We start from the raw sequence: 72,089 nt of genomic DNA on the forward strand, positions 1-72,089 counted from the left end.
AAGAATTAATTTAGAAGGTAACACACATGTACAGGAAAACCATGTGAGTCAACTCCCTATATAGCTATCCTTATCTCAACTAGCAAAAACCCTTTGTCTTTCTTATTATTGCTTATATTCTCTTTTCAACAAAATTACAGATAAGGGCAAAATAGTTTCTGCTGGGTAGCATGGGGTGAGGGGGGTAAGGTAGGGAGTTGGGGTAAGGGGAGAGGTAAGGGGGGAGAAATGACCCAAACATTGCATGCACGTATGAATAAAATAAAAATTTTTTTATAAAAGTAATTTATGGGGACTCAGTGATAACTAATTATTACATTTTTTGCAGCATGTTACATTGTCTAGTAATGCATTTGAGACATAAAAAAAGAAAGAAAAGTGAGACTCTTGGAGGTAGAGGTCTGGATTTCAGGTCCCAAGTTTTCTAATTATACATCTTTGAATAAACCATGTGATCTTTTGCACTTGCAACTATTTTGTACATGAAGAATAAAACATTGCTTGTATGTCTCTTAAAGCTGTGTTAAATGTACCAAATTGGATAATGTATTTGACAGTTTAAAAAAGTGATGTGCCTTGATGAAAAAATGAAGTTTCACTAAGAAATTTATATTTATTACTTCTGAACACAATTTAGGCTGGTAAAGCAAAATATTATTTTTTTAAAAAATGAAAGCAATTAATTGCCAATGTACATAGTTGGCAACATAGATGTCATATATTATATATGCTTTTAACCATCACCTCACTTAACCTTTTAATAATTCTCTGATTTTTGGTTCCATTAAACTTTGTAATTCTAAATTTCTCAAATGAAAGGTAGAGTCTAACATCAAAGATCTTGTATCAATCAACATTCATGCTATTTCAACATTTAATATATGCTTGATAATATGGTGATTTAGGTGACTTTTACACATCAAGAACTGGAAGCTTACTAGCAGAAGGAAGCAATGCAAATTGGTATAAATCAAGGTATTACATGTTGTGAGTTCCTGAAGGCAGTACAAAGAAAATTTTAAGGCAAACTAAAATCAACCAAAAAATTAGTAAATAAGTGCAAATATATATATATAAATATATATATATATATATATTATTTTTTTCATTTTAAATAGTCAATCTTAGTAACAGGGTGCAGGAAATAACCAAAAATAAAACAAGTAATATCTTAGAAATTGTGTAAGTGAAAGTAGCCCTGTAATACTTGTACTAGAACAATAGTTCAAACCAAGACTGTCAGGTAAATTAGTATGTGTAGTGAACAAAATTTTAAGTCCATTTTTTTTAAAAAAGGAAAATAAACCTGGGCTTGAGCCCCTCAAATAAATAAATAAGAAAAATAGTAAAGGTATTTACTCATTCAATGTCCAATTTACATGAAAGTAACGAACAGACTTATGGCTCATCCTAATAATACCAGCTGCTTGAGAGCCTGGAATATGACTTGAGACCGAGAGTTCAAGTCCTAACAAAAACAAAAAAGAAAAGGAAAGAAAAGAAAAGAAGTGAAAGTACTAATCATTTTCTGCACACCACTATTTAAAAGACTTAGATGGTACATTTACATAAATTTGGAACTAGCTGGAGACCATGATGTTAAGTGAAATAAACCAAAGTCAGAAAAACACATATCACATATTTTATCACATATGTTAAAATCTAACATTTAAAAATAAAGATATGAAAATAGGAAAAGAGAATGGGGGAGGGCAAGAGGGGACAAGAGAGAGTAATGGGAGGTGAATATGATCAAAGTATTATATATATATGTGTGTGTGTGTGTGTGTGTGTGTGTATGTGTGTATGAAAATATCACATTGAAACCCAATATTGGAGCAGGATCCAGATTGCATCTGGGGTTCAGAGGCAGATGGTGTGAGCTCTGTGAATCGGGGATCTTGCTGAGGCACTGGAGCTACACTTGATGGAAGTGAAGCACCAAAAAGAATTGAAACTTAGATTCCCTAAACCCCTAGCCCATGGAAAGCTTCTTCACACCACATTACACTGAGAGAACAGGTTGGCTGCTGCCACTACCAGCTACCAACTCCAAACTTGCTTGGAAGATTGCAAGCAGACCAAATAGATGAGTGCCAAGTGTCACATTGTACTCCCCCAGCACCACTGGTATAAATCAGCATAGCCCCTGGGCAGACTGACCCCCCTCCAACACACACAAAAAAAACTGACAACTAACTGAAAACAAGTGCACAGTACAGGGGGCAGGTTACTGAAAGTGCACCAGGGGGAAAAGCAAGGAGCTGATGTCCGTGAGAACTACCAGTAAAGAAATGGCTGGAAGGGCAGATAGGCTCACAGCAGGTGGTTGATAAGCCACTGCCTGAAGTAGGGCAGGTGGTGGACCACAGGACTCATCTCCTGGGCCAGTGAGCAGTACTCAAAGTCAGATGGCTCTGCAGGGTTCAAGAACAAACAGCAAACCATCACAAGAAGCTGACAGTGGGGGATCTGCTAACAGATCACTGATATTGCCCTAGGGAAAGGGGGTGAGGCAAAGAAACAAGCTCATAGTAAATAAGCACAGTGAAAAGCAACTCCAAAGCAGGGCAACAGGTGAACTACAGAGCTGATCTCCTGAACCTGAGGACAGCATTCAGGCTTAAGCTGCCATACCTCACTAGGGGAGTAGCTGACAAAGCAGCTGTTGCTGAAAGACAGAAAAATAAATAAATAAATAAAACACTACGTATAGGCCAACCTCCTGGTGAGACTACAATAGAACTTCTGCTTAAATACCAATACCATGACTGTATGCAAGAGGAATAACAGCAGAACTTAAACTAGGACTGAAATTCTATTTATCCTGAGCCTGAAGTTTTTGTTTGTTTGTTTTGTTTCTTGTTTGTTTATCTCCCCCTTTGATTTCTTTGTTTGTTTGTTTTACTTTATTATTGTGAATTAGATAATACTGAATAACACCCAGAGTAGGGACAGAAATAGCACACAAAGACTTAGTTAAAAACCCAATACAGTCACAAAACAAAATTAAACCAAGGGAAAGAAAACAGATGACTGAAACCACCAATTACCCTATAAGAACATAGTTTTACAGTACCAAGTGGAGTGATGGGAAGAAGAAAAAGGATGAAAATCATTCTCTCCAAAAAAACAATTTAATACAGGATTCAGAGGGAAATGAAGAAAATAGGTACCAAGTTCTGGACTCCAACAAAACAAAGATAAATGATGCCAAGGAACCCCATGATGTCCACAGGAAAAACCACAAGGAAGAAATCCTGCAAGTAATCACAGAACTTCATGGAGTTGTTATGAGACATTGTTAACCAAAATGTACCAGAAACACTCAAGATATTTCAAGACACCAAAAGTAAAGCATGTGAGAAGACACAGAAACAAATAAATGAACTCATAAGAGCCCTAAATAAACACATAAGTGAAACAGAGAACATTATAAATACAGAAAAAAATGAATTACAGGCAAAAATAGAAATATTAAAGAGGAAGTGACACATGATATGGAAAACCTCAGAAAAAAATAATGAAACAGAGGCACAAAAATCAATGGAAGCCCACTCCAGCAGACTAGAATAAGCAGACTAAAGAATCTGAGACCTTGAAGATAAAATGGAAACTAAAGGAAAAACTGAAGAGCTATTTACTCAAACAACACAAGACCTGTGAAAGGATATGCAAAAACTCGCAGACTCCATCAAAAGACCAAAGCTGAGAATCATGGGCATTGAAGAAGGAAAAGAGGTACAAACAAAAGGGATTTGCAATATAGTCAATAAAATCATAACAGAAAATTTCCTAAATTTAGAGAAAGTTATGACCATTTAGGTACAGGAATCCTCCAGGAAAACAAACAGAGTTGACCAAAATAGAACTAACATTACAATATATTATCAGTGAAACAACAACCACAGAGAGTGGAGAGAGAAAATTGAAGGCCACAGGACAGAAAAAACAAATAACATACCAAGGTAAGCCCATCAAAATCACAGCAGAAACCTTCAAAGCAAGAAGGACATGGAATGAGGTATTCCAGGCACTGAATGAAAATAATTTTTATCCTAGGATTTTCTACTCAGCAAAACCATCATTCAAAATGGAATCTCCCTATATAGCTATCCTTATCTCAAGTAGCAAAACCCCTTTGTCATTCTTACTATTGTTTACACTCTTCCAAAAATTAGAGATAATAGCAAAACAGTTTCTGCCTGGAGGTGAGGCAGTGGAGGCGGGGAAGGGAGAGGGTAGGAGTAAGGGAAGGTGGTGGGTGTAGGGCGGAAAAATGACCCAAACATTGTATGCACATATGAATAAATGAAAAAAAAAAAAAGATAGATGGAGCAATAAGAGTCTTCCAGGATAAACAGAAACTAAAACAATATATGACCACCAAGCCACCACTACAAAAGATTCTCCCAGGAATTCTGCACAGAGAAAATGAAAGCAAACAAAACCATGAAAGGACAGGCAGTCCTTTCAAACCTCAGGAGAAGAAAAGACAAAGAATCAGAGAGCAACATTGATTCAGCTGCACACAATCAAACCCTTAAACAACAAAAACAAATAAGTGATAGGAATGACCACATGACTATCAATATTAATACTGCATGTCAAATGACTCAACTCCCCCACCAAAAGACACCTTTTGGCAAACTGGATTAAAAAGGAAATCTACTTAGCTCAGGCAAAGTAGACTTCAAACTTACATTGATCAAATGAAATAAAGAAGGACACTCCATACTAATGAAAGAAATACACCAAAAGGAAATAATAATTATCAACCTATATGCACCCAATGTCAGTGCACCCAACTTCATCAAACATATCCTGAAGGACCTAAATGCATACACAGACTCCACCACAGTGGTAGTAGAGGACATTAATACCCCTGTATCACCAATATACAGGTCATCCAAACAAAAAAATCAATAAAGAAATTCTAGCACTAAATGACAGTGTAGATCAAATGGACCTAGCTGATGTCTATAGAATATTTCCTCCAATTTCTGCACAATATACATTCTTCCCAGCAGATATGAAACTTTTTCCAAACTTGATCATAACTAAGGTCACAAATCAAGCCTCAGTAAATATAGGAAAATAGAAATAATCCCACACATTCTATCTAATAACAATGCATTCAAACTAGAATTCAATTACAAAAAAAACAGCAGAAAATATAAAAACAATTAGACACTGAACAACACATTGCTCAATGATCAGTGGTTCATCCATGAAATAAAAGAAAATAAAAAGGTTCCAGAATGTTAATGAATATGTAAGCACAACCTACCAGAACCTATGGGACACAGCACAGGCAGTCCTCAGAGGAAAGTTTATAACCATGAGTGCATATATTAAAAGGACAAAAGACCTCAAATCAATGACCTAATACTATATCTCAAACTCCTAGAAAAACAAGAATGAGCAAAACTTGAAACAAGCTTATGTCTACTATTCAAAAAAATGAGAGAAAAGGGCAGAACAGGTTCTGCCTTGAAGTGATGGGAGTAGTGGGGAGAAGAGGGATGGTGCTGGGGGTAGGGGGGAGAAATGGTTCCAACAATGTATGCACATATGAATAGATGAATAAAAAACTGAAAACCAGTATTACATATAAATATACACTTTAAAATTTTTAAAGAATTTTTGATTGCTAAAATCCACTGGATTTAACTTGAATGAGCTAATAATAAACACTGTACTAGTCAAACATGCTCAAAACTCTCATCTCTTACACAATCTAATGATTACTTCGATGGCTACTGTATCTACTTCAAGTTCAATTACAGATATTGATACAGGCCATTCATTCAACTATTGATATCTTCTACATTTATTAATATAAAAGTACTTAGACATCTAAGAAGTTTGAGGCTTCAAAAAGATATTTTTTCCCCATTTCCTTCACTTCCCCAACCCTCCCCACCTCCTTTCCTTCCCTCCCCTATCTTTTCCTCTTTCATCTCCTCTTTCTCCCTCCCTGCCTTCCTATTTTCTTCCTTCCCCCTCTCTCCTCACCTCTTATATTGTTTATCATGGAGTGAGTTGTTCAATACTATGATTTTTTTCAAGTTATAATACAATTTTTCAGAATAGCATATTTTTTCTGAAAATAATTCTTCTGATACATTCCTTTGATTTTTAAAAAAGATATTACTTGTCTAAATAATACAGTCACTCAATATTTGGAGATCCACCTTGATGACAAATTGACTAATGTTCTCTTTCTGAACACACAGTTTATAATTTGCTTCCACTAAATTAGTTGCTGGAAAATCCATTCATTTATTCACTATCTGCAGGTATTGTTATACTAGATAGTACCTTATATGAATAATAATTTATGTGGAAAACCTGGTTCTATAATTTGTCTGTTAGAATCTTCTGCTTTTAGAATCAGACCTAGACTATTATGATGAAAGTTGATTTATATGAAGTGGTATTTGAAAAGCCTAAGACATACAAGATTATTGATGGTATGAAAATGATTAGAATGCTTCAACTTTGTATGTGTTCTCTTCAAATTTTTCACAATGTGCAAATATTTTTAGATATTTTTAGAAGATTTTTCAAATGTTTCAAGAAATAAGCAAATAATAACTAAAACCAAAACCAAAAACAATAAGCAAAAATTAAAAACTGTACCAAAAACCTATGTTTAACATAAAGGAGCACTTTGTTAAATGTTCTAGCAATTCAAGCATCACATTTGCTAAAGATAATCCATTAAAAATAGTTTCAGGCATATAATATGGGAAATCATCTCTAAAAAATTACATTAAAGAAATAGGAAGGGCTTTTTTGGTTTATTTATTCATTTATTTATATGTACATACATTGTTTGGGCCATCTCTCCTCCTGCCCCCCACCACCTCCCTATCCTCTCCACCCCCTCACTTCCAGTCAGAACATGTTATGGCCTCTTCTTCAAATTTGTAGAAGAGAAGATGTAAGCAATCACAAGAAAGACATAGATTCTCCTTTTTGGATGTGTCTTTGTCTGTTTTTGGAATGTGTGTAATGCTGACTTCATTGAATCAGGTAGGCAGTATTTCTTCCTTTCTATTTTTGTGGAAATGCATAGGGAGAATTGGTATTAGTTCTTCTAAAAAGTCTGATAGAATACAGCAGAGAATCCCTCATGTCCTGGATTTTTCTTTTTTTAGAGACTATTGCTGCTTCAATTTCATTTTGTTTTATAGATCTGTTTAGTTGGTTAATATACTCTTGGTTCATTTTTGGATAGTGCTAATTATCTAGAAATTTGTTCATTTCTTCAAGATTTTCAAATTTATTATAATACAGGTTATCAAAGTTGTTTTTTTTATAATTCCCTGGATTTTCTTGGTCTTTGTTATTACCTCCTGTTTTGTGTTTCTGATTTTACTGATTTTGGTTTTTTCCCTCTTCATTTTAGTCAGATATGCCAGGGGTTTGTCAATCTTATTTATTATTTCAAAGAAACAGCTTTTAATTTCATTGATTCCCTGTATGGCTTTTTGGTCTCTATTTAATTCATTTTAGATCTTATTTTTATTATTTCTCTCCTTCTGCTTTTTTAGTTTTGTTTGTTCTGTTTTTCTATGAGTTTGAGATGTAGTGTTAGGTCATTTATTTCAGATCTTTTTGTCCTTTTAGTATATGCAGTCATGGCTACAAACTTTCCTCTTAGGACTACCTTTGCCATGTCCCATAGGTTCTGCTAAGTCATGTTCTCACTTTCATTAACTTCCAAGAACCTTTTAATTTCCTCTTTTATTACATCAATGGCCCACTAATCATTGAGCAATGTGTTGTTCAGCTTCCAATTGTTTGCATATTTTCTACTGCTGTTTTTGTTGCTGAATTCTAGTTTTAATGCATTGTGGTCAAATAGAGTGCAGGGGAAAATTTCCATTTTCCTCCATTTGTTCAGGTTTGCTTTGTGCTGTAAAATATAATCAATTTTAGAGAAAATTCCTTGGGATGATAAGAATGTATATTGTGCAGATATTGGATGAAATATTCTATATACATCAGTAGTTCCATTTGATTTATGATGTGATTCAGTTCTAGAATTTCTTTGTTGATTTGTTGTTTGGATGACCTATCTATTGGTAATCAGGGTTATTAAATAAAGTCTACTACTGCCACTTTACTGGAGTCTATATATGATTTTAAGTCCTTTAACGTTTGATGAAATTGGGTACACTGAGATTGGGTGCATATAGGTTGATAATTGTTATTTCCTTTTGCTGTTATTTCCCCTTTTATAAGTATGAAGTGTCCTTCTTTAGCTCATGTGATCAGTGTAAGTTTTAAGTCTACTTTGCCTGAGATAAGAATTGCTACTCCTGATTTTTTTTTGAAGTCTAATGGCTTGGTAAATATTCTTCCAGCCTTTCACGCTAAGCCTGTATTTATTTCTGTCCATGAGATAGGTCTCTGTAAACAACTGATTGTTGGCTCTTCCTTTTTAATCCACTTTGCCAAATGGTGTCTTTTGATGGGGGAGTTGAGTCATTTGATAGTCAGTGTTAATATTGATAGTCATGTGGTAATTCCTGATATTTAAATGTTTTTGTTGGTGTTTAAGTGTTTGATTGTGTTCAGCTGAATCAATTTTTTTTCTCTGATTCCTTGTCTTGTCTTCTCCTATGGTTTGATACTGCCCGTCCTCTTATGGTTTTGTTAACTTTCATCTTCTTTGTGCAGAATTCCTTGGAGAATCTTTTGTAATGGTGGCTTGGTGGTCATATATTGTTTTAGTTTCTGAGTATCATGGAAGATTTTTGTTCCATGTATTTTGAATGATAGTTTTGCTGGGTAGAGTATCCTAGAGTTAAAGTTCTTTTCATTCACTGCCTGGAATACCTCACTTCATGCCCTTCATGTTTTTAAGGTTTCTGTTGAGAAATTGCTGTGAGTTTGATGGGTTTACCTTTCTGTTATTTGTTTATTTCTCTCTTACAGCCTTCAATATTCTTTCTCTATTCTCTGTGTTTATTGTTTTAATGATAATATGTCATGGGGAAGTTATATTTTGGTCAAAACTGTTGTCCTGGAGGCATCCTGTACCTGAATGGGCATTACTTTCTCAACATTTGGGAAATTTTCTGTTATCATTTTATTGAATATATTATGAATCCCTTTTTCTTGGACCTCTTCTTGTTCTTCAATGCTTATGATTCTCAGGTTTATTCTTTTGATGGAGTCTGTGAGTTCTTGTGTATTCCTTTCTCAGGTGTTATGTTGTTTCACTAACAGTTCTTCAGTTTTTCCTTTAATTTCTGTTTTATCTTTGAGTTCTGAGATTCTGTCTTCCACTTGTCCTAGTCTGCTGTAATAGCCTTCCACTGTGTTTTTGTTTCTGTTTGATTCTTTGTTTGTGAGTTTTTCAATATCATATGTCACTTCCTCTTTAATATATTCTATTTTCCTCTTTAATTCATTTATCTATTTATAGTGTTTTCTGTTCCACTTTGGTTTTTATTTAGGGCTCCCATGAGTTCATTTATTTGTTTTCATTTCTTCTTGTATTCTTTATTTTTGGTGTCTTAAAATTTCTTCAGTGACTCTTGTATATTTTGATTAACCATGTCTAGTATCTTCTCCATGAAATTCTCAGTGATTACTTGCAGGATTTCTTCTTTTCAGTATTTTTGTTGGAATCACTTGGTTCCTTGGTGTTGTTTATCTTTGTTTTGTTGGAGTCAGGAATTTGGTACCTGTTTTCATTTCCCTTGAAATCTTCTATTAAATTATTTTTGTGAGGAAAGTGGTTTCCATCCCTTTTTCTTCTTCCTACTGCTCCACTTGTTACTGTGCAGCTATATATTTGATAGGCTATTTGGTGGTTTTAGTCACCTGTTTTCTTTCCCTTGATTTAACTTTTGTTTTGTTGCTGTGTTGGTTTTACTAAATTGGTGTGCTATTTCTGTCCCTGGTCTGGGTGTAATTTAGTAATTACTAATTCACAGGTTCAATACCTAACCAGTAGTTTATATGTTATATAGAACACACTTTGATGGTAATATCTACAAGCAGTGGCAGTTTGGGGCAGGTATTTGTTAAGCCAGTTGTAGAAATTTGGGAAGTTCTATAGGGTGGCACTAAAGGGGGAAGAGCAAAATGAGGTGAGTGAGTAGGGGAAGCATTGTGAGGGCTGCTGGTTTTTGTGGTCCTTGTGTGTGTTTGTGTGTATTTCTGTTGTAGTGGAGGGTGCTTGTGTCAGGGATTGCAGGGGTTTGGGGTTGTATAAAGTTGTCATAGTAGGTTGGTCAGTGGGTGGTGAGTGAGTAGGAGGGAGGGGTAGTCTGGTGTCGTGTTGGTTTAGAATAGGATTGGAAGGTGAAAACAGAGAGAGTGGGTGAGAAAGGATAAGTGAGTTGTTGGGAAGGAGTGCAATGGATTTTAACATAGGAGAAGGAGGGAGAGTAAAGGGGGTGACAGTAGGGATGAGAAGATGATGATGGTAAAATTGTGAGTATAGAAAGAAAACAATGTGTAATATGAATAGAAATAAAAATAGAAAACCCACAGTAACAAACAAACAAACAAAAATTAACAGGAAATAAACAAACAAACAAAACCAAAAAAAAAAAAAACCCCAAAAATCCCACAAGGTTCAGGAACAATAGAATTTCAGTCTTAGTTTATGTTCTGGAGTTATTCCTCCACATCCAGTCCTGGTATTGGCATTAAACAGAAGCTCTGATGTCATCTCACCAGGTGATTTGCTTGTTAATAGTGTTTTGTTCTTCTGTCTACCAGTTAATTTGAAATTGTGAGGTGAGGTAGCTTTGCTGGATCATGCAGTGTGGTCAGAGCTATTGATTTCCCTAACTGATAGCTGTGTTATCCTTCAACTGCAGCTGTTTGGTTAGTTCCTTCCCCAGTGAGGTGGGGCAGTTCAAGTTAGAACGCTGCCTTGTAGTTCAGGAGATCAACTCTGTAGTCCACAGGTTGTCCTGCTTTCCAGGTGGTGTTTGGTTATGCTTGTTTGCTGGGATTTCTGGGCTGTGGGATTATTTCTTTGCCCCACCCACTTTCTCTGGTGCCAAGTCAGTGTTCCATCAGCTACCCTCCCCCCTGTCAGTGTGTTATGATGGTTTGCTGTTTGTTTTTCAATTTTCCAGGGCATTTTGACTTTGGGCTTTGCTCACTGACTCAAGAGATGAGTTCTGTGATCAGTTTTTCCTGCACCTAATGTAATGTCAATTATTATTTTAGCTAGAGGCAGTCAGAGATATCCAGGTGTGGCTCCAACTTACCAGGGAGGTTTTGCATTCATGGAGGTTAGGCTTTCTGCTTCTGTACCCTAGTCATCATCTTGGATCTCTCAGTAGGAAGGTTTAGTTCAGCAGACAATGTCAAAATTTTAACCAAAGGCTTCTTAACTCTTATTTGAAGCAATACAGTCACTTTTGCAGCAATAAACATGAAATCATTTCAAGATATTGGGAAAGCAATATTTCTAACAGTATGTTGTTTATTAATCCTGTCATAAATTTTAAAATACCAGTTATTAGTTCAATGGAATAAATACATTGAAAATGTAAAGAATAAAGTTAAAAATGAGTTAAGTGTATTTTAGAAAATTTACTTCTTCTGTGAATGTGATTTCTTAATGGACTGTTCAAAAGTGAAGAAATAAATTAATGTGACCCTGACCCATGCATAAATGGAGATGTTTGTCATGAATACTCCATCCCAGCCAATTTGTACATCTGTGTTGCCCTTTTATACTTCTGCAATCAGCACATAAACCCTGAGATCTACTAAATGAGCCTTTCAGAAACAACTCAATATGCTTGATGTTGACAAATGGAAATCACTATTGTACTTATAAAGAAAGAATATATACTTGTTTTAATATTTATTTATTTATTATCTCTGTGGAATGTTGTGATCTTATGAATGAGTGAGAAAAACCCTATATATATCAAAGAATGGAAGAATGCTTGATCCTATATTTGGGTATAAAAAAAACATGCTAAAGATATACACCTAATGACAGCATTGGGAGAGACAACAATAGTGAAGATTTATAGCACTTTCTTTTTTCTTTTTCTTTTTTCTTACACATATTGTCTTTCCTTTTGTCACAAGTTCTCTTCCCTGAAGAGAACAATACCAGTTAGTTGAGGATGTGCATGGGTACAATGCAGGATAATCAAATGCATTACTATAGTATCTTAGAAATATGACTTATTTCTACTTAGAGTGCTCAGATACTGTCTTGTCACTCTGGTGGCTACTTTGACCCAAAAGAGATCCCATGTAGCAGAGAAGGGGCATATCAAAGGATATTATTGATGCCCCTGAGTCCAGCCATCCTGAAGCCAAATGCTCCTGAACTCATTCATGGGAATGCTTTTGTCATATAATTGGCAAACACCAGATAATCAGTGTAATTGCAATGTATCATAAACCAAAGTTAAAACCATATGTATGTAGAAATTTACAGCCACAAATTGCTTTCTAATATTCACTTGTGTGTCTATGTCTCTTTCCCTGACACTGTCATAAAAGTAGTACTTCTTTACTGCTCTGTTCAGAAAGATCAATTAGAGTATAGCAGTCAGTTAAATATCTTATTCACAGATATATCAAGGATTTTTAAAATCCTTGAAAACTTCCTTAAACTGTAGGTAATTTAGTTAAAGGATACCTAGTTTAAGTACAAGACAGAAAATTTTGGGTCTCTGAGCGATTGTACTTAGAAGCTGGAAAATTATCAGTAATTGCTTTGAAAAAGAAAAAAGACTTCATAGAACATACAGAAAAATTTTGGGGGAAAAGGAAGAACAATAAGAAAAATTGAGGGCAACATTTATTGCCCAGAAAAACTCAGTAATTGTGAAGCACAAAATTAAAAGAAATAATTTTCATTTAAACAAAAACTGACAGTTAAAAATACTGAAAAATTATTCAATATCAATGGAGTATTGAGGAGAGCTATTCTACAGTGCTTTACACATCCTAATTGTATTCTCAGAATATGTGTTTTATATGAATATTTACTAGGATCACCAGGAGATTATTCACTTTAAGTAAAACCTTTTATAGTTACACAAAGATAATTTTGTAGCAAGTGAGCTTGCTTTATCCAAAATCATGTTTTAGCTCTTTGCCTCCAGATACTGCCTGGGCCCCATCACGTTCCCCTAACTTTTAAGAAATTCCATTTATATACCATGTCCTAAAACAGATTCTTCTTGTAGGACACAAGGAATTTGGAAGTCTTCTGATCACAGACTGCACCAGCACCATTAACATTTCATGTTGATGCTATTTCATGTTGATGCCAGCCAGGAGAAGTGGGATTACACCTTCAGCCACTCCACTAGCCCTTTTTGTGGGGGTTTTTTAGAGATAGGGCCTTGCACAACTGTGCAAGTGACCCAGATGGGACACTTCCTTAGGATATAAGGACCAGATAAATGGACACTTGTTCAAGATCTCCAGATCATTAATGAAGCAGTCAGGAGGGAGCTCCAAGATGGCAACTATGATACAGAAACAGATCGCCTGAGCTCTGACTCCAAAATCTCGCCGAGACACTGGAACCACAATTGGTGTAAACAAAGCACCAACCAGAATGTAACCTTCAACACCCTGAACCCCTAGCCTGTGGAAGGCATCCACACAACACATTATGCTGAGAAAACCTGAAGGCTACCACAACTACCTCAGCTGCTGCCACTGGCTCCAAACCTGCCTGTGAGACATTCTATAGACCAAACAGGTGAGCACCACTCATCACGCAGAGTTCCCTCAGCCACACTGGGATAAACCAGCACAGCCCCTGGGTAGACTGAATCCCCCCCACAAAAAAGGAACAATAAACAGCAAAATGTAATCTAGTACAACAGCAGATAGGGTGGGAGAGCTGAAATTGCTCCAGAGAAGGGGGGAGGAGCAAGGAGCTAATCTCAGCATGAACTATTAGTAAACAAACACTGTAAAGACAGGAAGGCTGAAGGCAGGAGGGCAACAAGCCACTCTCTGAAGCAGGGCTGGTAGCGGATCACAGAGCTCATCTCCTGAGTCAGTGAACCACAACCAAAGTCAAATTGCCCTGCAAAATTGAAAAACAAACAGCAAACCATCATAAAACACTGACAGCAGGGAGGACTGAAGGAATACTGCCTCTGCCCCAGAGAAAGGGAATGGGGCCAAGAAATAAGCCTGCAGTCTGGAAATACAAGTAAACAAGCACAGCAAAAAGCAAAGCAGGACAACTCGTGGACTACAGAGCTGATCTCTTGAACCTAAGGGCAGATTTCAAACTTAAACAGCAACCTTGTTGGAGGCGGAGCTGACCAAGCAGCTGCAGCTGAAAGGTAATAGAGCTATCAGTTGAAGAAAGAGATCAAGGAAGACTACAGAAGGTGGAAAGATCTCCTGGGCTCATGGATTGGTAGAATCAACATAGTAACAATGACTACTGTACCAAAAGTAATCTACATGTTTAATGCAATTCCCATCAAAATCTCAAGGACATTCATCACAGAGATTGAAAAATCTACCCTAAAGTTCATTTTGAAGCATAAGAGACTGTGAATAGAAAAGGCAATATTCATCAAAAAGAGCAATGCTGGAGGTATCAAAATACCTGACTTCAAACTACATTACAGAACAATAGCAATAAAAGCAGCACAGTACTGGCACAAAAACAGATATAACACCAGTGGAACAGAACAGAGGAACTGGATATGAATCCACACAGCTATGCCCTCCTTACTTTTGACAAAGGCTCCGCAAACATGCTATGGAGAATGGATAACCTCTTCAGCAAATGTTGCTGGGAAAAGTGGTTATCTGTCTGCAGAAAACTGAAACTAGATCCATGTGTATCACCCTCCACTACTATCAACTCAAAATGGATCAAACACCTTAATATCAGACCTGAAACTCTGAAGCTAGTATAGGAAGGATCAGGAAATACTCTGGAGCAAGAAGTTCCTCAATAGAACCTCAGCAGCTCAGCAACTCAGAGAATGGATGGACAAATGGGATTATGTGAAATTAAAAAACTTCTGCACAATAAAATAAATGATCTCTAAACTGAAGAGACCACTCACAGAGTGGGAGAAAATATTTGCTTGCTGTACAGGAAACAAAGGACTCATAATCAGAATATCCAGGGAGCTCAAAAAACTAACCCCCTCAAAATCAATGAACCAATAAAAAATGGGCAATTGAACTAAACAGAACTTTTTCAAAAGAAGAAATCCAAATGGCCAAAAAAATACATGAAAAGATGCTCACCATCTCTGGCCATAAAGGAAATGCAAATCAAATCCACAATAAGATTCCACTTCACCCTTGTTAGAAGCTACCATCAAAAACAACAACAACAGCAAATGATGTCCTGGATGTGGGGAAAAAGGAACCCTCATACACTGCAGGTGGGAATCCAAGCTAGTATAACCATTCTGGAAAACAATATAGAGGCCTCTTAAAAAATTAAACTCAGATCTGCTGTATGGTGCATCGATCCCACTTAGAGATATACCCAAAAGAATGGAACTCAGGTTACTCCAGATGCACTTGCACACCCATGTTTATTACAGCAGTGTTCACAATGGCCAAGTTATGAAGACACCCAAGATGCCCCAGTACTGATGAATGAATTAAGAAAACATGTTATTTATGCACAATGGAATTTTACTCATCCATGAAGAAGAATGAAATCTTGTCATTCACAAGTAAATGGATGGAACTGGAGAACATCATCTTAAGCAATGTTGGCCAGGCTCAGAAGGCCAAAAATTATATGTTCTCCCTTATATGTAGACTTTAAGGCTAAGACAAATGCTGTAATATTATTGGACATGGATCACACTCTAAGGGAAGAACACATACATGAGAAATAGGGAAAGGTAGGAAACCCCACACTTCAAAGTGTTTGATGTGTCCACTGTAGAGCAGTGAGTATGGTAACCTTAAAATGACAGAGGTCACTGTGGGAATGTGATTGGGAAGTATTGAAGAGGTCTGGTAGAGGTAATTCAATTAGGATTGTAATACACATGTGAATGGAAGCACAGCTAGGAATCTCTCTGTATAGCTATCCTTATCTCAGCTAGCAAAAATACTTTTTCTTATTATCACTTTTGTCTTCTCTTCAACAAATTTGGAGAAGAGGACAGAACAGATTCTGTTCAGAAGCAAGGGGACCTGGGGGGAGAGGGATAGGGCATGAGGTAGGGGGAGAAATGTCCCAAATAATGTATGCACAAATGATTAAATTTTTTAAAAATCATGTTTTGTTAATTTTCTGTTCATTATTGTGTCTAATAAATTTATGTAATCTAGTGAGATTTCTTCCCCATCATTGGGTGAAGTAAAAATAAGGTCAGAAATATAAAATCTTACTATCTCATGTTAGACTAGTGAAAATTCCTATCACTTGAGGATTCACAAAAAATTTTAATAGAATTTAGATTTAATCACTGCAAGTAAGTGGAATCAAATCTCCTTGAGATTTCACTGCTGTATTTGATTTCAGAGACATATGCCAGAATAATTCAATCTATTTAGGTACAGTGACACATGGCCACAATGAATCGTGTATTTATTTATCCCTCTCTAATTGTGATTCAGCACAAAGAAATAGCTAAGGTACACATCATTTTTAAACTATTTTGCATACACATATACTCTTAAACCTAGATAATTATGGGTGTTTCTTCAGACCAAGTCCAATTTCCATTACAGTGTTTTTTAATGTTGCATTTACTAGTGCAAGTGCCAGGTAACATCAAAACTACAGTTCTAACACTGTTTTAAAAATTATATCTGAAAATTAAAAAGTTTTCTTATGGAATGTTTTAGAAGCTATCCTCAGTCTGGAGGTAGTATTCAAGTGGTAAAGCACTTCCTACTGAAGAACAAGGCCCTGAATTCAAGCCCCAGTAATGCAAAAAGAAAAAAAAGTACTATATAAGTAACTACTCACCATAATATCATTTAAAAAAAGTTTTCAAATTACATTTTTTTGAACAAATTAAAATTTTTTCATAAAACAGAAAGTTCCTTTTACATTTTTCTGAAGTATTCTAAATAGATTTCTAGGCAAAAATACAGCATTTGGGGTGAAAATTATTTGCATTGTAAGATTACCTATATAAATTTCCTGTTATTGTTCATGTAATAATGTTAAAATAGATATACTATTAAGTTAAAATAGATATATTCTCTAGAATAATATAACATGGAAATAAAACTTACCACCTAAATTAAATGAAATAAGATTAGTACTTAAATCATCTATTTAGAAAAGACTATCCTGGAATTTATAATCCCATGAGGAAAAGTATAATCACTTATGTAACCACAGTTATATATACTGAAAATGAGAGATAAGTCAAAATAAGGATGATTTTCCTTAAGTTCAAGTGCAAACTCTGTTTCAATTATTTTAGTTATTTTTTTCTTGGAGACATTAAGTTTTCTAAAATTTTGAGGTTTATTTCAGCAGTCAGAGCTGCCAGCCAGTCACATGTCCCTTTTTTTTTCCAAGGAAATGATCATCCCTCTATTATAATCAATGTCTCTGCAAATGTTTTTCTAAATCTCTGGCAAGAATTGATCCTGTACTTTGAAAAGAGTTTTCAAAATTGGGTTACTTATTGGACTTTGGCAGTTCCAGCAACAGGTTTATTTGTAGGTGGAATGAAGCCTGAAAACATTTCCTTTCTGTCTTCATGTGGAGGTGGAGAAAAAACAATCACTACTGGAGGTAGTAGATAAAAACACTGATTGGTGAATATACTCTTCTCACCAGGAATGGAGGACATGGTGCACCAGGGAAATCTCTTGGAAAATAATCTTGAGAGGCTCCATGAGTGTCTTCTGGAGGAGGTGAATGTAGCTTGGCTCAATTGTGAGGGATCAGGTGGGAAATCCTCCCCTCCACATGCTGTGTGTGGAACATCGGGGGCATGAACATGTTTGTCTTCAAGGTCACTTAACTGGTCTTTGAAGTTTTGCATGTGTCTTTCAGTTGTCTCAATGAAAATCAAAGTAAGCCTTTCATTTTTTTCATTGTCCATTTTCTCCATTTGATGATGAACAATGTCAGCCTCCAAGTTTTCTTCCAGATTTCTGGCTTTTTGCAGCACCCCAGTTCTTTAGCTACATGGCTGAGGTTCTCCACCTTCTTGCAAATTTCCTCTTTTATCTCTAGCAGGTCATTTTCTTCTAAGATTAATTTCCTGTTTAGTTCTCTACCTTTTCATAGATAAAGTTCCTTCATTATTTTAACTTTCTGTTGAAGCTTCTGATTCACCAGTTCAACCATGTATTTTGTGACTAAAAATAAGCTAGCTCACTGTGAAGGAATTTAATATAAACTATGAGGTTTTGCTTTACTTTATTCACTTTAAACAACTGAATGTGAATCTGTTTTCTCTCTCCTTCCATGGTTGGTAAGCATACCTTTAACATTGCACCATACACCAGTTTCTTCCAAGCAGATTTTGGTTGAACTTCTAGGTGAGCTGTATTTTCTGATCCAGTCATTTCTTATTTCAAGTCAATATCAACTGTTAGTTCTTCTCCAAGAACAGTAGTCCACTCTCTCATGTCTGCCAAGTGTGAAATCAGACTCCGCATGTGATCTTCTTTGTCATACAGCACTTCTGCAAATGTGATGTGGTGTTCAAGAGCTGTTTTCTGTTTTTCAGTTTTGTGTACTTGTTTCTTCTGTTCTTTTCCTTTCTTTCTTTCTTTTATTTTATCATTTTTGCATTGTCTGTGCCACCTACCCTCTACCCTGTCACCCTCCAAACCCCTGCTTCCAGGTAGAACTTGTTCCTCCCTCTTCTTCTCTGGTTTTGTTGAAGAGAAAATATAACAGACAATAAGAAAGACATACCATTTTTGTTAGTTTGGGATAAAGATAGATATATAGAGAGATTCTTAGTGCTGCCTCCATGTACTTGTGAATTGCAACCCACATTGGTTCAATGGTCTACCAGACCTCTTCACAACTTCTGGTCCCCTTCCCATAGTGCCCTCTGCTAATTTAAGATTACTTTATCCACTCCTCAACAGGAAGCACATCAACCAAATTCAAGTTTCAGGTTTCTTTTCCTTTCCCTATTTCCCCTGGGCATGTACTCCCCTTAGTGTGTGACCCATGTTCAATAATATTACTGCATTTGTTTTGGGTCTGTAATCTGCATATGTGGGAAAACATGTGATTTTTTTGAAATGCAAATTTCATTTGATATATCTTACAGGAATTTTGTTTAATAAATGATCTTAAAATAGAGTAATTCTAAACCTTTGCTGCCAATTAGAACTACTGAGGAACTTAAAAAAATAGATGCCCTAGTCCCACCTCAAGAAATGCTGATCCAATAAATTTGGGGCTGGTGTACCAGTATAAAAAGCACATGCAGTATTTGGGAAATATGTATCCTACAAATTATTCAATAATTATGTGAAATTCATATTTTACTTGTCATTCTCTATTTTAATTTTATTTTCAAATTCTGACAACTCTACATTGGTCATACTTCCTTTCTTTGTGAGAATCTGTCATTCTGTTATAGTTAAACATTCCAACAAGTGGAAACCTAGTTCCACTTTCCTTTTCACAGAATTTATCAATTGGATGAGTAATAAGCATATTGATTTTCAGAGTCAACTATAGCCAAAATTCAAACTTAAGAGTTTTATCCATTTGTTTTTCTATTTCTTCAGTTCCCAACTTTGATTGTTATTGGAGAAGTACATGTTCATTTTTTTGCCTGAATTCATTCTTAGCAAATTATTCCAAATCATTAATTTAAAAAAATTTAAAAACCTAAATGCTTCTGTTTAATTTACTTTTTATAAGAACATTTTCATAAATGTTATAGTCTTCACTTGGATTATAGAATTTCATACATGATGCCTGTTCAGGGGCCAACTATAAGCCATTTATCGGCTGGACATGGGTAACTGAAGCCATAAAAGAATGGGGGTACTACTGAGTCTTGCTCAATAGCCACTTTAATGAAGCATACTACTGCTTTTAGAAACTCCTTTTACACAGAAAAGGAAAAAAGCAGGCCAAGTATTATGTGTAAATGTTACATTAGTACAAGGAAGCATAGTTAAAATTAACTCTTTATTATGTCTTTTTTAAAACGGGAATAGGGAAGCAGGAGAAGCACATGATCAGTGTAACTTTCTTTTTACATCTGAAAGACACGAAGCCATCTGGGAACCTTGAATACTGTTTTTCTGGATGTCTGGCTTTCTCACAAGGCCAGATACCAACTCACAAGGCACAGTCTGGGCCTGAGACTTATGCCTCAGTTCCTTGGAGCTTTCTCACAAGGCGAGATACTAACTCACACAGGCAAAGTCTAATCTGCTGGCTCTTACAGTACATATCAAATTCGGCTTATAGTTTGAAGTTAGTTTCATAAAATTAATTTAATTATCTTCTGTATTATAATGTACTAAGGGTCTTAGATTAATTTTTAACATTATTAATTTATTACTTCTAGTTTCCTGAATGCTTGAGATTTTCCTTACTTGAGTAGAATATTTTATTCTCTTTTTTTGTTTTGGTTAAAGAGAAAGAAAGATCTGATGCTATGAATATTGTTTTTGCAATATTTGTTCTTGACAATATTAATTTAAAGCAAGTTAATTGCATGATCATAATAAATAATTCATTTAAACATTCATCCATTAAGAGAAAGTCTTCCATATATATATGTGTGTATGTGTGTGTGTGTGTGTGTGTGTGTAGATAGATTATAGATAGATAGATGGCTTTGAGGATGGAAAATATATCTTATTTATTTTAAAAATCTAACAAGGTTTCTAGTATAGGATATGTACAATAAAACTGAGTAATGATCTATTGATAAAATGATATGCCCAGCCCTAAAATTGCCTCAGTATAATTTAATATTCTGTGACTGAAAAGTTACTTAAACTCCTCAGATGGCTACAACAAACACTAGTAATTATTTTGCAGCATGTTAATGACATATGTGATATGGATATTTCCTAGAGATGGATTACATAATGAAACAGAAATCAGGGTAATTTAACACTTTTTTCTTTACTTTCCTTCTTTCTTAAGTCTTAAATATCTATTTTTCTGTGATGTAATTATTAATTGAAGAGTAAAATAATTGCCAAAATGAAAACCATTATCATACTACCGCAGAATGAAAATATAAAGGGAAATTGTTTGTTTCTTAAATTTAATAATCTAGATTTATGTCCCAAACAACAAAAAAGAGTTATAATAAATTTCACAGCATTGTTTAAGATAGTGATTCTCAAGTGATTACAAATTTGTTTCCCAGAGTATATTTGGTTCTTTCTGGAGACAATTTTATAACTGGAGAAGATAATTCCTACTAGTTTCTAATGAGTAGCAGTCAGGGTATTTCCTAAGCATCCTATAATTCACAAAAAGACAATCACAACAAAGAGTTATCCAACATCAATTCAGTAGTGCCAAAGCTGAGAAACCATGCTATGGAGAAAGAGAGGAAGGAATATAAGATAATTTAACCCAATTAAATTCTTCATAAAGGTTATCTTGATAATTTAATTATGTGGAAATTTCTATACTTTTTGTGACTACATTGAAGGCCACAACAAGAATCCTTGAGTTTTTCCAATTTGGAAAACTCAAAAACCTAAATCATTGTGTACAGTGTCTTCTCCACTGAGGTACCTATAAAGTCAGGGTATCTTTTACTAACCCATGAAAATCTTCAGAAATAACTCTAAAAGAATAGCTTCATTGAGGACTTATTTATGATCTCCAAAATTATCTTTATGTAAACTAAATAACAGGACACTTTATAAATATCTCCCAGTCTGTTAAGAATCTAAAATCCTCAGAAAGTCTACATATTATTTCTTTTTTTGTTGTACTAAGATTTGAACTCAGAGCATACACTTTGAGGCACTCCACCAGCTGTTTTTCATGAAGGGTTTTTGCAAGATAGGGTCTCACAAACTATTTGTACGAGCTGGCTTCGAAACAAGGTCCTCCTGCTCTTTGCCTCCTGAGTTGCTGTGATAGGTGTGATTCGGTGGTGCTGAGCAAGTTAAACATTCTCACAATGAAAACTGTGCATGAAAATCTGGAGTTCCTGAATTTGCTACTGGACAAAAGTTAATTATTCACATATTGTTTTTTCTCTAACAATTATAATATGCATATGAAAATTGAAAACCCATATATATGACTTTTCTTGTAAAAGACATTGTGAACATTGGTATAAAATGTATTTTTTTAATCTACTTTAATTCTGGCAATATCTGATTCAAAATGTGATAGGAAGATAGAAAATTTTTTCTTACTAACCATGTTTTACCTATATTTAGAGTATATTGATGCATTGATGTCATTTATTATAATTATATAGTTCTTTAAAACTTAACTTCTTATGTCCAAGATTTTTCTAAATACATACATAAAAGTAATAGTCAAACTATCGTATATATTTAGCAAACAATGTCATTCAGGTTATGACATTCTGTAAATTGTCTGAAAATTTCAACACTATATAGGTATTTGCTATTGAATGGCTCTATATTTGAAAACTATTGAAGTAATGAGAAAAAAAATCTAAACATATGCACTTCTGTATTGGTGCTAAAGGTCACATCTGTGCCTATATAGAAGCATTCTATTTATTTCTCATGATAAATCTAGGCTGTGCAATTTAGACTTGGATAACATAAATCTAACTATGGATCTATGTTCTACTGGTCTTCTCTGATTTACCTGTAAAAAAAAAGGTAATATTTCTTTTTTAAAATTTAGCTTGTATCCTAATACAAAGAAGTGAATTCAAAACTAAGTAAGAGAAAATGTGTTGTGTGACAAGCAGGAAAAACAACAAAAGAGCTTTGTGTGTGCATGTGTGTATTTGCACAAATGTCCTATTACTGAACCATAACACAAAAAATTTTTATATTGTTAGTAGTTTGAGTAGAAAGTGACCATGAGAGTTCAATATGATGGAGTTTTTGTTTGTAAAAATGATGTATATATGGAATTGCTATTTGTGAAAGTACAACTTACCTTAAAACGACCCTTCATTACAAACATAGAGAGATTCAGATCATGGTCCTAAGCCAGACTACTAAGGATCAGTTAGAATGAATCTGGCTCCTTAAGCTAAATTCATCTAATTCTAACCAAATTAATTTTTAGAGGAGTACTTGATCAATTAATATGCTTCCTTATTCACTATCTGTCATTAATTCTTTATGTAGGAATGCAGTTTTGATAAGATTAAAATCAGACTTATTTTTCCTATTTGAGTATAAAATGAAACTACCTGACATTCACATCATGATTCCCTTTCTGCAAAATGTCTGAAAAAATGTGATTTGGTAAAGATATTTCTATCCTTACTGTTTAGCTGGTGTGAATGCTAAGCATCTTCGGTAGGGCTGCTTAGAAGCACTTTAAGTAGGGAAATCACCTTCTCAGCAGTGCATTGCATGGAAACCTCAGTTTAATGCCGCCTGTTCTGTATAGTGGGAACAAGAACAGCATAGAAATAGCAAAGGAGAGGGGAATAATAAAGTGCTTGAAAAGGTCTAACCTGTAATCTGGATTAATTTGGTAATATTTTATAATTTACAGTGCTCATTGAGAAATTATAAGATATTCAGGGTTTCAGGGTACAATGTTGCTTAGGCTTTGTATAAAAATTAAGAGATAAGCAAGTTAAAAATTAAAAAATCTGCCCTCACTCTTTCTCTTTCAATAGAACCTGTCAGCTGAACAGTGAGAAAAAATAAAAACATCTTTAGAAAAGTCTAAAAGTTCTTTTTCAAGTGCTACATTTTTATTGTGGCCAAATGGTTATGTAATGCTAAAAAGAAAGTTCCTCATATTGTTTATAAGTGTTTTCTGGAAGTACAACTTACCAAGTTAACTGACTTTTAATATTGTGAACTTAAGAAACTAGTGTTTATTTTTGAAAAAGTAAATAGATTTTGAATCTTCAAGGTAATGTGTGAAAATGTTTTGTGAATCATAATGTATATTACTTACTAACTTTGCAAAGAATATCTTTGAATATTGATGAGCATGAAAGACAAAATTTACTTTCCTGCCAATTATCTTTTCCTTAATAGTATATTTCATATTTCTTTAGACATAGTTGCTTAGTTAATTATTATTTTATAGTATATACATTAATATAGTATATATAGCATTTTCATGTGCTATATATTATGAGTATATAATGAAGTTTTATAACACAGTAAAGTTACATTGTAGAATTCCATAATTGTGTCCAAGACTTTTAAGTAATACAAACGTAGTTTTTTAAATAAAAATCATCAAATCTTAAGTAACTTGCCCAAATATGCAAAAACTTGTAACAGGGCAAACATTTCACTAAATGTTTGAATTTCATAGTGGCAGTTATGTTTATGTTTGTGCTTTTGTTCATGGGAATACAGTGCAATCTAGACTGAATTCATACTCTCTTCAAGCTGAATTTCCAATTCATTGATTTAATTCCTTCTTCAGTCATAACAGTTATAATATTTAAAAATCTCATCCATTTTGCTCTTTTCTTCATCTCTTGTATTTCTTCAAATGCCAGAAGCCTATTTTTAAATGAGATCTTATTTCTGGTTCTCATTATTAAGGTATCTCTTTCAATTTGTATGTAAGAGTATAAAACATATTTATTTTAATCCTTATGTAAAAGTCCATTTCATTTAGCATCAGTCAGTTTGCCCTTATAGTGTTAGCCTCTCCCAGATGTCTACTTATTTGTCTCCTATACCTAGGGATTTCATTCCCTGGTCTCTATGTTCAGAAAACACCAAATGCCAAGCAACCCCTAGGTAGTGTTCATTCTTGAGTTTAAGAAGAGATAATGACATGGCTATTGCATACCTTATTATAGGTTATATACTGTAAAACTCTAAAGGAAGTTATTTATATAAATGACCATACATAGTGTCTTTTGGAGAAAAGCAATCTCCAGGATGTGATATGTGGAGGGTGTGAACAATAGTAAAACATAATCAGATCTGGCCATTTCCTTTCATAATTAATTTACCAACCAGAACATTTAAAAGTTTTCAATTTAAGCAATTTATTTTTGAGCAGTTTCAAGTTTGCAAAGCAAAATGAGTGGAAAGTGTAAAGAGATTCCACATGTCCCTCCACCCCAGGTTTGTCTTTTATTAATGTATTTCACTAGTGTGATACATTATTTTAATTAGTAATCCAATTCTGATATATGATTACTAACTTAAATCCATAATCTATATTAGGATTTATTCTCTGTGTTAAATAGTCTATGAGTTTTGACAAATATATAATGACATATATCTACAATTACAGTACTATACAGGCTAATTTAACTGCCCTAAAATAATTCTGTTCTCCCCAATGCTTTTCTCCTCTTAACTCCAATCCTAACAGGTGCTGATCTCTTTACACTTTCCATAGTTTGTCCTTAGAGTTTGAATGTCATATAGTTGAAATTATATAGTATCTGCATAGCTTTTTTGGATTGGCTTTTTTGACTTAGCACTTAGGTTTTCTCGATATTTTTGTGGCTAACAGCTCATTTTTTGCCATCTTGAAAACTGTTCCACTGTATGGATATATCTCACTTCATTTATTTCACCTATCAAAGGAGTTCTTTGTTGCTTCTGACTTTGAGCAGTTATGAAGAAATCTTATGTAAACACTTCTGTACATATTTGTGTGGACATAAATTTGAAGTATTTTTGAGTAAATTTCAAGAGTGAAATTGCTGCATCATATAGTAAGAATGCACTTAGTTTGCAAAAAAACTTCCAAACTGCCTCCCAAAGTGACCAGTACCATTTTACATCCCCACTACCACACCTAAGAGTCATTGCTGCATCACATCCTTGCCGGCGCGCAAGTGTTTTCAGTGTTTTGTTTTTTACACATTATAGTAGGTGCATAGTAATGTTTCGAAGTTCAAATTTGTAATTCCCTAATAACAGATGATAAGGGTCTTGACATAACATATTTTTGATGAATCTTCTTCAGTGATGTGTCAGGATATTTTGACCATCTTTTGCTTAGATTCTTTAATATTTGTTTTTAATTGCTAACAGTTCTTTGTTGATTCTGAATACTGCTTCTTTACCAGATAATGTGTTTTGGAAATGTTTTCCCCAGTGACTAGTTTATGTTTCATGGTGTTGACCAAGCAATGTTCTTTTTTTTTTGGAAAAGGAGTTATGTTTAAATTATTTTACAGAAACAACCAAGAACAAGAAGATCTGCTAATTGGAATCCATCAGACCTGGGTAGTTTTGAAAGGTAAATGAGAATAAAATGATTAAATATGATGACCTTTCCCCCTATTTTATGTATGACCTCACTGGATATTTAGGACTACTTTCATCTTGTCCCCTTTTAATACTTGGAGTCTAAGCTGTTATAAATTTCTTTGAACATAAAGCAAGCAATTCAGATGTTTCTGTTTTTTATTTTTCAGTCTTTAAAAGCATCTCTATTTTCAACTTCAAAATAAGAAATATCTAAGCCATTACCAGTCATGGTAAGAAAAATTTTCACCTTGAAGGCATGGCCACTGACATGTCTGAGACACATGTATAAAAGCATCCTGGATTCTCAGGAGCACTGAAATCTTGAGTCAGTCTCTGTTGGAGATTACTTCTAACAATCCCCTTCTAAAAGCAAAAGATTAAATCAACAAATTAATTTAAAAGAGAAGAAGTACATCATCTATTATTTGATTACATTGAAATCTCAATGAAGCCTAAATGTTACCCTTAAATATTCATATGCATTTTAGTTATTTTTCCATACTATAATATTGTATACTGGCATTGAATAAATGTACCACTCAAATTCTAATTAAGGCTTTCAATGTCTTGAGACTATTTTCACCTCATGGCAATTTCCTCAGGTTAAGATTGTTAATACTGTTGTGAGAATTTAAGTCTGACTGAAAAAGAATGAAGCAACTTAGAACATGAAGAATGTTTATTTCCCCAGAACACTTTGTATGTGGATGAAAGGAGGAAATTCTTAATTTATAAAAAGAAGGGGAAATTGCAAATATTTTATCACCTGTAGTTTATGGTGTTCCGTACTGGCAAAGCATTTATTTAGAAGCAACAACTTTGTTGTGATCTCATTAAGAATCTAATCAATACAGAAGTAATAAATCAAGCAAAAAAAATAAATAAAAAGACAGTTAAGAGAAGCAAAGCCCAGAATCTGTTAATTATTTCTTGGTCAAGTATTAAAGCCACTATAAACACAGTAAAAGAAGAAGTACACAGACTTACGCACCGTGTTTCTTCATCCTTTGAGGTGCCATTTATTTCTTTTGGTTATTTAACTTTACTGGATTCAACATTCCAGTAGCATGTTCACCAGCAAATTAGGGACTATGGTTGTTGTCCAGTGCTTTTAGGGTCTAAGGCATAAAGAATAACAGCTAAAGTGTTATTATATGGAAGCCAGAGTTCCACTTAATATGGAAGTCTGCCTTCCTCATTTTATATCACAATCTGCTGTAAAATTAGATAACATCTGAAATCTAGCAGGGACCTTATTACAAGAAAGTTCCTTACTGACTTGTTACTCTAGCTAATGAAGCATAAAAAAATTTTGCCATGTCAATCACTTCAACTTGTGATACTTGATAGTTTGGCAAATGATACTTACCAAACAAACAAAAACAGGCAAATATTATTACTTATATGCTTGTATTTTTATTTAAAAATAATGAAGAATAATGATGAAATTGTGGTGATAGCTTACAACATAGCTCTACTTTAAGTACAACACATGTAAACAGTCTTCTATTTCTGATAATTTTATATAATTACATAGAAATAGCAATAATCAGAAAAATATGAATAAAATATCTTCATTTAAAAATAAACCTTCAAGAGTGCCAGAGAATATATTTAAATAGAATATGAAGGGTTATATTTTCCCTACACAGGCCTAAGAAATGGCCTGTATCATTTGAATAAACCATTCTGTAGCATTACACAAAGAACTCTCTGGTTCTGCCAGTACATCTTTTGTGGTGTAAATTGGATACCCTATAGCTATTTCCAGAGTAATTTAAAACTCACCCTATGAAACTTTTAAGCCAAGGAAATAGGAAAAGCATATCTGGTCAGAAAAATAAGTTTTCTAGATCTGTTCAAGCATTAAATTTTTAAAAGCTTTGCTTAAAACAACAGAGTATGTCGATTGGCAATATAAGTCCTCAAATGAGCTGTCAAACCCTGTCTTTTCTGAGCCCAGGCAGCTGGGTGATTTGTACAATATTTGAGTTTTACTTTTTCTGCAGCCCATTTTTATTTAGTTCTTTCTATATATTTATGGACCACCAAAAGCCTGCAGCAAGCTTTCTTTTACTGGTAAATTTACAAGTTGACAATGCTAAAGGGTTTGTAAATATTTTTTTTTTAAATGTAGTTATTACTGAGAGATAAGTCTCAGATGAAATGAGACAGAAAACAAGAAATTATATTTCTTAACTTTTTTAAACTTAGATATATTGCCTTTATGTTTACTACCTTTTTCTGCATATCTGTGATGTTTTGGACTTTTGACAAGAAAACATAAAAAACACAGATACAGTAATGGGAAAAATTTATAATTGATAATAATGATTTCTACACTAAATATTCTCACCCTGAATTACAACCACTAATAAGAAGATTATTCTTAAGAAGATCTTGTAAACTAAAGAAAAAATAAATAATATTTAGAATGCGTACATGGAGGAAAGGAAAGGATTAACATGAAATACAAAATACTTGGAATTTTATCTTACAATTTCCTTCATAAGTTATCTTTACTCTTCCCAACACACATTTCACACTTCTTTTAAAGAGCACACTGAAGCTCAGAGATGTTAATAACTTACCTGATTGGTTCATATCCAAAGGGAAAGGTAGGAGGTCTAAACCAGGGTCCTCCTTAAATCCTGTTACTGCCGGACAGTTTTATGGAGATAAAACCATGTTAAAATGGACTATATGAAATGCCTTGATGAATGGAGAATAAGAAGTCACATGCATGACCTTGTGGTGAGAAGTACATGAAGAAGCAGCTTAGCAAATTTGAGTCACTACACCAAAAACTGGACAGCTAACACACAATAGAAATTTGTTTCTCACAGTTCTAGAGCCTGAAAAGTGTAAGGTCACAACATTGGGTTGGATGAAGGCTTGCTTCTTGATTTATAAATTTTGTCTTCTCGAGGTATTGTTATGTAGTAGAGGGGACAAAAGAACCTCTTTATTTCTCAAGGACACTAATCCTATCCCAAAGGGATTTTCTTCCATGATTGAACCACATCCCAAAGGTTCCATCTTCTATTACCATCACAGTGGGTGCAAAGACTTCAACATATGGACTTGGGGGAACATTTAGTAAGCTCACGTCAGGAGAACTGTTTTAGTTGAAGTGTAGAATTTTGCATGTGTCTCACAGTGACACCTTGGAGTGGTAATCAGAGCACTTTTGTTTTGTTTGTTAATTTGTACTTTCTAGCATCTTAGAAATAATTTTGTTTTGAATGTCCTAGGCAGTTATATGTTTCCAGCACTTACTATTCCCTGCTGACTTCCAGCTCACAGTAGGAGACAGTAGATGAAAATTTATATCAAGATTTGCTCATTGAAGTGAAATATATTTTTAATAATAAAAACAGTTTAGGCTGGCATACAAAACTAAAGCATGTATTATTCTCAATGTACAAGAAGATATTGGTATAAAATTAATTGTTGGCCAAAAAAATAATAGAAAAATTCTAACAAGAACACAGTAGCACATGCGAAGAACTTAATTGAAACAGGATTTTTCATGTTGTACTAAAAACTTGAAAAACAATACAGCAATATTTATTGAAACAATAAATAATTTGTAAATACAATTATGGAATTAATTTTTTCTGCATATAAAAGTTGAATTAGAAAAAAGAAATTAGGATATAGAATATTTATAAAATGTAATGAGATAATTTGTTCTTACATTTAAAGCATTGAGTACAGAAGACACAAAAATGACCTTTCTTTTAAGACATTCATGAACTCAGCGCAAAATGAGTATGAATGGAATCAAAGAATTATCTTAATAAATTCTGTAAGTCATAAATCCTTTGGGCAATACTCACTGGCCACAATACAATAAAAGTTGAAAATATATAAACTGAACAACTAACTGAATTGATTTTGATCAAAATCAGAGGTAATAAGTAATTTAGATAAGTAAATTGCAATGAAGTGTCACATACTAAAAACTGATACAGACAGAAGCAGTGGAAGGAAAATGTATGCCCTTAATTATGTGTAGTAGAACTTAACAATTGAAAATGAATAAATTAAAAAAAAACTAAACAATAAAAAGAACAACAAAATAATATCAGAATAAATAAAGGGAGCCCTAAGCAGAATGGAAATGAAAAATAAATATGGTATAATACAGCAGCATAAATAAATAAAGTCTCAACAGAAGTACACTTGACCCAGCAAAAGATAATATAGCTGTTTGAAAAGTGTCATGGGAATGGGCAAATATTTGGCAATGCAGAGAGAGAAGAATTACAAATAAATACTAGGTATGATAGGCTAGACGAAACTACAAACAGAACAAAGTTTTTAAATAAATAGTGCATGTGAATATGAACCAAAATTTGAGCAATTTTAAACTTACACTACAGGAAAGGAGGTGAGGTGTGAGGAACTGTGAAATGAAAGGATGTGCCCTTTGCCCCAGCAGATCCCCATAGCAGAAACCAGTAAAGCCAGCACAGGATGCCCCGTGCAGGATAAGATAAACAGGATGGGGGCAGGTGGAATGTGAGGAATGTGAGGAATGTGAGCAGACTGCAAAAGACGACTAGAAGTACGTGCAAGATGTGCCCTGCCTGCTTGCTAAATGTAACCGCGTGCGCGAATACTGACCCTTGAATCTATAGGCTAAGAAGTAATGTACTCTTACATGGATAGGCTGGAAATGTATGTGGTGTTACAAACTCATTGGCTATGTACTGTGCAGGCTTTTGCTGTAATGGCCGGTAGGGGCCTATATAAGATCTTCCCTAAAGAGGCTCGAGGTCTTGTCTGCCCAATTGGACCTGTGTGTCTGTGTGGGACCTTGACCCTGGCTTGCCAGCTCAATAAACTCTGCTTTGTTGATTGCATTCACGCGTGACTCTCTGTCTCTTGGAAGAATAGGATTCTCGTACCCTAACAGAAAGAAAATGAGAACATGGAAAAAGAGATATCCTGGAGTCAGAGGAATAAAAAGTTACTTAAAGGGATTTGTGTTCATCAGTGTCAATTCCAAAGAAAATTCAAACTGGCAAAAACTGAATTAAAACAACGATTAAATTAAAGCAATTGTTTTAATTTAATTTATACACTTCTCTTGTGCAGAGAAGTAGTTAGCATTGTAATACTTCTGAGTTTTTGTGGATGTTCAAACTCATATCTAAGTAAGCTTTTGCTGTATCTTAGAAGACAACCACAAAGAAAGTGGTCTTAGCATTATTGTTGATATTGCTGGTATCTAGTGCTACCAACTGCAATATTCTAAAAATTTTTTCTGACTTTAACTTTTTAAATACTTTCTACAAAAAAGAAGTTCTGGTTATAAGTGTAAAAGCTCATTTGAGTACTACTACTACTCATTTTTGTACAAATACTTTCTACAAAAAAGAAGTTCTGGTTATAAGTGTAAAAGCTCATTTGAGTACTACTACTACATGATTATAAGTTTGCAACCAAATTAAAAACATCAATGTCATGATGGGAAAATTATATGAAATTCAGATTTCAATATCTATTATGTTTTATAAGCCACAGCCATACCTAGTCATTTCCAGTATTTTTATGACAGCTTTTGATTTACAAAGTCAGAGTTCAGCAACAGCAACACAGATCATTCAGTCTTTGCAGCCAAAAATATTTATTGCCTGACCCATTGCAGGAAGTCCTTACCAACACCTTTCAATAATATCAACCAACAATGATGTAAATATAATATCTTCAAACTCTCAGCTATCATTTTTATTCAGTAGTTCCAAGGGTATGGAGGAGTGCCATTATTTCCTACCCTGGTCACTACTAAAGGAGCTCAGATTCATGACTGCTGAATCTACTACCGGATGCTCTAAAATCTTGATGTTTCTCTAAATAAATATTGTTCTAGACAATACCATTGACATGCACTGATGGTAAAGAATGAGAGCATTGTACACATGTTAAAGTCTTGTTTATCTCAGGAAGATGCTGACAAACGTTTTGGCCTCAGTGAGCCTTGGTGACTTTCCTACCTTAAAAGGTAGAAATCTTTTGGCACATATTTTTAAAGGTCTGTCTATCCCTACAACTATTTGTACAAATTATACATTCTGCTTCCAGAGTAAATGCTGTGGTTCCAATGTTTTTTCTATGCTGTGAGATTTTTAAAGCTGTGAAAGAGGATATTTGTTTTATTTCAATTTCGGGACTGGGGTTAGCTTAGTGGTAGATCACATGCATATAACCACAGTAAAAGAAAATACGTGTGTGTGTGTGTGTGTGTGTGTGTGTGTGTGTGTGTGTGCATAAATACTTAATCAAGCGAAAGTACCCATAAGTCACATATCAACAGCAATTAGTAGTTCAATACTTTTCAGCCATTTTCTTTAAGGGATCCAGTAAGAGTAATACGGCTGGGTTTAGGAAAAGAACAATTAGAAGTAACTATATTGTATGCCTAGCATTTGTATTTGTTTGCCCAGTGTTTGTTTGCCATACATGTTTGCATTTCCCATACTATAATTGCTCCAGGGCAGCTTTTCATCTATTAGCTTCACAACTTTGATTATAATTTCTATCAAATGTTCTATAGAAGAAGAGGTTTTAGGTAAGTATCTGTTTTCTGAGTAAGTGAATTATTTAATCAAATAAAGTTTGGGTCATTCCACTTAAAGAAATCTTTATTCTATGGTAACAATTTCCTTTACTATGAATAGATTATGAAACATGGAGCAGTTATGGCTATACTTTAAAGTGGATAATGACAATTTGACTTTTACTGAACCACTAATATGAGCAAAATGATATTCTCTGTATTGTGGAAGGGGTGGGGACAGCAGATAAAAGACTAACAACACATTCTTGATATTTAAGACCTTACTGAAAGCAAATGTAATTAGTGTATATCTATTAAACTACTTGATATATTTGCATTTAAGTCTTCTTGTTTTTGGAGCTTCCAAAAGTAGTGGTTGTCATTAAACTTCATTTGGTGTCACAAAGCCATTGGCAACATTTTATTCATTTATTTGATTTTGGTTAAGAATAATTTTTTGCCTTTTGGCAAAATCTATCTTAATATATTTTAAATATAACAAACTTAACATGGCCCTGGTAGAGGAAGTGAGTTTGGGACTCTAATCAGAACCTGCTTAATCCTCCTTCTACGGTACTGATACATGGATGTCATACAAAACTGTTGGTCATGGAGAACAATGTTTTTTAAGTTTACAGCATACCAGGATGAAGATGGAAGGGTCAGAAGTGGAGGAAAATTGACATACTGGAGTTTTTAAAGACAAAATTTGAAAGTAGACACTTTTTTGCTGCTCTCTAGCACCTTTTATTGCTTTGAGGAAAGAAACACAAGTCTGCTACTCAACTAGTGGAAATAGCACCCTTCGGATGTACAGGTCCACATAAAAATAAAAGGGGAGGTGAAAGATAAACACAGGGACAAAGAGAACCTGGAGATAAGTTATCCTTAGTAACTGACTGTTTATCAGTAGTCCAAGATACTTTTAGTTCCAATATTCCAATCTTCAGGTTCTAGTGATTTAGCCAGGTTAATTCATTGATGAAGACTGAGTGTGAAGTGCTCACTAGAAGAGTGCTTGCTTAGCATACACAGAGCCCTACGTTTAATCCCAACATCACACAAAATGACTGAAAGTGGAGTTCAAATAGCTCCAGCTTGTATAAGCTATGTGATGTTGGACTGGTCACCTGGTCTCTGGTCCTTTTTTGTCCTATATTTATAAAATGGGAATAACCTTCCATATATCTTGAATAGTTACTATTAATAAAAATGACATTCAAAAGCTGAATAACAGAAAAAATACAGCTGGTTCTAGTGTAATGTTTATCTCTTGTTTTTTAAATGATTTTTTATTATCCCCCCAGTAAGGGTACTAAGAAGAAGGGTTTTTTTCTTCTTTTTTCTGACTGCTGTCCTACATAAAATGAAGTTCTAAGGAAAAATATCTTGTCAGGTTAAGATACATTTTAGAGTGTCACTGGTCATTGTAACATATAAGAACTTTGCAGCCACTAAAATTTCAGCTCCTTAATGGTGATATAACCCCTACTAAGAATGCATGCTTTCAAACAACACCAATTATTCATTATCCCATAAATTCCCAATGTTTCTCTCATCTGCAAAACATTTACCAACTTAAAATTATTCATCTCTGCCACAATATAATAAGACACACCTTGTTTATTAATTTTTCCATTAACGTTTAATATGAAAACTTAGTTTTCACATTATGTTTGAGCAGAAAGTAATGTAAGTTTTATTTTTCTCTTGCAGAAGTCTATCTTCCCAGAATATCAAAGTGACAACCTGACAGTGGATTGTGGTACAACAAAAAGCCACTAAGTAACTTCAGAAAGCAACTCAACAAACCTAATTCAGCTCCTACACAATTGACAATACTGTTTTCCTATCCCCATCATCAATGTAAAATATGTAAGCTTTGCCTTGCTATTGCCCTGAAAAATGCTCTGGTGATCTTCTGGTGCCCTCTCTGCTATTTTAATGAGATTTCAAGGTTCTGAATAACAGCAGGTGAGATTTGATCATGGACAGCATGCCCTTGGGAGGTAAGGGATAATACAGCAGTCAAGTCCCCATCCATGAGGTAGCTCATTGCACGTGGATTTTCTTTAAAGTTCAAATCACCTCACGAAAAAAGTTGTACTTCTGAACCTTTATCAGCCAAGGGCTGATATTATGGTTGCAAATTCATTGAAATATATCCCTATCAACTTGTCAGAGAGCTACCCTGAAGTTATAATAAAACTTTCTAATAAGATCAAGGAAACATTTAAGGGAAATAGTTCACATTGTTGATCCCTATAGAAAGAATTTCTTGCCAAGAATTTTATACAAAGACCAGAAAGGTAATTAACATTTCTGCAAGACCAAAGTATACCATCAGGCCTCTCTCCAACCCTTCTAAGTCACTCATGAAATACAACTGAATATCATCACCTCTGTTCATTTTGTATGAGTTTTTCTTTTCCTAAATATATGCATGAAAATATTATTAATATTATCATTTTTGTTTTCTACTTAAAAACATGTGTTCTGAAATTTTCCTACTTATTTTAAATATTTTGCAGAATTTTAATTTTAATTAATACCAACACTTTTCAATGATATTCCTACTGTGATTATTCTAATGTATTTATATTGAAAATTTACATACTAACCATAAATGTTTAATACATTACTATTGTGTTGTTTCTCATTCTTCTATGCTAATTTAAATTTTGCTTCATGTTAGTAATAGAAATGTTAAGTAGTATTTTGACTGAAATTTAGCTGTCAGCAAATAGTTTTACATTTATTTAATTTAGGAATATTTGCAGCTCATGAGAATGTAAGAGGTGCTTAAACTGCTTTTGTTGAAAAGCACTGACTCCTTACTTGGGCCCATGAATTAGCTAAAAATAGGAGAAAAAGTTGGCATCTCTGTTTCCATTTTGTATCTATTGTCTGCTCCAAACCATGTTCTCCTGCAGCCACTTTGAAATCAAGGAAAGCCAGGAATGATCACTAACATCTTTATGAAAAGAGATTGAAACTTCCTATAAGGAACACCAGAGCCTTGAAGGACAGACCACCTCTCCAAATGAGGACAAATACCTATAATGATGAGGCTGCACCCTGGAACAGGAGTAATCATCTCATGGGAACCAGATTGCTCCCCTCAAGTGGTAATAGCGGTAACATCTCTGGAACCCTTCTAGGATCCCTCAGAATGAGAGTCAATCAGGCCATACTTGTGACCAGGACTATTTAATTATGAATACTTTTCCCCCTGCTCCCAGTTCTTTATTTATCTAAACCTATAACTCATGTCTGTGCCCCAAAAATGACTGATAATAGGTTGAGTTCTTACTCTGCCTCTTCCCATGGCATGATCTGAGCCATGCAATAAATCTCCTTTCTCTGCCCTTCACCATGCCTCTTTATTTGGTAGATCTGTTTGTGCATGGATTCTAAAACTTCAGTTTTTAACTTCATCAAATGTTTTCTGATTATCCCAATGATATCATAGCACACACAATGTCAAAGTGTTTTCCTTTGCAGTTATTCAGAGCTCTGAATGATCTCTAGACTTAAAAAATGTTTGACTTCTCTTTGGCTTTCTTCTTATGCAACTGAAAATACTTTCCTTCTATTCACCTTTTGCCTTTTTCAGCCATTTTTTAAAAATGAGAAGTAACCCAAATGAATTACTATTACAAAATTGTATTTACTCATCCATAAAAATGAAATAATATCATTTGCAGGAAAATGGATAATCATGTTAAGAACAAACCCATACTGAGAAATACAAATATCACGTGTTAATGTTATCTTTCATATGCAGATACAGATAAAAAAAAAGAATGTCATGAATATAAATCCGTGAGAAAGGACAGTGAAAGGAGAGGGTTTGGGGGCAATGAATATGATGGAAGTACATCATACTTGTGTGAAAATGGAGTAATGTACTGCATTTAAAATGTTTTATAAATGGAGGAGGGGATAACAAAAGTAATACAGGGGATGAATTTGATCAGAATATGCATGTATGGAAATACCAAAATGAGACCCCTTTGTACATTTACCATAATAAAAATTTAATAAATATTCAAATCTTTCCAAAGGATTAAGTAGTGACAAAGTATATACATGTAGAAAATTTTGCATATAGTATCTGTGAAAGTTCCTCAAATTTGTTTTTCAATAAGTCAGGTATTAAAGTGTCTCTAGAATAAGCACGATAGATAGCTTCTTGGGTATCTTCTCATGAAAAATAACTACACAGAAAAAAAGAAGGCAGGAAAGGAGAGGAGAGAAAAGGAGAGGAGAAGAAAAATAATACTTTAGAAACTCTATGTTATCTTATCTTAAAGTACAAGGATGGGAAAAGTAATGGGTTTTTTCCCCACACTTTTCACCTTCCTAGAAGGATTGACTTTAAATTTGTCTACATTTGTATCTTTAACAAATGGTGATGTAAATACTTATTAAAAGATTTTCAAGTATTTTCTTCTTAGTATAGCTAAGAAATATTTTTCTGTCCTTAATTATTTGAAAATAGAGTACCAACAACTTAACATTTTCAGAATTTATCAAATCTGAAATATACCAATAAAGATATTTTTAAAATCTGACTTCATTGTTTTTAAATTTATTCATGTGGTAATTTCTAATATTGAATAAAAAATGCTTTTCCTTAAAATAAAAGAAACACTGAAGAATTGTTAAACAATAACCATGGCAAGAAACTCTTAAAGTTGGGGATTTTGCCCATTTATTTTCAATAACTTCATTATTATACTTCCACAAGGAGTTTGTTTCTTTCTAATGTGGTATTCTATAGATACACTAATGAAAATAATTCCATCTTATAACTACAGCAATTCAAGCCTAAGGTAGACTAGAGATATATTTACTAAAATCAACATACTATAAATGCATTCTTCTTTCAAAACAATAAAGCAGTGGTGTACAAAACAGTATAATCACTCTTGTAAAAAAAAAGACTCAAGGTACTAAATGGACACTTTTCTATCTACAAAAAGCTGTGTGTCTGTGTGCATTCTCAAATATGTGAAAATAGATATATTTTCACATTTCCCACACACATTCTTTCTTTCTCTGTGAAGAAAGCAAGAAATACAACAAAAAAAAAAGAGAAGATGAGTCTTTTGGAGGAATTAATCATGTCTAACTCTCAACAGAGTTAGAGAAATAAGCCTGATTTCCTCTTTCATCACTCTCATGTTGCTCTTCAGAGAAACATTACAAGTAGGTGATGTCACCTCCACCTCATGGGCTTTCAGGAAGCCCATGATTTAAGCTCATACTGTGGCAGATGGCTCTGCAGGCAATCAGTGAACAGAATCCCTAATGTGTGCACAGTGCAGCAACAGGACATCTGCCTTCTGTAGCTTGCTGGAAGAGGGCGTTCATTTCTTTTCTCCTCATTTTCAACACAGACATCAAAACAGTTGCAAAGCTTATTTGCTTTTACTTTAAAACAAAAAATAATCCCATATATTCGTGTAGGATACAATATGATATTTTCATACATGTTACATTATGGGATGAGCAAATAAGGTGAATTTTCATATCTGTCCCTTGATATATTTATCATTTATTTTCAGTGACAGCATTTCAAATCCACCCTTAGCAATTTTAAAATATGAAATAACACATTAATGGTAGTCACCTTGCTTTGCAATAGACCCCACAAATGTTACTCCTGAATGTCTGAAACTTTTTAAAATTAGTATACATTATTGTACAAAGAGAGAAGTTTCATTGTGGTATTTTTATGCACGTGTATAATACACTTTCATATTCACCCACTGTATTTTTTAATTCTTCCATTCGCTTTCACTTTTTTTTTTTTTTTTTTTTTTGGCAGTACTGAGGTTTGAACTCAGGGCCTACACCTTGAGCAACTCCACCAGCCTTTTTTTGTACTGGTATTTTTAAGATATCGTCTCACACACTATTTGCCTGGCTGGCTTTGAAATGTGATCCTCCTGATCTCTGCCTGCTGAGTAGCTAGGATTACAGGTGTGACTCACCAGGGCCTGGCTTTTTCACAATTTTTAAATAGATTTCATTATGATATTGTCAAATGTGCATAAAATGTACTTGGATCATATTCATCCTCAATCATACTCTCTTTTTCCCTCCATATTTCTTCTGGTAACTTTCCCCTCAACACACACACATAGTCCCCTTCTAACTTTTTTTAGAGCAAGATTCCACATATGAGAGAAAACATTGTGATATTTGTCTTTCTGAGTCTTACTCATTTCACTTAATATGATGATTTCCAATTCCATCTATTTCCCTGTAAATTATACAATTTCATTCTTCTTTATTGCTGAATAATTTTCCATTATGTATATATTTAACATTTTCTTTATCCATTCATCTGTTGATAGGCACCTAAATTGACTCCCTAATTTGTGTATTGTGACTTGTGCTACAATAAACATGACTGTGAGTATCTCTATTGTAGGTTGACTTACATTCCTTTGGCTGTATGCCCAGGAGTGGTATATTAGAGTAATATGGTACTCTATTTTCATTTTTTGAGGAACTTTCTTACTGATTTCTAAAGCAATTGCAACTAATTTACATTCCTACCAACACTCCCACACACAGCACACCCACCTTTCCAGCATTTGTTGCTATTTGTTTTCTTAATGAGAGCCATTCTGACTGGGGTGAGATGGAATCTCAATGCAGTTTTAATTTGTATTTCCATTATGGCTATGGATATTGAACACTTCTTCATGTTTTTATTGACCACTTCTACTTATTTTGAGAATTAACTGTTCAGTTCATTTGCTCATTTATTTGAATTAATTGTCCTTTCGATATTTAATTTTTTGAGTTCTTCAAATATTATAGATATTAATTACTTGGCAGATGAATGAAACTAGTAGAGTTTCTCTCATTCTTAACCCCAGTAGTTTTTCTTTTGATTTGCGGAAGATTTTTCATATGATACTATTCCATTTGTCCTTTATTGCTCTTATTTCCTGAGCTTTTGGAGTTCTATTCACAAAGTCATTGGCTCTGCCCATATTTTAAAGTATTGTCCTGTATCAGTTTCTAAGTTTCAGGTTTTAAGATTTTTGATACATTTTTAACTTAAAAAAATTTTATTAACATACATTAGTAGTGTGAAGGGGTTTCATTGTGATAATTACATACATGTATATAATATGTGCTCTGAGCATATTGACACCATCTACATTACTCTTTCTAACCCCTCTCCTTATTGCCCCTCTTTTGATTGATTTTTCTACAAGGTGAGATACCGGGATCTTGTTTCAGTTTTCTACATGCAGATATCCAATCTTCCCAGCATCATTTGTTGAATAGAGTGTCATCTCTATAACATGTTTTTGGTGACTTTATTGAGCATCTGATGGATGTAGTTGCATAGATTAATTTCTGGGTCCTCTATTCTATTCTATTGTTCCACATGTCTGTTCTTGTGTCAGTATCAGGCTGCTTTTCTTATTATGGCTCTGTAGTTTGAAGTCAGTTAATGTGTTTGTCTCTCCACTTCCTTAAGTCTCAGCCTCTGTCATCCCAGGGTTCCCCATGAAGATCCCTGCCTGGTGTAGTGTGGGCTGCACCACTCAACCTTGTGAATACACCGGGCTTTACCTGCTCATTACCTCCAACTGACAAACCTCAATTGAAGGCACTGAGATTGAAGACTGATCCATACAGCTTGTTTCTAGATACACTTGAAGAGTCTAGAGTCTCAACTTCCTTTGCTCAGCCAGGGGAAATATTTTCAATGGAATAGATAGACTCTCTCAGATTTTATTTCTCTTTCTGTCTTCTGCCCTGACTACATTGAGGTCACTTCTGTTCTGTGCCAATCTTATACCAGAAGCTAAGTTGTAGAGTGTAAGATTTGCCAAGCACCAAGGGAATTTTTCAGTGATGTAACTAGGAACATTGTGTACAATCCTTGATATCTGGCTACTCTACGTACAAGATAATGCATTATCTGAACATCCTCACCAGCCTGGATAATCAAGAATAAGAGAAGCTGTACAGTATGCAAAATTTGAGGAGAATGGAGGCGTATAGATACTGAAGGGACAATCCAAATGATCAAATGGTTTGGGATGGGAGGATAAGCAGTACTGTGGCTTGTGTCAAATTGTGTTTGGACTCAGCATACACACTGACAAGTGTAAAATGTATTTATAAGCCATGATACAGGAACCATTTTATTAATTAATTAGTTAATTAATTTATTTATTTTACTAGCAGTACTGTGATTTGAACCTAGGGTGTTAAGCTTGCTAGGGAGGTGCATTACATTTTGAGCCATGCCTCCATGCCTCCAGCCCCTTTTCCTCTGCTTATTTTGGAAATAGGGTCTCACTTTTTGCTTAGGACACCCTGGACCACAGTTCTCCAATTTCAAACTTCTCACAATCCCTAGGATGGCAGGTGCATGTCACCACACACAACTTTTTTCCGTTGAGTTGAGGTCTCACCAACTTCTTTTTTAGGTTGTTCTGGAACTGTTATCTTCATGATCTCAGCCTCCCAAGTAACTAGGATTATAGATGTGAGCCACTGGTGCCTGGCCTTGTTGTTACCTTTGATGATAGTCCACAAATATAGGATTAGCAAGGCAAAGTTAACTTCACCAAAATATTTTGTGCAGTTTTTTAGATGAAAATTTCTTTTGCTATTGCTACTGTGCAAAAGATTGAAATATTATAAGTGGACAGTTTCATTTTCTTTGTCTTTATTGCCAATATTATATATATTATGTTTATTGAAATTTTTACTGTGTTATATATTATCTATGTAAATTAGATGCAGCTTTTTATTATTTATTAGACTGTTCATATCAACTAAAGACATAAAAGTCTTAAGTCATGTGAAGGAGAGCATGGGGATTTCCAAAATGAGATTTTTCTTAGGGACACTATGAATGAAATGTTGAGGCAAGGACCAAAGCCCGGGAACACTGCCAATTAAATAATTCACATGTACTTTACGAGGTATGTCATGATTGACCTGTTAATAAATTGTTCCTGAACTTCCATAGTGCCCTCAGTTCAATCCCCAGTGTTGCCAAAAAATTAAAAAAAGAAAGAAAGAATTCTTTTTTAGATGTATATGTGAAAGAAGAGAAATAACAAACTACCTGAGATAGGAACAGAGGGAATACACTTAGTTGCTGATTCTATAACTCAGTGTAATATTTATCCTATCTCATTCAGTAGATTGGTAAAATATTTTGTTAAAGAGATGTATAGATTTTAAGTAATACAAATTAAATTATTTGAGTTATTTCATCAAAATATGTATCCCATTATTCATTCATGTAATCAAAATGTATTTGTTTTTTATATGCAATTTATTGGTATGCTGGAATTGCAAAGAGTAATAAGTTATTGATCTTCTCACAAAATATTCAGTCTTTTGGGCAAGAAAGATATGGTAAATGATAATCCCCAGGCACGGAAGTATGCATTAAAATAGAAGTCTGAGGAAATTTAAAGGAGCAGAACAGAGACTTCATTCATGTTCCTTAGAGAACCAAGGAAGAACCAAAAGAGTGGTTTTTCAAGGATGAGCAAGGTTCTCTGTGGAGAGATGATGAAGAACATTCCTTCAGGACACATATTTCCTGGAAAACAGATAATTTCATTATTGTGTTAAGGAAAAGGATAAGGATAAGGATAAGGATGGAGAAGTAGAATAAAAGTAGGTAATAGAGGCCTTCAATTTCATCCTAAGATTTTCCCTTTTGTAAATCAGATATTATGTTTGTCTCTGTGTGTTTTGTGTGATATCCATCTATCAAATTTTTAAATAGCATAATGAGCCTAAGGCCAAAATAACTATTAATCCCCTTCTCCCTAAGTACCTTCATTATAGAACATCACATTTGTAGAAAACACCATGTATGCCATTATTTTTTAATTCAGGGGATTTGTTGGGTTTTGTTTTTTAAACTTATCTGTACCTAGTGTGAATTTCAGGGTTTTTTTCTAAAATGGCCTATGGTACATAAAAACACAAATGTTTAAGTATCTTTCATTGTAAGCCTCACCCAAGAATATTTGCCCTACACTGAGTAAAAAAATCCTTCAGTATATTGAATGTTTTAAAACTTACAAAATTACTATGATAAAATTAGTAAATGTGCTGACAAATTTAACACATCTGGAATTTGTGGAAATAATGTTACAGCTTTACAGCTTTTTAAAGATATTTAGAAACAAGTTTTAATACATTACAGCTTGAATTCAGCTATGGGTCTAATCCCATTTATAACTTATGTGTATCTGATGACTAAACTAAAAAGCAAAGTATTTGTCAAATAAAAACCTCAGATTTAACATCAGGAATGCCTACAATGTATCATTAAATGAAGATGTAATGTTTCCATTATGTTTTGGTGGTACTGCAGGTTTTAAATATATTCAGAAAGCAAATCCAAACTCTAAAAGGATTTGAAACTAGATGTACTTGCTTCTAAAACAAATTTTGAAAACTTATTTTCAGCTACAACCAAAATCTGTGTTTAATCCTAAATGTATTTGTTGGGTCATTCTATGTTCCTATTATGACAGAATAAATTTTTATGTCTGTTTTGGTTAGAAAAATATCTTTGGCTTGATAATTTACTATAGAAGAATTTTAAGTACAAAAATAATTCTCATTGTTTTGACATATGTTTGTGTATTTTGTAACATTTTTAATTCATAAATTCAAAGTATTTTTATTGTACATATATATTAAATAAATTTTAAAAATCTAAAACTACTTTTATGTCATGCCTTCTTCCAAATATTCACTTTTGAGTAGATTCATCCAATTTCATGCAGATAACTTTTTGGGATTTTGTTCCTTTGTGCAGTACTGAGGATTGAACTCAGGGTCTCATGCTTGCTAGGCAATGGCTGTTCTGATTGAGCCATACTCCCAGTCATATGCAGATGCATTTAAAATACGTAACCCTAACTTGCTTATTTTCTTTCTATTGTAGCTTTCTTTGGGTGAAACCTATGATGATAAAAAGATTGCTTACCATTTAGCTACACTAAATGAATTCTTTCATTTTCCTCCTTATTTTCAATTTATCTCTTGTTATCTCTACTTATTCATTTTTTACTGTTAGTCTTTGTAATTATATTATTTCTTGTATCTATGGTACTATAAGAATGTAGGAATTTATCCTTTTATATATAAAGTACGGGAAGAACATCTAACAGTTTTATTACCTCTTTTTCTCCTTATTGAATTATATATTCAGCATTTAGCAAAATCTTTCTAAAACATAGCCTTGAATATAACAAAGTAAGAAAATATTAAGTCACTTTTATCTCTTTTTTTTTGTAATGAACACCATGATCATTCAGAAGAGGTCCGAGACCAAGTATCTCTTTTCTATATATTAATCTCAAACAGGATAATAAAATACAAATATACTGCATAACAAAATAAAATTCTAGCAATGTATTAGAAATTATAATAGTTCTAAAAAAATAGGAAATGTAAAAAAGTGACTGTGATTACTCTAAGGCATTCAATATTTGTACAATTAAAATGTTTTCTATGACATATCATGCCCAAGCCTTTTTTTACTAAACTCCATCATTTACTCAAGTAATAAAATTCAAAACGTGTATGAAAAAATAACAACTACACAATATCACAGTGATTATCTTTAGGGGCTGCAGAGAAAGGAGGCTAGGCTGTGGATCCCCAGGTGTTCTGGAGTCCACAACCAGGAGATGATATATTGGGAATCTAATGATTAGGAATCCTCCAGGAAATTCCATGCTAGGAGTGAGGTTGATGGCTCCTGAGCCCTGTGGTCAGAAGGAAGACTATCTCCTTGTACATCTTTCCTGGTTTTTGTGTCTTTTCCTTTAAATCATGATGTGGCAATGAGCAAGTCAAAGACAGATTGAGATTTTTCTCCCTTTGCAATTTTAGCAAAATTGTAAACTATAAATGAATTTATTTGTCTATTTGTTGTTTGGATTACATATTTATTTATTTATTTGGTATCAATGGCACCTGAATTTGGGCCTCATGGTTGCTGAAGTCATACCTCTAGCCCTTTTTGCTCTGGTTATCTTGGATACAGGTTCTCCTTTTGTGCCCAGGCCTGAATGAACCCAGATTCTTCTATTTTAAGCATCCCACTGTATTTGAGATAACAGGCATGAACTACAGTGTCCAGCTTTTTTCCATTGAGATGGGGGGTCTCATGAGCTTTCTTTTGCCTGGTCTTGTCTAGAACCATTATTCTTTGGTTCTCCACATCCCCAGTAGCTATGATTACAGGCATGAACCACCAGCACTCACCCTTCATTTGTCCATTTCTATATTTATTATGTCATTTTCTCTGAATGGGGATAAGCGGAATACCTAGCCAGACCTTATGGCTGGTGAAGGGGTCTGATAACAATGTCATTCATGATTCCTGTGACCTCAGGTATATTGTTAACTTCTTATGACCTCAATTACCTCATTGACAAAATCCATTTGTTTGAAAGTTATTCTTTGCAGACAATAAAAACCCAAAGTAGCATAAGCAAACATTCAATTCTTTTGAGTTATTAGACAGTTTTAAGTACTCTAGGTAGGCAGAATTTAAGAAACAAGTTTTGTGTGACAGAACAAGGAAAGAGAGCCTGGAAGGTCTGTGGCTTTTCTGTCCTCATAGAATCCTCACCACAGCAGCTGCCTTCAGCACAAGTAGGGCACCAAATTTAGATGTGGACAAATTTAGATATCAGACAAATTTAGATGTGTCAGAAACACAAAATGCATCAGCCACAAGACACAGAATTCCTGTTCATGGCTTTTACCCCAAGTTGTTTCTATTTTCTTATTCAAGGTGACTTGCAAATTGGTTTTAGAATTGATGCTTGAATTATTTAATCTATTAGAAGCAGTACAAATTTATACGATTTTATGACTTTTGAGAGTGCACCTATGTGACCTATACTTTGCAGTGTTTGACATATGATAAACTTTCAAATATTAGCAATTAGAAGCCTTTCTCTAGCTATGCCTTGAACACTTGAGTCCAAACCAAACTTTAAAGCCTATATCAACAAGCTTCTAATAAACTAAGTCCTGTTATGAGGTCTTAAATAAACAAATCAGATATTTTAAAAGGTTAAAACTACATGACCAAAGCACTGCAAAACACATAATCTACATTGTCATCTATGTAATTATGCATCTTATTGCCCTTTTGATAAGAAAATTAAAATAACTAACTAGGGCTTAAGAGATACTCATAAGTTCTCTGGAATACAGACTTTGAAAATTATAGTTTAAACTTTCTAAATTGTCTAAAACCTGAATCATTACAGCAAAGTTAGAGGTATGGTAACAGGCATGCTGTTTTTTCATTTTTGTTTTTTTAATATAACTCACAAATAAATGTCAATTTATTTTTTGTCTATGTATAATAGTAAATACCATGATGTCATTGAGAGTTTTGTAGGTGCTGTGCAGGACAAAGCAAGGTAATGTGTATGTTTGTGTATAATTATAACCATGCTGTTCTTTTGCAGTTTTAGACTTTGGCCCCATTTTCCCATGCCCACTTGTGTAAGTGCAATACATGCATACTTCAGATTCCCCTGTGTTTCCCCAATCTCTACTTCCTCTCGGTTCATAAGATTCCCTGAATCCCTCCTTTCTGTGCTGTCAGTGGGTCACTGTGATTAATATATTCTTTGGAACAGCAAACTCAGATTTTTAGGTAGGTATTTAAAATGTATTTATCCACAGAGGCAACTTTGGATACTGAAGATTGAGAAAGTGAGTTGGGATTGGGAAAGTTTTATTAAGGAAGAATTGGTAGGGTGATACAACCTACTATATATGGATGTTCATAGGCAAAGGTGAGTAACTAAGATTCAAGATGGCTTTAAAAAATAAAAGAAGGTGTAGTCTGAACAACAACAAGAAGAAAGAAAGAAGTAAAAGAAAAAATTATTCAAAGATTTAAAACTAATAATTCAGGGAGGTGGACACAGGAGGATGGTGGTTGAAGCCAGCCCTGGGAAAGTTAGAGAGAGACCACATCTCAAAAATGAAAATCAAAGGGCTTGGGTTGTGGCTCAAGTGTTAAGAATGCTGGTTAGCATTCATAAGGCCTTGGGTTCACTCCCCAGATTTAAAAAGAAAGGCAATAATACTTTAGCAGTAACTAATGAATAGAAAAAAATTTTTTTTTAATTTCAGGAGAAAAATAATATCCAAGTTTTTAGCTGGAAATGACCTAATTGCAAAAGACAAATTGACATGAGGAAAACAAAGGGAAGCTCATCAGCATGTACATTTCATATATAGATAATAGATACCCATAGAACGAGTAGTGCTCAAAGAGGTAGCTTTGAATTTGAACATATATACCTACCACCTTCCATAAATAACAGTAAGTATTTAGAGACATGGCAAAAAAGGAAAAGGACTTCAAGTCACTATGTGTAAAAGCTGGGGAAAGACAAGTAAATGGAAGATAAATGTACATAGTAAAGATTGTTCCTCTGGTATAATTTCCTTTTCTCCTTGGTAAGGTGAGAGGGGCAGAATATCTTTGTTTTATAAATCTATGTCCTACTTTTAGACAAACAGAGAAAAGGCAGAAAGCTGTACTGTGTCTGCTTCTTTTGAGTTGACTTTAAGTCAGCAGGCCTGCCTGTTTTGGGAAGGCATTCCATGGTCTCCAGTGTATTCAGCATCATTTCCCATGCCTGCCCTCTCATCCCACAACACAGATGATACAATAGCCAAGATAAGCAATGTAGTTACAATAGTTCTGGGAGCCCTAATTGTCCTTTTTGAAGTAGCTGGAATATCAGCATCTCTGGAACATGTTGATGTGCATCTGTAATTATATTTAGCCTATTTCCTAGTAAATCACATTCTATAAATACAAAGCCCGAGAATAAAAGTTACACTGAAAAGTGTTACTTTGTTTCCTGAGGATCTCACAATACAATGTAACTACTAATGTAATGAAGCAAATGTCTATGCTCCATTATTGATGGCATTTATTTAACAGGAAATAATTTAGTTTATATAAAGGGTAAATATGTCAAAATTGTTACCATATTAAACACACAAAAGAAGAGTAAAAACATGACAAAATGCATGTTCATAACCAGGCAACAGAAAACAGAATTTAAATCTTTGTAACATATCCAATTATCCTCCTCTTCTTGGGTAGACTTAGTAAAAGACAGAGGAAAAGGTAGTTCCAATTTTTTTAACAAACCCAAGACATAAGAAAGAACTAAGTCTATCTTAGCTTAGTGACACACAAAGTAAACACCTCAACATACTGTCTTTCCACTACACAAACTATAGCTCAAACTGATGACTGAGAGTGATAAAGGAACCATTAAGTGATTCTGAAAATGGAGAGCTACAGGGTCAAAAATGAAAGTGACATATGGGAAATATTTTAGAGAAGCCATGGAACTAGTAAGAGAAACACTATCTAGAAATTAAAGATACTTGCATCCAGACCCAAGTCTTTCTTTCTTGAACAGTCAAGAATATGTCACCTTTTGCATCTAGACTATATCACCCTCTGAGTACAAGAAATTCTCATTGAACCTTGCCAATAATTGTAAAGTAGTTTTGCTTGCATTCATAAGAACTATGCTAAATTTGCATTACTTTATAATTTTACCTGGAGAATGGGTACATATTTGCAGTCTACAGAGCAGTTTTAGAGAGAAAAATGATGTTTCCTAAGCTGTGGCTTTGATAAAGACCACCCCAAGCAAATTAGCTCTCAACAAACAGAAATTTGATGAGCATTCCTATTTCCAATAACAGATATAGACTGTAGGAGAATTAATCAGTCATAGAAAACTGAAATCATCCAACCTATTGCCTGAATTATTCCAAAAATCTTCTGACAAGAGTCTTCAGACAACATCTTCCATAACAGAGTCGTCATGAAGTTTCAAAACCCATATTAAATTTCTGTGACTAGCTGGGTGCTAGGGGCTCATGCCTGTAATCCTAGCTTCCCAAGAGGCAGAGTTCAGGATGATCTCCGTTGAGGTCAGCCAAGGCAAGAAAAGAAAGACTCCATCTCAAAAATAACCAAAACAAAAAAGGGCTGGTAGGATGGTTTAATTGGTAAAGCACCTACACAGCAATCATGAGGCCTTGAACTCAAACCTCAGTATCAAAAAAAAGAGAAAAGTTTCTGTGACCAAAGGAGGAATGAGGGAATGAGGGGCTTCCTCATGTTCGCAGTTTCCATGCAAGATCACAGGTACCTAGGTCCACAAACATGAACAAAGTTTCAAGGTGTCTCACAAAAAAGGAGAGTCTCACAGTATGTAAGTTTTAGCAAGGACTTATTTTAATACAATGGGATGAAGTAGGAAGAAGTGGGAGAAAAAGAAACATTACCTTTTCCCACATAAGAAATGGGAGTAATGACCCAACATGACGGCTCTCCTCTGTAGTCTTCATAATCTCTGAGCTGAGGGAAAACACTTGATCCTGTAGTCTAGTAACCACTGGTCATTAGGCAATGGGTCTGCATGTCCAAGGTTAGTGCTGTTTATTTTAAAACATGGAGATGTCATCTAGACCTAACTAACAACAGGAAAAATAAGTGAGTTTTAAGACTTCCCTTTGCCAGACATGACTTTAATTCTTTCTGTTCCTGTGTGTTCAAGGAGCTTGAAACTTCTTCACATATCAAAGAGAAGGCAGGTACAGAGAGCCCCTGGATGTCTCCCTATCCTTTAACTTAACATCTCGAAGGAGATGGTGGGAGGGGTGTTAGTTGTTCTGGCCTTTCAGTATTTACTTCCTGGTTCCAATGTCTAAGTCTTGCCCTTTTAATATTTATTAAATACAATCAGCAGGTGCTGGTGTCTCATGCCTGCAATCCTAGCTACTCAGGAGACAGAGATTAGGAAGATCATGGTTAGAGGCCAGCCTGGGCAAAAAGAGACTCTTATCTCAAAAATACACAACACAAAAAGGGTTAATCCAGTGGCTTAAGTGGTAGGTAGACTTTGCTGCCTGGTAAGCAGGAGGCCCTGAATTTAAACTCCAGTACTACTGAAAATGTAATATAATTATTCTTTCTCTTCATCTATCTATTCTGCCTCAGTTGTATTCTCCTGAAATTTTTACATATTGGTATATTTCTTTTTTTTGGTTTCCCAGTGTCTAAGTTCCAGAACAATGAACCTTAAGAGACTGCTTAATGAGCATAATATATTCTTTTGGAGTAAGGAAAATCTTTTGAAACTTGATAAAAGTAGGAGTTGTATAACATTCTGAATGAACTAATACTTCTGAATGTTACACTTCAGAATGGCAAAATTTATATTACATTAATTCTGCCTCAAATAAAATAATTAAAATGTAATTACTTCCCAAAGAAATATTTAAAAAAATTTGTATCCCTACTAAGTTCATAAATGACTCTTACTATTGAAACTGGCATTTTAGACTCCAGGCCCCAACTCCTTAGCTTCCACTCCCTATATGCCAAATAGAGTTGGTAACAGTGAAAAGCAGAGAATGGAGATATATTACATAGCTCAGGACATGCCATAGGAAGAGGAAAAGTAAGCACTCAGTTCATATTTAACCATCTTTGAGGTACAGACATGATCTTTAGCTTTAAATGGACAACAAATTAAAGCAAGGGACATAAGGTATACATGATTAAATGGTCACAGGACTGTTCCAGTGGTTAGATTGGTCCAGTGGGGCCTTGAAGACCATTATCTTATTCTTTGTTTTTCAAGGGTTCTAGAGAAGTAATTGCTGTCACCACTTGAGGGGAATAATCTGGTTCTAAAGACATGATTACTTTTGTTTCAGGGTGAAACTTCATTGCTATAGGTAATTTTGGCTATAGGTAGTAGCGGTGGTCTATCTTGCAAGGCTTGGCTGTTCCTTAGGGGTAGTTTCAATACCTTGGCATAAAGATGTTATCGATCATTCCTGTCCTTCTATGATTCCAAGGTGACTGTAGAGGAGAATGACTTAGAGCAAAAGAAAACTGGTTAAAAAAAAAAGAGATGCCAGGAATTTTCTCTTGTTGTTAGGTAATTTGTGGACCCAAGTAAGGAGTCAGTGTTTTTCAGCAAAAACAATTTAAGCAACTTTTGCATTATATATTGACATAAATTTACTACTTTTTGAAATGTTCCTTCCTCCATCATTTAACTAATGGAATGCATTTCTATCATTCATCTGTCTAATACATTTCATTATTCAGTCATTGGTATGCTTTTTTGGGAAAGTCAAATTACTGGATCTAAACTTAATTGTTCGAAAAGCTTCAAAAGAAAGATTGAAGCCATAGTTTTCTAAATTGTGAGACTCTATTCTCAAGTATGATGAAACTTTGTATCTTTGTCTCATAAGGGCAGGAAAAGACATTGGGTGTATGACACTCTGAGTCCCCTGGTGTGGTATATAAAGGTTTATTTTAGAGACAGTAGAAAGCAGGGGTACAAATTTGCTTGCACCTATTTTAACTTTTAATAACAAACATATCTCTTTACAATAATAAAACATTTCTGAAAAAAAATGGTTTCCAATATGCCCGGAAATTCTGCCTAAGAACCACTACCATGCAAATTACAATTGATGTGTGTGTGTGTCTGCATGTATATAGAATGAATATACATATAATTCAAGTAATTAACATGGTTTTCTATTTTTCCTTTGCTCTCTTTTAAATTTTAAAATAGATGCTTTTCTGAGGTAAAGTTTCTGGGTAATTTTCTATTTCTTCCTCAAAAAACAGAAAGCATTTTTACGTAAGTATACTCTGAAACTAGTAGTACTTGCAATCTACATATATTGTGCATATGCTTTTTCACACACATATACATTTTAGCACAAATTTGATTGTTTTTCAATAGCTAATTGTATTCATGTGAATGGCAGTCCATTTAACTTTCAACTTCCTCCCATATATTCTGACATTGGTTGCATACAGACAGTGAAATTCTTCTCTGGGTGCTATTATGCTGTGAATACAGGAGGATTGTCCCAGCAAATGGCCAGAAATAAGCCAACACTGGCCACTGATGAGATGCCTTGATTGTGTCACTTGAATGTAGCCCCTAGGGATCTGGTCTCTGCTAAGAAGCACAAAACAAACATCTGTTTCTATAAGTCTTAACTAATTTGGTTTTTACATCTTTTAACTGGAAAATTCAATTTATAAATTAGTGTGTATACCCTGAGTGGTTCTCAACTCATTTCCTTATTTCTTTGCCAATTGGAACTGATTCAGTGACAATGCACGTTAGAGATTTGATGTTTCTAAAACAACAAATTTTACCATACAATATCTGTTTTATTTTTCTAAATGTTAGAAAATAAGGATCTTCATGATAGCACAATTTGTTCAATGATTGTCAATTAAGCAACACTTCTATAAGTATTTTCATATCAGTATATAAAGATATAAATACATATCCCAAGTTACAAAGAGCTTTGCATGCAATATAAATTATCTAATGGTAGAAACAGAAAATGGCTTGATAATATTTTATGATTTTAGAGTTAAGTAACAATCATTAAAATAGGCTGGGGAGTATTTGTCTACTATAGAGGAGCAGTACTTTGACATAATTTTCCTTTTATTTCAGTTTGTGCTTTGCTTCTTTGCTCTGTTTTTAAGGCAAAATCAATTATTTTCTGATTTTTGTTTGAAAAGATTTTAAACATTTCCTACCCATATGTAATGTAAATAGTATATCCAGACAAAAATCAAAAATAATAAAAAGATGTCATGTGATTTCTTTGGAACACATTAGACAATGTAATCAATGAAAGGGTTATATCCTTATTTTCTGCAAATATACTAAGCCATATGCATGTCATTTGATCTCATAAAGTGAGATCAAATTATATTATAAAATTATTATAATGCTACAATGTTTTATAATATTATAAAATTTCTCTAATTATTATAGTAAATATATAGTAATATAAAAAATTACTATAATTCCTTTGAAAAAAGTCAAAAGGATAACAATAGAACATTTGGTGAAGAGAACTTTATAACTATCAGTTGTTAGGAATGACATAGACTGCTAGAAATATTTTTGAAGATTGACAATAAATCTTCATTTTTTGTTTCTATAACCAAGAAAAAATATATAGAAGTTTTCCAAATAAAGATGTTCATTTCCATGATGGTAGCAGTTAGTGTGGTTTGACCAGAGGTACGGAAGATGAAAGTGTTTTAGGGTGGATGCTGCCCTTTATCTTTTGTTAACAACACAGGTCATATTTTAAAAGTGAATCCATCACCCTGTAGATACTACCAACAATGTTTAAATAAATCACAGACTATTTTCATGAATAAAGTAAATCTTTAAACTAGACTTTTATAGCAGTTATTAGTCTTATGACACAAACTCAAATATTCTTATCTACCTGCAGTTATCCTCTCATTTGGCTGGAGGGAAATTCAATGGAGATCACTTTTGAATTCCCTCCACTATTCCCAGGGAAACAAACAAATGTAAGAACACATCCCAGGGATGGAAGAAAGAAAAAGCATCTTTCACCTTTCAGGATTCCAGATCACTACTGAATTTCATTATTGTCCAGCTCCCCTGTCTGTCAAATATTGCTTTTTGCCTTTCATGCCTGACTTTGGGTGTGGGAAGCTTTGACAAGGCTTACTACCTGTATGCACATCATTAGTCTCCCTCAGTGTGTTATGAAACCATTCACTATCCATTCTGAGATTCTGTAACTTTCTGGGAAATACTCCTTTTCCCTTTTTCTTTCCTTCTTCCTTCTTTCCATCTTTTTTTTTTCCTTGTATATGTCCTTGTGGTAAGGGGGATTGAATTCAAAGCTTCCAGCTACTATCCTCCTACCTCTGCCTCCTGAACAGCTGACACTACAGGCATGTGTCATCACACCTGGCATGTTTTTGAGACAAGAGTGTCACTAAATTTTTCCCAACTTGGCCTTGAACATGATCTTCCTATCTCCACCTATTGAATAACTGGACTCTATTTTTGAGCAGGGGCACTGGAGTTTGAATTCAGGGTCTATACCTTAAGCAACTCCACCAGCCCTTTTTGTGTGGGTTTTTTCAAGATTGGGTCTCATGAACTATTTTCCTGGCTGGCTTCAAACCATGATTCTCTGATCTCTGCCTCTTGAGGAGCTAGGATTACAGGCATGAGCCACTGGAGTTGGGAGTTATTTCTTTTCCTTTTTTAAACCACTTTATTGATGTAAGATTATCTTGTATATAGCTGCATATACTTACTGTACACAATATGATAGTTGGGAATGAGGATACACTTGTGAATCTAACACACCATGAAGGCCACATACGTATTCCTCATTTTCCAGTTTCCTCATTCTGCCTTCATTATCAATATGAATACATTAACTTAAGATTTACTCACTTGAAAAGGAAAAGAGAATGATAAAGCATCAGTAATATCATATAACATAAGATATGAAAGTAGAGGATATAAGATATGTATTGAATTCTGTTGAAAAATGGAGGGCAAGAAGTAAAGGGATAAAGGAGAGCAATCGAAGTGATTAAATAGCCCAAAGTAAAGCACACACAGAGTGGGCCTACATTGAGACAAACTTTTGAATGCCAAATTAAATATTCATAACAAAAACCACGACTGTAAAATAGGAACAGTGTGTGTGGAGGGTGGGAGAGTGCTAGTGGGAAGGAGGAAGATGAAGGAAAGATTAAGGTGACAGTATATGGTTGATGGATTTCTTATATCTACATGAAACAGAACTAAGAAACTCTTGCAATTGCTTCAGGTGGAGTGGAGAGGGGGCTGAGGGGAGAGATGATGGGGGAAATGTAAATAATATACAACATAAGTCTGATTGGAATTATCACGTCAAAACCCTACCCTGTTTAATGAATATATCCTGATAAAAAATTTTATAATTAAAAAAAGAAAAGAGGAAAATAAAATGTCCTGGGGGTGGGTGGGAGAGCTACCCTCTTAGCTAATTTTAAGTACAGAATATAGTATTGTTAGTTACAACCATTATGTTGTATAGTAGTAGTCATGAACTGATTTGTCTTGCATAACTGAAACTTTGGCCATCATCTATCTTCATTTTTCTTTCTCACCTTAGCTGCTGGAAACTGCCATACTAGTCTCTACATATAGTGGATGTATTTTATATCAACATATGAAAATAGAAGAATGAAACCTGTTGAAATTGTTCTAAGAAGGGGAGAGTGGCAAGAGGAATAATGATGGAAGGAGTAAATCCAACTAAGATATATCTTAAGCACACATGCAAATATCACAATGTATCCCCCTATATAACTGTTATATGTTAATAAAATCATAAAAAAATAAGGTCCTAGGTTCAATTTTCAATTATGGGAACCACATAAAAAAGCAAAAAAGAATAAATAATTTAAAAAAATATTAACAGACCTGTCTGATACAATCAGAGATTAAAAGGCATTACCAGAACTTTTCAGTACCATGGTAATGATAGCACATTTTGTTATTTATGCTCACAGTAATTAATGATAAACTTTGGTCTTTGTAGAAAAACCTATATAATAGCCCATAAACAAAAAATCAATTTTCCCTGTTTGAAGCATGAGACAATTGCCCTTAATTTTCACCTGTAAGCCTTGTTTGGATTTTAAACTATTACAAGTTCCTCTGAGAAATGATATCATAGCATGGTTTTAATTTGTTAGTTTGTATAAATGATTTTACTTTACAAAAACCAAGTAGTGATGACATATTTATTGAGATGTGACTAAACTTAGTGTTGTGTGGCTAACCCCTTCCACTTGAAGAATGGAAAAGTCTATTTGAGTTTTAGAGGCCATAGAGGGATGTCTGAATAATTTGTGGATCTGGTAAAAAAGGAAAATAGGAATCTATTCAAACAGTAGGGAAGAAATGCTGTTAAAATTGTTGATACACAATTTTTTCCCTTTCTTCAATGGGTTCTCTCTGGTTTTGTCCTAATTTTTTAAATTGGATATTATGTTGAATAAGGAAAAGATAAAACATTAAAATGAGCATGAATCTTACAGTCTATTTTATATTGCACAATACCAGTAGCAAGTGCAAGGATATAAAATCTTTTAACTTGAAAGCAGAATCCCCAGAAATTCATGATACCTATTTCATTCTTAACAGAATGATAGGAATTCTGCACAAATTCTAGTATTTTCACTTCACTTCTTAATATCACACATGCAACCATAACTTCATAAGTTGCATTTTACTCAATAAAACTTGCCTTTCTACCAAAGTAGAACATGTAGTAAAACTGTTGAAAATGTATTGAATTAGAGATGGAAAGAAGCCCTATATTAATAATGTCTGTTTAGGCTATTTTGGCAAAGCAATGCATTTTATTGTGATTGCACATTTTAAAGCTGTATCTTTAGAAACATATCACAGTGGTTATCATAAGATTTCTATTACAATTGCGAACTTTATAAGCTGTAAGTTACATCTTCCATGTGCCTAGATTCAACCTAAAGAATTAAAAATGGCATATTACCTTGTTCCTCCCAACTCAGGATATAGAATTTATTAGGAAAAAGATGCTTATTTAAAATGAGAAGGACCAGAAAATGAAACATCATCAGGTAATATAAAGTATCAAAGTGAACTCCATTTTCCCCAGAAAAGGACAAGTTCATCAGATTATAATGAAATTTCCCTTCAAGGTATTTTTCACAGATTAAAATTTCATATTTCCTTGTGTGTACTTCATTCTCTTTCTGTTTCCATAATTAATGTACTTCCCTGGTCTGATTTTACTCACTATTGTATATGCCATGCTTGTCTCAGGTCTGGGAAAACCTGGTATGTATATGTAACAAGTACTAAAAGTGAGAAAATACAGAAATAATGAATTCTGGACTCTGTTTACTTCTATCCTAATACAAAATAAGAATTACCATCTATCTCTAATAAGAATTAGCAACTATCAATGTGACTGCATTATATACATTATTAAATAGCTACCCAACAATTTTCCTAATATCAAAATACATTTATGTCAAAAAAGAAAAACAAATGATTTTCAGGCACTATCAATGTGACAATTATAAATAGTTCTATCTTTATATTTCCCAAAAATAAGCATTCAGTAATATATGAAGTAATTCAAGTGTATTCAATCATTTTCCTTTAAATTAATGAAATCCAGCATGGTTTCTGTAATCTCGCCTACAAGAGAGATGGGGACAGGAGGCTCATGCTTCACCAGCCTGGGTAAAATTATCAAGACTCTGTCTCAAAAACAAAAAGCAAACAAAAGTGTTGAAGTTGTGGCTCAAGTGGTAGAGAACTTGCTTTAAATTCATGAAGCCCTTAATTCAATCCACCATAAAGAAAAAAAAATTAAACTAATGAATTGTTGCATAATGGATATACTTCAGTAAGAAAGTATAAGTTTGTGGGTTTTTATTTTTATTTTGAATTTTTTAGATTTTCTTTCTCATATGAACAGATTATTTGCAAGTAAAATCTATGCAATTTTGTCACTATCTAAATTTGAACATAAATAGGAGGAAGTCAGAATGCTTATATTTACCATAAGTTAATTTTTACTAAACACTTTAATTTTGAAATTTTGTGGAGTCTACATTATGACTACTCTATTTCATGTCAGCATACTTCTGCAATGTCAGTTATAAGTTAGAGGATGACAGAGAAACAACACAGCAACAATAGTAATAAATCCTTTTTATAATAACATGATAATAGGCTATTCTATAATACTGAAAAACTCTGGATCTTACCATGAATAATTTAGAGCAGGGTGTCTACATAAAACCTTCAAATTTTATTAAGAAAAATAATTCATTCTGACATTATGCTGTTACACTATTTCCACAAAATAACTGCAGCAAAATACTATTGTGTTGAAGGTCGCTATCTTGACGCTATTATAACAGAATAATATTCTGTTATTTTAAAAGAATTTTGCCATTTCCTTGAAAATTAAATTAAATAATTCATATAACTTACTTTCTAATGTCTCTGCCTTATTTTTCAAGAGAGTTTTCCTGTTCCATGTGAATGATGATATTGTTTGAGCAAACCTTTGACTCTCTTCTTTCCAAAGTGCAATTGTGGTTCCTCTGCAATGAAAACAAAAACACAGAAATAAGTGGACATTAGACATTGAATGACTATTCCAAAGGGATGCTTATTTAGGTCAAAATTTAGAACAAATATTGTCAAGAAGAGATATTTACATTAGTAATATAATAGTGTCAGACATGTGGCATATCTGGTCTCATCATTATTTTCCTTGCTATTAACACTACACATTGATAGTCACAAAAATACAGCACAGACTTTTAAGCACATGGGATAGTGATCAGTACATTATCACTTTTTTGCCACAAGATCTTGGGTTTTACATCAAGAGAGAAGTAAGTTACGTAATTAACTCCATGGAGAAACAATAAAAAAGTGTGATATCAAATGAATAGTAAAAGACAACAAGAGCTAAGAAATTCTACACAATGAGAAATCAACAGGAAATGAGCTATTTAAAGAAGGAGAAATTTTCCTGGAAATATACTTGAGATCACTTAAGAAAAAGAGCGGGAAATTCAGAAAAGTGGAACAATATTTTCAAAGCTTGTGCAAAAATAAACTAATTATATATTATATACTTATGTAATATTCTCCTATGGGGGAGAAGAAAAACAACAGTGGGTCAATATTGCTGAATCATAATCTAATGCACTACAGTAAAAAAAAAAAGTGAATTTTGCCATGTCAACTGTGCAGGGAAATATTATCTCCTTCCATGGAAAAATGACAGAGTGAATATTTCCTAAGTGATAATGTAACATATCTCATTTGAGTTTCATAGAACTATAGAGTCTTGAAAATGATTTCAATTCATTTCTAAATAGACCTAGAAATGATGATATGACTGCAGTCATGGAACTCGGATGTGTTGTCTTAGACAATGTTCTCACTGGACACTTTGCAAGTTGATTACTTATTTCTTTGAATTATGTTACAATTAACTTTGATCCAAAAAATGAGTGGAGCTTATGCTATACTCCAGGATTAGGTCATTGTCTGAGCATCACATGATGAAATTGTGGTTATGATGGTGTTCATATAAAAATCAATCAGGCGATCTTGTGAACACAGAAACAACCCTCACCTTTCCTTTTGTCTATATTATTAAAACTGATATCTTCAACTTTACTTTGAGATTTTTTTTTCTTCTCCAATTTCAGAAGTAATTCTGGAATTGAAAAGAAAGAGAGAAAATAGTCAATAACCTATGCTTCCTGATGACCCAAAAGGTGATATTATTGCTGTGTGATGTCTGACTAATGCAGAGGCATTGAAATTCTTGAAGAAACTTGTATTTGTCTCAGTGACCACTGGATGATACATGTGCAAACAGAATGAAAATTACAGGACAACTCAGTTATTTAAGTTATTAAAGTCCATGTGAAGTAAGAGTATATTTGGTCCCAAGGTTTCAGAAGTTCCAGTCCTTAGATGCTTGGTCCCATCTGGTGACCTGTTATGAGGCAGAGCATCATGCAAAGAAGGTGTAGTGGAGCAGATTGCTCACCTGTGGCAGCCGGAAAATAGAGGGAGAAACAAGAAGGGACCAGTGACAATATGTCCTTGAAAAGCAGGCCTCCTGTAACCTGGTTCTTTCAGAGAGGACTACCTCCCAAAGTTTCCACCACCCCACAAGAGCACCACCAACTGGGGACCATGCCTTGAACCATGAACAGATGGGACATCTTATATTCAAACTATAATAGTGTAGACAGCAAGTGGTAGGGATTCATCCTAGATAGCCAAGTGACCACCTTGAAAATAGCAGTATTGATCATTTTCTTACCTACGTAGAAGAACAGGAGTAGCTATTGTTAAAAACAAAACAAAACAAAAAAACAAAAACACCACTAGGAATTCAAGAAAGAATTTTTGGATAAGACTAGAGAGAACACGTAAAAGTTTTCCTAAGATTCATTGTTTGAAATTGTATTAGTGTCTGAAGGGCCAACCTAACGCAGTTAGGGAAAAAAAAAGTTAGAGAATGAAGCAACTCCTCTACATATGAATACAGTATAATGTATTGCACAGTAAGCTGTGGAATATTAGGGAGCATGGTGTTAGAGAAAGAATAAGTAATGAGGAAGGGAGTTAAGTTGATTAAAGCACAATACATACAGGACTGAAGTACCTAGGCAAACCCCCCACATACACTTAAAAGTAAGAAAATGAAAAGAGGATAAAATAGATCTTTTCCATGGGTGGAAAAGACTGGTAAGTGGGAAGAGTGTGGGCATAAGAAATGTGTGAATGAGGTTGTATGTGGTGGATGTATTTTGTATTCATATATGAAAATAGAAGAATGAAACCCATTGAAATTATTCTAAGAAGGGAGAAGGGGGATGAGGGAGAATGATAGAGGTGGTAAATCCAACCAAGATATATTGTAAATACATATGTAAGTATCACAGTGTATCCTCCCTATCCAACTATTATATACCAATACAAGTTTTAAAAAGATTTGTTATTTAAAATATTGGGAGGTAACCTAGTAAGAGCAATATAATTCAAAAAGAGAAATGAAACTTTTATAACTCAGTCTTAAAGTTTTAATCATTCTGATTACTTGTATAAGAAATTCCTTACAGAACATTACTGTGATCATTTTCAAATTGAAAAAAAAAGATAGTCATAAGGATGATAGTACTTTAGAAACGTGTTTCCGTGAATAGATAATTCAGATTTCATATGACATATACACTAGGAGTAAGGGATAAGAATGTTCTGATTCTTACCTTAGATTATTTTTTTTTTGCATCTCTAGAAAGATAAAATGATAGAATTTGTACTGATTTCAATCATTGCTTCAGGAATTCTGAGTGGGAAATACAATGATATACAAAACTTTGGCTATGGGAATGGAGAACACAGCAAGAAATGACACAATGCCAGAAACCCTTTTGTTAATGAAGGGAATGAAATGAATGGTCTGCATTACTCATTTATTCAAGCATCACATAATCACCCATTTCATTTATGATGACTTTCTATTTGGATATGCAACTCTACCATGGTTGAAGGAGACAGTTCACATCTTTCTATTAAAAGCCACATAAATCTTTTTTTGGAGAAGAAGGTCTTTTATTTTTAGAAATTATCTTTAGTAGCACAAATTAATCATACAATGTGAAGCATTTCATTGTAATATTTGCATACATGCATATAATTCACTTTAATTATGTTCACCCTCTCTTTCTTACCCTTTTAAACTTTTTGAAGAATTTTAAAGGGCTTCTATTGTGACATTTTCCTACATACATAAAATATACTTTGATCATATTTTCCTATTTTCCCTCCACCCTATCTTTTCTCTCTCCTACCTCCCACTGAAAACCCCCATTTTTATATTCATATCCTGTTGGTTATTTTTTTATATCTAAATGACAGAAAAATTTGATCTTTGTCTTTTGAGTCCAGTTTATTTCATTGAACAGGATTATCTCCATTTCCATCCATTTTCCTGCAAATGACAGGATTTTATTCTTATATATAGCTGAATAATACTCCATAATGTGTATATATCACATTTTCTTCCTCATTTATCTGTTGATGGGCTGATTCCATAACTTGCACAAGTCACATTCAACTTAAAGAGGATCTTAACTCTAAGTTTTCTTCATTTTGTTACCAAAAATAGGAGATTGGAGATTAGAGATTAGAGAGAACCAGCATTCAATATTATTTTATTCTACTTTTTAAATTTTTTGCATTCAATATATATACTCTTTTTTTATCTTGAAGTTTTTTGCTTGGTTTGTTTTTTTCTACATTTTCATTAAGAATGTGGTGAGAAGACAATGTAGTATCTTATTTGAGTATACCAGAAAGGATTATTTTCTCAATAATTTTTCTAACAGAATTTGGAGCCATCTCTTACAAATTATTTTAAAGTGGTTTATTATTTGCCTTAGTTTTATGTTATTTGCTTTAATTTTGAAATCTTTACTGATTCACAGAAAACATTTATTTAACCTTCACAAAATGGTATCACACTTGAAGTATATGTCGAATGATGTACATAAAATATAAAAATGTTAAATTTGTCATGAAATTATTCTGATACCTTGGAAAAGATTCTGTAGTTAGCCTATTCATCATTGCTTCATGTTAGCATACAAAATTTAAAAATAAATAAAATTTTAATATTAAATCCTATGCTTTTTTTATAATAGGATTATAGTCTTTATGATTTTTGAGCAGCATATGGACTTTTGTAGTTTAAAGTGATACCATGGCAAACATACTGTAAATGTGAAGGCAGACCTACCTCCTATACTTAAAATAAAAATCTGTATCAGTGATTGGAATTTGAAAGTTAGCCAAATTTTCATCTTCACAGCACTGCAGCAGTGTCACCTGTTTGTGCTGGTGACCAAGACACCAGAAGCTGTTAAACCACACTTGTGTGGAGAAGATGCATAAAGAGAAATCTAAGGTGAGTGGCAGGTTGAGTTTCCTGTGGGAGATCCAACCTAAACTAACTCTTAAAGATAACTATCACATCCAAATATGTTGTCACTGCAGCAGAATCCTTTATATTAAATGTTCAAAAAATAACTAAAACGATAATGACAGCACTGAGAAATTATGAGTGCCAAATAAATCCTTCAGGATCCACGTGTTAGCAGATGGCACCTGATGGAAGCACAACCCCCATGAGGTTAAGGTAAATGCGGTTACAGATAGCAAGCAGGATGTGGCTAGAACAAGCACAGATACAAGACCATTGGACATGGTGCAGTGATTAGGATAAAACTGCTTAGTCTGCTCACCAGGGCCAGAGTTAATGGAGTGAGGCTGTGACAGGACCTGTGAAAGGTCCCCCAACTGTCACTTATAGCCCCACATCCAACCTTTCAGCAATGCTCAAACAAGAACATAGCAACTCATTTTGTAGGGCCATCTTCAAGGAAAAGGATATTGATTTATGGAAAATGATTTTAGACATAAAGGATAATGATACAAAGATCACAGGTGCTGCTTCAACATATGAAAGAGTTCTTGCATCAGCAAATGAAAGGCGTCAATATCATGAAGAGAATGATGTAAGATTTATTAGGAGGTGTGATTGCTCTGCGACTTATGGATGACCACAAATGGCAATGATGTCATATAATATTCACAAATATGATTCAATAAAGATTATTAAAGAAACTACCAATGTTGATTTTAGTTTCAGATATAAGTAGAAAATATATCTGGATACTCTGTCATTTACAAAAATAGATGTACAGGTATGCTTGATTTTTAAAGGAAGCGGCAATTGTATTTTTTCTACTCTTACATTAAATCTGAAAGAGTTTTGACCTTAATCTCACTTTTTCTATTATACATGTATATGTGACTGACAAGGGTAAAAGGATAGCTCATGAGTCAGTAGGGCACAATTGTTAAGAGCACACTGACATAGGCTGACATAGAATGCCTGCCTCAATGTCTTCGGTCTGCAATGACTGATTGTTCTCAAATCCTGGGCTTGATTTCTTAGGCCCTTTCTTGCCTCCCCTGAAATCCTCAATATGGAACCATTACATTTTATTGTTTCCATATTGTAATACAAGGACTTACTGCTACAGATACACTGACCCAGGAGTATTTAGAATTTGAAGGGAATTTGTTTTAGCCACTGAAAATTGAGATATTGTCCTTTTGATAATAATACAGGAGGTCTGCACAACATCAGGTGTCTAATGTCACTATTGAAGGGAAAATGGGGAATCCATTATCTAATTTATTCATTTTCTGTTTCTACAGAAAGTCCATAACTTTAACATTTGCTTGTGTAAAAATGTCTTAAAATAATAATTAAAATTGATGTAAATGTACAGAAAAAGGTGAATTCTAATACTTTTGTCAAAAAGAGCAGTCAATCCTATTTGAAAAGAACTTATTATTTCTTGAGACTATTCCAGGAAACAGTATTAGTGAAATATATTTTGTTCCTGGCAATAAGTAATTTTTGATGGACTTCAGGAGCTGTTATATTTTTAGAGAAAGCATAATAGTATTTAAATCTAGCCCTACATTGTTTCAAATAATATCTTTGCTTTTAGAATTGTTAGTTTCAATTTGGTTTTTCAGATAAGTTATTGAAAATATTTTGCCAGTATAGAACATTGTCTACCTTCTCTTTTTATTTATAATATCCCTCTCCTGCCTCTTTCTTTGACAAACATTGTAACAGTCCTGCCCATCTATCATACCCTGTGGCCTTAGATTGTGATAAATTAACTGTGAATCAGCATGGCACACATTCAGTTAGGCTGTCTGCATTGTGCAGCTCACGATACTGATTTGTGAGCTGTCAGGTCTGTCCTCTCCTCTTTCTTGTCAAAATTCCTTTTTTTATACAGCCAACTATCTCTCACACTGACCTAATATACGGTATTTCTTGTAGATCATCTCCATTGTTAAAATTGCACACAACACTCTGTTTCCTTTCCTACCTAAATCATATCTTTTTTCCTTTGATCACAAACTGAAGCCTTCAACTGTGGAGCCATTTCTATTCTACTATACTATTTATTATGTTGAATCATTTACAGCCCAGTTGACAGCATTTTAGCTTTTCCTTAAATCTATGATTTATTTTATTTGTGCAACATACATTACTCTGGAATGTCTGAATAAACAGACTCCATTCACTGGGTGTTAGACTCTAGGAAATAATCTTCACAAAATAAAACTTGTTGCAAATGTCATCTGGTTCCAACTGAGGTGACCTATAAATGTATCTAAATACATGGGATCAAAACTCAAACTAACAAGAAGTGTTAGTTTCACTAACAAGAAGTGTTAGATCACTGCTCCAGCCAAGAAGATTCTTAAAAATCATTCATAGTACTGTATACTTTTTGGCTAACTAAGCTCTAAGTACTCTTTTTTTCCCTGAGGAATTAGCATTTTATTTATTTTAAAAATATTTTTAGTAGTGTACAGTGTTTATACAGGGGGTTTCATTGTGACATTTCCATATATATACATACCCCAGTTTAGTTCATCCCCTCCATTTTGAAGTTAGCACTATATTCTTGCTTCATAAACAGGAAAAAAAAATTATTTTGCCTCATTTTCAGAATGAAGAGAGGTGGAGTAGGATGGATTTTTCAAGTGGCTAATCAGAATGTAAGTTTCCTGAAGAAAGGAGGGCTGATGTTCATTGATGTAACCCACCTGTCCATAAGAGTGCCTGACCCATTTCAGGGAGGACATCAATGAATATGGATTGGAGGATGGATGAATGCTCTCAAGTACTAAGTCTCACTTCTTGCTTTGGGACATTGTACTTCCTCCACCTGAAACTGTTTTCTTGAGATACTCTCCAGGCCTGATCTCCTACTTCCTTTTTCCTTGCTTAGATGCTCCCAGTGAGTTATCTGACTCTAACTACCTTACTTTAAAATTGCAGTTTCCTGTGGAACCCACTTGATGCTCATCCCCATTCCCTGCTTTCCCTCACCCTCCTTCAAGCACTCTCATTATCTGATATAGCTCACTTGATTAATTATCCATGTTATTTTTTTGAACTTTTTTACTCAATTTGGGCTCCATAGGGACAGATGTTTGTATCTTTGGGTTTTTTTTTCTGCTGTTTTCTGTGGTCTTAATAAATCAACAATTCTGAGATTATAGTCTGTCATTTGTAGACATTTGAAAATTAGTTGTAGAATGAAACCATAGTTGGGATATTTGGCTTAGAGCATATAAAGAGAATTTATTTCATTTCTTTCCATTTACTGATTGCTACCTATAAAATCCATAAAATGTGCTTAATGTGAAATAAGCTCATCAAACTCACTTAAGGTAGTCATAAAAAATACAAATCCTTGCGCATTTAGATACTTAAATAGGGTACCAAATGAAGCATCAAAAATCATTTTGAAATTTAAATGTACAAATAAATAGAGGAATAGGTAGAATGACAGAGAAAGATGGATACATGAGTGAATATGTGGCTGTTTTTTCCATGTAACCTATTATATTTATGAGTTCCAGAGATTAGTGTATGTGAACATCTTTTAATTTATAACTGCAGATGATAATTATGATGATTCACCTTAAGATTGTTTTGAATTTATTTTGGTATGGAAGTGAAACTGTACTTTAAATGTTTGCAATTTTTAAAAAAATTTTTTTTAGTGGAGAGGGTGCGAACACAGTCCCCCATTACCACAAATTATGCAGTCGAGTTTCCCACACTTGGGGAAATAGCAGGGATTAGCACATCCGGAGTGCAATGGGTAAGCCTCACCCTGGGAAAACCACCTTCGTGATCATGGTATCTCTCCTGCCAGGTAAGTATGAATGAATGTTTGCATTTTGATTGTTCTTTGGGTTATGGAAATATAGTATGATACTCACTTGAGATGTGGGACAGTGGCAGCAAACTGTAGATTCCAGTTCATCATGTGATCGTGAAGATAAAGAACCAATACTCCACAGTGTGCCTTGCGTATAAATTATCATTCTCAGTAGGTGAGGTGTGTTAGAAGCATTTACAATCATCTAGACATAATCCCATCATACATCCATTGAGAAGCATCTCTACCATGATATTACCAGTGTGTGCTAAATGCTCCACCCCATTTTTTATTTATGTATTTATTTGTGTACTTATTTATTTATTTATCTACTTGGCAGTGCTGGGGTTTGAACTCAGGTCTTTCTGCTTGCTACAGAGGTGCTCTAGTACTTGAGCCACACCCCATTCCTAAAGGTACTTTTTTTCATTTTAAGCAATTGTTTCAAATAAAATCTATGAATCTAAAAACCACAATTCACCTTGCAAATTTTACTTTTGCAAGTAAAGCCTGTGGGCTTCTCTAAGATACAAGGTGGATTTTGTCTGCTTTCCATGGGTCTATTTTTGTCTTTGTTTTGACTAGATTTTCAAGACAAAGAGAGTTGACTTTTATTCCCAGAAGAACTGGCTGTAACCCCTCTCCCACAGGCTATCAAGGGCCTGGCCTTTCACAACAGGCCTGGAATTCCATAGGCAAGCACTCTGTCTCTGAGCAGCATCCCCAGCACCAACTTTCTATTTTTATTTTATTTATTTTTTTGTGTCTGTGTGTGGTATTGATGCTATGGGAAACTCAAACAGAGACACTGGACACTGGGGCAGGGAAACAACATTCTATTCTTCCTGTACAGGGTCAGCAGACTTGTGTCCAAAAGCTGAGCCTCGAGAACCCTTGCAAGCTGGTTACAGAAGCAATAAAATTAAAAATCAAGGTTTAACAGATATATGGCTACATGCAATTCTATAAGCTACTTCACCCTAGTGCTACCTGACCTTCTATCCCTGTGCTATGTGACCCTCTTTAAGTTTGGGTTCTTTAGGTTTTATCTCTTTGCTATGCCATCCCTTCCTCCCTGCTACTTCATCAGAACACAGCCTGTCTGTTTCATTTCTGGTCCTCCTTCCTGCTACATTATTCCCTCCTTTGTTGCTTGGACCCACCTACCGCTAAAGAGCATCATCTTGATATAGGGGTTTAAATTTCCATAGCATAATTACATGGAAGGCCTGATTTTCTTTCTATAGTGACCTCCATAGTGATCCTGATAGACTGCAATACCAGGGGAACCAGACAGGGTACCATCAGACACACTCCCAAGATTAGACCCACTTCTCCTATCAGGGCAGAGAACCCCCTACCAAACAGAATATTTGGGTCCCATCCTTTCCACACCTGCATGGATACAGGTGCCATCTTTCTAATATTAGTGGCAATTTCCATTACTGCTTAACCATTGTTACCTATGTGAAGGCAACAGTCTGATCAGTTGAACTTTCCACATATCCCCCCCTTCCTCTGCTAAAAGATAATCCAAAGCCAGGCTTTTGATATATTGCAGCTTGCATTTGGGTTTGTTGCTTGGCCAATAGCTCCAGGTCAGAGACAGTATGGTTGGTAATAATTTCCATGACTGCCTACAACCTAATAATTCTGTTGAGCATGTAGATAGGAGTCCCATAACCCCAGTTCCTTCCTGAGCCCAGGTGGCTCCATAGGTCTCAGTAATCTTCTGGGAAGCCACTTGTCTTCTCTCCGTCTCTGTCAGCTCCTTGCCTCGAGGTCCCTTTTTATTCTAGGCCCCAGTATTTCATAAAGAGGAGCCCCCAGCTATTCCCCTTGGAGGCTGGGCAAGAGGAAGAACCTAAGCAAGATAAATCCTATAATACAGCTTCCCTTCCAAGTTCTAGGGAGTTTGGTATAAGCTCACTTTCCACATACCTAAAATAACCCATCAGGTGCCCTCCACCACACTGGGTCAGTATTGTTGGGGTTATTCTAATATTTGCCAATTTTGGGGATGCCTCAGAATAGGTTCTCCTTCCTGGTAGTAGAACAATTTAAGAGGCTGTCATTGGTTGGAGAATCATGACATTGGGAACAGTTTTCCAATGGGAGCAATGTGTAATACCATTTAGGATCACTGGGTTAAATCAGTCCCATTACAAGACAGTACCCTTTAACAAGGGGTTTCCCCCACCCACTTTTCATACTCTGACCCAGTTCTTTTGATACACTCTTCCCTAATTACCTCTGATGTGAGAATCCAGGACAGAGGTTGGTTATTCTCTTCTCTAGTTATAGGTTGTTTCCACAACAAAAGTTGGTAAGCATTTAAACTGGTCCCTTTCCAAGGCCATTACTCACTCATGAGGATGTCTCTGCACATCCAGCAGTTTGAGACATTTAGTTCTTTAGCAATCCTTTCCGTGAGGCTACAAGATTTTTCCCTATTGTCAAGAGGTCCAATCCTTTGCATAATTCATCTCTGTTTTATTATACAGTGGTCCCAGTCGGGGTGAGAGTACCTTTGACAGCTGGTGTGCTGGCTCTCTAACAAGTTTTTCCCTAGCTATGTCCTGGACTCCCCCACCATCAGAGCTTCCCCAATATGCCAAATAACCCCAACAGAGTCATTCTCCCTGCTTTCCATGACAAATATAGCCTGCATTGTTTCCCTTACTCTGGGACTTCCAGTATGACCTACCAGCAACATCACAAACCTGAGGAGTATAGGAGCCAATGTAACATCCAGCCTGTTGACAGGTGTTTGATACAAAATATGGTTGTGCAGAGGTCCCAACAGAGGCTCTCTTACACCTTTCAATACATGGGGGAAACCTTGCAAGGGCCAACCTGGAAAGTAAGAGTCCAAATGTATAGTGGAAAGCAGGGATGTGTCCCATGTTTGAGCATCTACTGGGCATAGACTATTCAGCTTCTGGAGAGACTAGAGTAGGGCTGTCATCTCATTGTTCATTATCCCCTGTTGTTTCCAGGGAAGTGGAGTCCTGCCAAGGAACATCCCCTGCCTGGCGCTGATGTTCCAGAGGGTGAAATTACGTGATGCAGCTAAATCAGGTATGCTCTTCCAGTTGAGAGAAGCAGTCTTGACTTGGCTGTAGTGGATCCAAGGAGCTATCTCTGCTACTTTAACTGCAGTAGGGGTAGACAAAATAACAAAAAAAGAGCCTCTCCAATGAGGCTTTAACAGTTGAGCATTCTATTCCTTTACCCAGACAGCATCCCTTGACCTGTAAGGGTGCATGGGTGTTGTCAGGGTGACAGGACATCTCTCCCGGACCCAGTCATCGATCTATCAGAGAGTCAACCCAAGGGCCTTTATCTGCTGCCTCAAGGTAAGGTTACCTATTTCAAGGTAAGGTCCCCCCTTAGGCCCTTGATTAAGGGGGATGGGCATCCACAAAGGACTTCAAAGTGTGAGAGCCCTGTCTGCTTCATAGGACTAGACCTAATCATTAGTAATGCTATGGGCAGTAATTGATCCCACTGCAGATGGATTTCCTGACACAGTTTTCCTAACTGTAATTTTAGGGGTCTATTCTTGTGTTCTACTTTTCCTGAACTTTGGGAGCGATAGGCAGTATGTAACTTCCAGGTGATTCATAGGTCCTTAGCCATCAGCTGTACCACATTTGCAACAAAGGCTGGACCATTATCTGAACCAATAAACACAGGTATTCCAAACCAAGGGATGATTTCCTTTAACAGACTTCTGGCCACCTCCCGGGCCTTTTCAGTCTGTGTGGGGAGGGCTTTCACCTATCCTGAGAAGGTATAGACAAACACCAACAAATATTTGCATCCTTAATAAGCTCATGGAATTTCAGTGAAGTCCACAGTCAAGTTTCCAAGAGGAGTTCCACCAACACTCTGTGCCTGGGGAGGTGCTCTTGGCCCTTGTCTTGGGTTATTTTTGGCACATAGGCTACATCTCTCACATACTGCCTTGCTTATACTGGAGTGCCTGGGAACATAAAAATCTGGGACAGGGTGACATCAAGGGCTGTTCATCCTTAATGAGGTCCTTTGTGGAACTGCTTGACAAATGAAAGGGCCTCAGGTATAGCAATGTAGTCATTGGCAAACTTGTATCATTCATTAAGTAGAAAATTTCCTTCTTCATTCTTAAACTGAGCCTGTTCTTGTGGAGTGGACCATGGGTCCCATTCAGCTAAGGAGAATGGGAACAAGACAGCCGTCAGAACAGTTGGGGCTGGTCCCCTCATAAAGGCCACTTGTTTGGCCTCCTTGTCAGCTTTCCAGTTTTCCCTGGTAATTGTTGCACCTCCCTTCTGGTGACCTCAGCAATGCATAACTGCCACTCATTTAGGGGTCCACACAGTATCTAGCAGTTCTAGGATTTCCTGCCCATAGTTGATACTTTTTCCTCCCGAGTCCTATCTCTATCAGTCCCCATGGACATGAATAGTTGTAAAGGAATATTTAGAGCCAGTGCAAATTTTTACTCATACTCCTGCAGTGAGCTGAAGTACCTTTGTGAGGATGACAAATTCACCCTTTGGAGCAGAAGTCCCAACCTCCAGTGAGCAACCCTCAATGACTGAGTCCAAAGTCACCACCCCATACCTACCAAGTGTGTGCCATCCCAGACAAAGCTGCTGCCATCTGTGCAATACTCAATATCTGGATTGCTGATAGTCTGATTGGTTAGATCTGCCTGACTTGAGAAAAACCTCATCCATAACCTCTAAGCAGTCAATCTCCCAGGGGCCTGAGTCAATTGCCAATAGAGTGGCTGGATTTAGAGTCTTAACAACCTCCAGCCGTATATGTGTTTTCACATAGCATACTCTGGTATTTGGCCATCCGAGAGTTAGTCAGTCAATAGTTTCCCTTATACTCAATGAGTGTCAGGACCGAGTGAGGAACCCAGACAGTGTGTTCTTTTCCTATGGTGAGTTTGTTTGCTTCTGTCACCAGGGCAGTGGTGACTGCTAGGGCACATTTTGGGCCAGACCTGGGAGATTATTTTCAGCCCATACACCTGGAATCTGGAAGGGAAGCTCAGGACTCTCAAAAGGCTTCCCTTCAGGGAAATAGAGCTGCCATTCCTCTTCTTGTGCAACCATAAGGATTAGAGTCTTTGCCTCAGGTCCTCTCAACTTGAAGTTTGCTGTGCCATCTGAATCAAAAGTTATCTGTACACTCAGTTTGCATAACCATTTCCTACTGTACAGGCCCACAGGCAATAAGGGAGATAGAAAAATTCATGCCTTACTTCATGGCTCCCAAAATTGCATAATCTAGCCATTAAGAAGTGGCAGTAGACCCAATATTCTGTAGCCGATAATAGTTTTATGGCTTTTGGAAAGAAGGCACACTGATTGGGTCACAACTCAATGTTCTAGGCTCATGTTCACCATGTGATCATTAGGATGGCCCACTATTTTCATTCAGACCATAGGCTCCTGGGGGCCCAGTAGAATGGAGCTCAGTCTGTCCTAGTCCTCCTCATAGCCTTCCAGGCCTGCCAAACTGACAATATTTTCCTCCCTGGGGCTGGCTCCCCTGCAGGTGGGCTGATAGTTTCCTTCAATAACCTGATCTCTGCCTCTGATCTCGGGGGCCTTTTGGGAGTACCTGGCTCATTGGGGACATTCATTCTTCCAGTGCGTTTCCTGATGACAGTAGGCACATTGATTTCATCCTACTTCCTTCTTAGGGTGGGGGCATACAGGGGGCATTTTTCACTGTCCTTGGGGATTGCCTCTCTCTGTGCCAGGATTAGCTCAATAGTGCCCATCTGACTGTCCAGCAAGGGTTGCTGTAAAGAGATCTACTTTT

General features: G+C 34.9%; 1 long non-coding RNA gene and 1 other non-coding gene across 2 annotated transcripts; one reads left to right on the forward strand and one right to left on the reverse strand.

The window, feature by feature from the left end:
- The first annotated feature begins 17,647 nt into the window (after nucleotides 1–17,647).
- On the forward strand, nucleotides 17,648–43,431 carry LOC141424976 (uncharacterized). The gene is made up of 3 exons (XR_012449968.1): nucleotides 17,648–17,853; nucleotides 26,244–26,305; nucleotides 34,601–43,431. It is a non-coding gene; the product is annotated as an uncharacterized lncRNA (long non-coding RNA).
- Nucleotides 43,432–66,098: 22,667 nt separating this feature from the next.
- Nucleotides 66,099–66,262, reverse strand: LOC141415748 (U1 spliceosomal RNA). The gene has a single exon (XR_012440703.1). It is a non-coding gene; the product is annotated as a U1 spliceosomal RNA (small nuclear RNA).
- Nucleotides 66,263–72,089: the final 5,827 nt, after the last annotated feature.

Source organism: Castor canadensis, chromosome 1 (genome assembly GCF_047511655.1).
Source record: "Castor canadensis chromosome 1, mCasCan1.hap1v2, whole genome shotgun sequence".
NCBI classification, from domain to species: domain Eukaryota; kingdom Metazoa; phylum Chordata; class Mammalia; order Rodentia; family Castoridae; genus Castor; species Castor canadensis.